The sequence below is a fragment of the Ceratotherium simum genome, chromosome 33 (genome assembly GCF_057802395.1).
Source record: "Ceratotherium simum simum isolate JZ-2026a chromosome 33, ASM5780239v1, whole genome shotgun sequence".
Lineage (NCBI taxonomy): Eukaryota > Metazoa > Chordata > Mammalia > Perissodactyla > Rhinocerotidae > Ceratotherium > Ceratotherium simum.
In genome coordinates, this window is record NC_141932.1 from 3,974,668 (window position 1) to 4,042,809 (window position 68,142).

The 68,142-nt window shown below is 43.5% G+C and overlaps 2 protein-coding genes across 2 annotated transcripts; both read right to left on the minus strand.

Moving 5' to 3' along the window:
* Positions 1 to 847: 847 nt before the first annotated feature.
* On the minus strand, positions 848 to 29,389 carry EDDM13 (epididymal protein 13). The gene is made up of 6 exons (XM_087422320.1): positions 29,305 to 29,389; positions 11,729 to 11,806; positions 10,879 to 10,905; positions 5,410 to 5,531; positions 2,835 to 2,872; positions 848 to 872 (listed from the first exon to the last, which is right to left on the minus strand). The coding sequence occupies exons 1-6, from the start codon at positions 29,387 to 29,389 to the stop codon at positions 848 to 850; spliced, it is 375 nt and encodes a 124-aa protein (XP_087278446.1).
* A 17,695-nt stretch (positions 29,390 to 47,084) lies between these two features.
* On the minus strand, positions 47,085 to 51,338 carry ZSCAN5B (zinc finger and SCAN domain containing 5B). Its single transcript, XM_087421073.1, has 4 exons — positions 50,854 to 51,338; positions 49,322 to 49,528; positions 48,224 to 48,378; positions 47,085 to 47,846 (listed from the first exon to the last, which is right to left on the minus strand). Exons 1-4 carry the CDS (start codon positions 51,238 to 51,240, stop codon positions 47,156 to 47,158), a joined length of 1,440 nt encoding a protein of 479 aa, XP_087277199.1. The 5' UTR covers positions 51,241 to 51,338; the 3' UTR covers positions 47,085 to 47,155.
* Positions 51,339 to 68,142: the final 16,804 nt, after the last annotated feature.

Sequence of the window (68,142 nt, forward strand, 5' to 3'; positions counted from 1 at the left end):
CAATTCTCAGCTCTGTCACTTGTGTGAACTCATAGAAGTTATTGATCCCTCTGAGCCAGTCTCTCATCTGTAAGGCAGAACCTCCTTATAGATGTTGACTTGAAAAGCCTCAAAATGAGTTTATTCAGGCACAGCTAAAAGAATTGCAATTTGGGATGTGCATGCTATGGTGAACAATAGGCAAACCCAACAAACAAGGAAGGGAAGCTGCTTTTATAGAGAAAAAGGGGGATTAGGGAGGGGCTGTTCTAAAGGAAAGCCCACTGGGGGAAAGGAGCAGTTCAGGGTGGCAATGGCTTCTCATTATCTGGGCTGTTGCTAGGTGGGGAGAGAAATCCCCCTTCTGTGGTAAAGTAGTTCTATTTCCTGTCCAAGATGCACCCCCCCTACAGGCCTTCCTGATCCAATTTAGTTATGGTTTCTTTAATTAATTTCCATATAGAGTTGTTGCCGGAATTAAATGATATACATGATTCTTGGCACCCTTACCACCCCACACGCTGTTAATTCTTGATGTTAGGCGAATGGAGGAACAGAGCATCCAGCCATTTCAACAAGTGTACATTTTATTATAGAAACAGCGGGGAAGGGTTGAAAAACGCCTGGAAGAGAAGTTACGAAAGAAACCCCTGCACGCGCTCACTCAGCTACTCTCTGGGACCATCTTCTCCCGGCCCTCAGAGATGCCTTCCCGCCATGCCTCTGGGCAGACAGGGGTTATTCCTCAAAGGACCCAATTCATTACCCTCCAAACCGGCAGTCCAGGGGACAGAGAGGTTTCTTGGGAGGTGAGACTAGCTGGGAGATGGAGGACTTGTGACAGCTGAGCTGAGATGGAGCCGGGTCGCTAGAAAGCACAGCAAGGATCGTTTCTAAGGAAGGGAAGAAAGAAGAGAGAATTGCATTTGTGCATTGATTTACCTCTTCATGGGTTCTCAAACTCCTTGCCTCGCCTTCTGCATGACCTGCCCTAAGCCCACCTCCTCCCACCGTCATCCTAGACCACCCTCCTCATGCACTGTGTTCCACTCGCTCTGTCCCTCCAACCCACCAGGCTGTTCCACCACCTGGAACAGGCTTCCCTAGGTTTGAGCTGGGCTGGCTCCTCCCCATCCCTCAGTGCAAATGTCTCCTCCTCAGAGAGGGGTTCTTCTGACCACCCAGTTGAGCAAAGCTGCCCCCTCCTGTTCCTCTCTGGCACAGCACCCTGTCGGGCCTTCCAGGAAACTCACGCGATTGCTAGTTTACCCCCCACCCTCCCACTAGGGGGCGCACGCTGTGAGCACAGGGACCTCCTCTGTGCCAACCCAGCTGTATCCCCAGCCTGGCACATTGGAGCTGAATATATAAGGTTTGCTCTGGGCACTGGAGCCCGAGGGATAGATCAGGCCTTCTTCTTGCTCCCAGATGGGCTCATGGTTTAGTTCAGGAGTCTGCAAACTACAATCCAAGGTCCATTCCAGCCGCCACCCCTTTTTATATCTTTTTAAAAATTGAGGTAAAATCCACATAACATAAAATTCATCATTTGACAATTTTAACTAATGCAGGATCCATCATAGAGTAGTTGCTCAATAAAAATTGATTGAGTTCCTCGATACGTTAAACATAGAATTATCATATGACCCAGCAATTCCACTCCTAGGTATATACCCCAAAGAATTGGAAACAGGTGTTAAAACAAAAACTTGTACACAAATGTTCATAGCAGCACTAGTCACAATATTTAAAAGTTGGAAACTATTCAAATGTCCTTCTACTGATGAATGAATAAACAAAATGTGGCATATCAATACAATGGAATACTATTCAGCCACAAAAAAGAATGAAGTACTGATACACGCTACATGCTGGATGAACCCTGAAAACTTTATGCTAAGTGAATGAAGCCAGACACAAAAGGCCACAGTGTATGATTCCATTTATACAAAATGTCCAGAATAGGTAAATCCGTAGAAAGAATGAGTTCACTACTGACTTCCAGGGGCTGGGAGGAGAGATTGCTTATAGGCACAAAGTTTCCTTTTGGAATGATAAGAATTTTCTGTAGCTAGATGGTGGTGATGGTTGCACAACATTGTGAATGTACTAAAGGTCACTAATGGTAAATTTTTTCTTTCTGATGAAGATTTGCCCTGAGCTAAGATCTGTGCCAATCTTCCTCTATTTTGTACGTGTGTCGCCACCACAGCATGGCTGACAAGTAGTGTAGGTCCGTGCCCAGGATCTGAACCCAGGAACCCAGGCTGCTGAAGCAGAGTATGCCGAACTTAACCACTCGGCCATGCCGCCGGTCCCTGGTAAATTTTACATTATGTGTGTTTTGCCACAACTTAAAAAAATCCAACATAAAAATTTTTGAGAGAATTCGTAAATGAATTCCTCCAACTCTCCATGTTCCTATCATTTGTAATACTCTTTTATTTTTTATTTTATTGAAGTCGTAATAGTTTATAACATTGTTAAATTTCAATTGTACATGATTATTTGTCAGTCACCATACATATGTGCCCCTTTATCCCTTATGCCCACCCCACACTCACTTCCCCTCTGGTAACCACTAATCTGTTCTCTTTGTCCATGTGTTAGTTTCTCTTCCGCATATGCGTGAAATCATGCGGTGTTTGTCATGCTTTCTGTAATGCTCTTTACTGGCCACGTCAAGCAGTGGCTTGAGATTCAGGGTGGTGACCTTGGGACTTCTCATACAATTCTGTGATTCTCTGATTGGAGTTTCCAAACCTGCCTGGGGTTTCCTATTCAAACACTAGGCAGTTGGGACCAAGCCCATTCCGCCAACAGTGGACAAAGCCCCCTTCCCTGCAGTAACATACCTGATGTCCACTTCTGTGTTACAGCGGTGGCAGTAACACTGGGGAGGTTGACGAAGGGATGAACCAGAAACAGAGAAAGAAACGGTAGGGGTGAGGCAAGTCAACTTCCTTCCCTCCCTCTCTCCCCACTCCTTCCTTCCTTCTTTCTTGCCTGCCTCTCTCCTCCTCCCCTCCTGAGGTGACATCTTGTGGTGTTACTGACCTATTCAGCCTCACTTCTCACTGCTCCCACGTTCTGCCCCATCTTCCAGCCAGTTCTCCCATCCGCATCTGTGGCGCCATCCTCTAACCTGGGGCTTCTCAACCTCGTCATTACTGGCATTGACTCGGGACGTTCTTCGTTTGGGGGCTGTCCTGTGCACTTAGGATGTTTAGCAGTGTCCCTGGTCTCTACCCTCTATACACCAGTAGCACCTCCTTTCCCAGTTGTGACAACCAAAAATGTCTCCAGACACCGCTGAGTGTCCCCTGGGTGGCAAAGTCATCCCCATTTGAGAACCAAGGGCCCAAGCCTGGGGCTCATCTCCTAGGTCCCTCCATTTTCCTCATCCCTCACACCCAATTCGTTAGCCCTTCTTCTTGAAGAACTACTACAAGGTCCTCCTCCTCTTACCATCACCAAATGTCCTGCCCCGGCCACCTGGACCTCCTTCTGTCAGTCCCTCTGCTTCCACTCTTGCCCCAGTTCCAATGACGGTCCACATACAGCACCCAGAGCGAGGCTTTCATACCTCAGAGCAGACTGCTCACGACAGCTGTCCCCGAGCAATTCTCAAGGCGGGCTCCCCCGTCCAATATCACCTCCCCAGGGAAAGCAGCCCGCTGCCCTGCCTGCTCTGTGATACCCCCCGATTCACTTCCTCTGCTGTAGCCCACTGCTTGTTTTATTCCCGTCCTCCTGCCGCTGTCCTGTGAGCTCCCTGGGCCTCGGAACCCTGGGGGTTCTGTTCTCCTGAGTCCCCAGCATCTAGCAGGGGGCCTGTTACACACATACATATTTGAGGATGAATGAATCACACTGGCCATTTTGGGCAAGTAACGTTCCACATCTCTACTCCCAGACCTCTACGCCCAAACCTCTACTCCCACGCCTCCATTCCCACACCTCTACTCCCATACCTGTACTCTCATACCTCTACTCCCATACCTCTACTCTATACCTCTACTCCCACGCCTCCACTCCCATATCTCTACTCCTTACCTCTACTCCCACACAACTACTCTCATACCTCTACTCCATACCTCTGCTCCCACACCTCTACTCCTACCCCTCTACTCTCATACCTCTACTGCCACACCTCTATTCCCACACCTCTACTCCCATACCTCTATTCTCATACCTCTACTCCATACGTCTTTCCCATACATATATTCTCATACCTCTATATTCCCATACCTCTACTCCTCATCTGTACTCCCACACCCCTACTCTCATACGTCTACTCCCTTGCCTCTACTCTCATACGTCTACTCCCTTGCTTCTAGTCTCGTGCACATGGTGTTTCCTTTCCTGGAATGCTTTTTCCCCTCCTCTCTTTCAATTGGCTAATTCTATCACAGATGTAGTGGAGGTGGCATCTCCTTCAGGAAGCCTTCCATGAGTCCATCCTTCCCCTGGGCTAGGGTAAGTGCCACCACCTCCTTCACCCACACAGCCTCAGAGGTTTCCATGAAACCCACTTGGTGATCTGAACACCTCTTTTGATGCCTGTCTCCCTTACAAAACTATGGCCTACTTGAAGGTCACTTATTCATCAGCAACTCTAGCAAAACAGTAAATAACTTGGTCCTTAAGAATCTCCCTGGGCCGGCCCCATGGCTTAGCGGTTAAGTGTGCGTGCTCCGCTACTGGCGGCCTGGGTTCGGATCCCAGGCGTGCACCAACGCACTGCTTCTCCGGCCATGCTGCGGCCGCGTCCCACATACAGCAACTAGAAGGATGTGCAACTATGACATACAACTATCTACTGGGGCTTTGGGGAGAAAAAGGGAAAAAAAGAAGGAGGATTGGCAATAGAGGTTAGCTCAGAGCCGGTCTTCCTCAGCAAAAAGAGGAGGATTAGCGTGGATGTTAGCTCAGGGCTGACCTTCCTCACACACAAAAAAAATTGTGCCTAACAAGGCTTTAAAAAAAAAAAAAAAAAAAGAATCTCCCTTAGGGCCGGCCCCATGGCTTAGCGGTTAACTGTGCGCGCTCCGCTACTGGCGGCCTGGGTTCAGATCCCGGGCGCACACCGATGCACCGCTTCTCCTGCCAGGCTGAGGCCACGTTCCACATACAGCAACTAGAAGGATGTGTAGCTATGACATACAACTATCTACTGGGGCTTTGGGGGAAAAAAATAAATAAATAAAATTAAAAAAAACCCAGAATCTCCCTTAACGTTGGGGGAGAGAGAGAGAGAGGAGGAGAGAAAGGAGGTAGGGAGGATTTGATTACAGAGGGGTCTTCTCTCTTATACCTTTACTTGGTTGGCACTTCCTTCCCTCCTTCTTCCCTTGTTCCGTGCTCATCTTCTCTCTCTGCTCGCATTCCCTCCCTCCTCCCTCCTTAGGTAACAAGCCTCCTTCTTACCCAGTCCCCTTTATTGTAGGACACGAACAAGAAGGTGATCATCATGTAGGCGCATTTCATCAGGCTCCATCCGCCCCTTCTCTGTGGTTTCTTGGTGGGGATGATAGTTGGGGGAAGCTTAACTGGGAAGAATGGGATGGAAATGACTTACACTGAAGGCATGCCCTTCTCCATCTAGAAATTCCTGCCCTTCCTGAATCTCTGTTCCCAGCACAGATGTCCCTTCTGAACTCCACACTCACACCTCCACCTGCCTCCTGAATTGAAATTTTGGTTTATTGTGGAGGGCTTCCCACACCTCTCCTCTCCATCCCCAAGGCACCAGCCTCACCAGCTCATCTCCTGATTATTGTTTCAGCCTCCTGCTACACACTTCTCCTCCCCCAAACCATTTCCCACCAGGGCGCCAGGAGGATCTTTCTAACACCCAGATCTGACCATGTTGCCTCCCCATCTCAGACCCAATGTGGTGCACGAATGGCGTTTTACCTGCCCAACATTCTTCCCTCTCCTTTTCTCATTTTAAATTTTTATGAAAGTATCACATACGAAAAACTCAAAATTTTACACACGCAAACTCTTAAAATTAAATACAAGATGGAGGCCAGACTTGAAAATTCCCTGAGCAGACAAAACCATTTAAGCCGTGGAAGCTAACCTAAGTCTAGCTTATTTCATGAACTTTAGCGAAACTTAAGTTACTTCTTTTAAATGCCTCTGATTTTCATAAAAAAAACTGAAGTCATCTTCCTAAAAGTGGTAGAAGATGATCGCTTTTAACTGATCCCACAGCTGTCTGGAAACCCCCATTGTAATAACCAATCATTGCAAAGGTTAGACAGCTTCCTCATTTCCACTTTATGAGCCGTTCTATAACTTCCGTCCCTGAGCTTCGTATCAGTCTTGAATTTGAAAGCTCCCAGTTCAAGAACTGTTCTTATATGCACAATCAACTCTCTTAATACTATTGTACTGATCTGGTTGTTTTAACTTTACTATTTCTAGATTTTTGACAAACACACCTGCCTAAACAGGCCACAAATCAAAAAATAGAACACTACCAGTGTAAAGGGAAATACAAATGGAAAAAGAAAAAAAATTAATTCTCCCTGCTGAAAATTCAGGAAGAGAACTCCCTCCCCTTTTCTTAGAGAACTTACTTTAGAAAATTTGTAATTGTACGTCTTTTCTCTGTCTCTTTGAAATGTATGCATATCTTTTTTAAAAGCTAAGTAAGACTCCTGGCAGCTTCACAACCCAGGGATGCCTTTCTGAAGGGCCTTGGAGGCATCTCTTGAAAAGTTAAACATCCAGTTTCTGTGGGAGGGCAGGAGCCTAACTTCTGCAGGTGACTTGCTTCAAGTTGCAAAACCATCCCCTGTCATAAATCTATGAGTTTATTTTTCCTTTGGATAAAGCCAATTAGCTAACACAGATGGGCACCCCAATTGCCAGGTGAATTTAGGATGAACTCTGTGTAATAAATGGTTCTGTTGAGTCCTCTTGCTGGAGGACTGGTTAGTGTTTATCTTGAGGACATGTACGTAACGGGTGGTACCTTCCTAGCTATAGAAAAAGAGATTTCTTTCTGCCTTTGCCATCTTGTGAGCAGATGACCTGTGATGCATATCAAATTTTACTTTGGCACTGATTCAAGAATAAAACTTTTTCTCTCTCTTCTACCTTTGTGGAGAGGTCCTCTGGGTTGGGAGGAGATTTTGTTTTTAATTGTATTTCACCAACACCAGCATAATATAAACCCGTCGGGTAGAACCTCCCAGTCAATAGTGTATTGTAGGTACACAATCACAGCTATAAAAATGAGAGTTTTCTTTCTTTCTTTGCAATTCTTGTGCCTTTTAGTTCCTCCCCCTTGTTTGGATAGGACTTGCACTGGACAGAGCATCCAGTACGATGTACCATAGGAGTGGTGATAGGCAGAATCATTGATGAGCTCAGGGGGAAAGCTTTCAATATTTCAACATTAATAGGTTGTTCCCTGTGAGCCATTGGTAGACCCTCTTTATCATATTAGGACATTCTCTCTCTTCCTGGTTTGCTGAGATTTTATTTTTTAATCATGAATGACTTGAATTTTACCATCTTCTTTTTCTGTATCTGTTGAGGTGATTATATGATTGTTTTCCCTTTTTATGTTAATAAGGTGGGAATTGCATACATTGATTTTCATATATTACACCATCTCTGCATTGTTGGAACAAACACCTCTTGGTCATGACTTTATTTTATTATTATTATGTTTATTTATTTATTTAATTTTGTGAGGAAGATCAGCCCTGAGATAGCATCTGCCAATCTTCCTCTTTTTGCTGAGGAAGATTGGCCCTGGGCTAACATCTGTGCCCATCTTCCTCTATTTTATATGGGACGCCGTCACAGCATGGCTTGACAAGCGGTGTGTGGGTGCACGCCCGGGATCCGAACCCTGGGCCGCCGAAGCGGAGCACGCACACTTAACCTCTACACCACCTGGCCAGCCCCAGTCATGACTTTTTAGAAAGTATATTCCTGAGTTGGATTTGCTAACATTTAGTCTAAGATTTTGCATCTATGTTTGTGGGAAAGATCAACCTAAAATTCTTCTTTCTCTATGATGTCTGTCAGATCTTTCATCAAGGTTATTCCGGCCTCAAAATGAGTTGGAAAATGCCTGTTTTTAATTTTATGGAAGATTTTGTGTAAGATCAGTGTGATTTCTTCCTTAAATGTTTGGAAGAAACCACCATGAAAGCCATCTGACCTTGGGAGATTTTTTTGTGGGAAGGTTATTTAATTACAGATTAAGTTTCTTTAATACATAGAGGACTGTTCAGAATTCTATTATCTTTTGTTTCACTTTTGGTAATTTGTGTTTTCCTAGGATTTTGTCCATTTCATCTACTCTTTCCATTTTATTGGCATCAAGTTTTTCAAACTATCATCTTATTATTCTTTTAGTACCTGCAAGACCTATGATGATGTTCTCCTCTTTTCTCCTGGTATTGGTCATTTGTTTCTCCTCTAATTTTTTTTCTTATCAGTGACGCTAGAGGTGGGTTAACCTTTACCAATTTTAATGTCCCTCTTCGCCTCTAACAACACTTCTTGACTTAGAACCTACTTTATCTGATGTTAGAATAACTATGCCAGCTTCCTTTTGGTTAGCAGCTCACAGATATACTTTTTATGATGTAATTTCCATTATTTTTCTTTCAAATTTTCTATGTCCTTGTCTATAAGGTGTGTCTCTGGTAAGCAGTAAATAGTTGGGTTTTGTTGGGTTTTAATCAGTCTAACACTCTTGGTCTTTATTTGGAGTAACAGGTCCATCCAAATTCAGAGATGCTGCTGATGTGGTTGGGTTTATAACTACCATCTTACTCTATTTGTATTTGATGCATCTATATTATGATCACTTTTTTCTTCTTTCTAACCTTCTTTCCTACAGATCAAATATTTTCATTATTCCATTTGACTTCTTAGCTTATACATTACATAGTGTTTAATCATTCCTTTAGTGGTTAACTTAGAGATTCTAATACTCATCCTCGACTTATTAGGATTTAATATAAATTATACCTTTTACTACTTCCTTGTACAATGCTAGGAAATTAGAATGCTTTAACGTATTGTACCCCCAACCTAGCTTTTGTGTGTATCATGCGTTTTCTCTACATATTTAATTCCCACTAGATATTAGTATTACTGTTTAATGCTTTTAATATTCATTTCTATTTAACCACATATTTATGTTTCCCATTGTTCTTTATTCCATCCTCATTTTCATGCTTCCACATGGGATCATTTCCTTTCTGCAGGAAGAGTTTCCTATAGCATTTCATTAATGCAAGCCTGCTGGCAACAAATCTGTTTTGATTATTTTTTCTGAAAGTTTTTATTTTGCCTTCATTTTTAAAGGGCTTTGTTTGTTAGGTATAGAATTCTCGGTGAGCAGTCCTTTTCTTTCAGCACTTAAAAAATCTCATTCCATCATCTTCTGGCTTTCATCACTTCTATTGAAAGACAGCTGTCATTCTTCTTTGCTCTTTGGATGGTAATGAGTCTGTTGTGAGTTGAATTGTGTCCATGAAACAGATTTGTCCAAGTCCTTGACCCCCAGTACCTCTAAATGTGACTATTTGGGAATAGGATCTTTGAAGATATAATCAAGTTAAGGTGAGTTCATACTGAATTAGAGTGGGCTCTAGTCTCATGACTGGTGTCCTTATAAAAAGAGGAAAATTTGGACACAGAACACACGGGGAGGAGGCCATGTGATGACGGAGGCAGAGACAGGAGTAACGCATCTGCAAGCCAGGAATGTCAAGGACTGACAGCAGACACCAGAAACTAGGAGGCAGGGAAGGATTCTTCCCTAGAGCCTCCAGAGGGAGCATGGCCCTGCCGACACCTTGATTTCTGACTCCTAGCCTCCAGATGGTGAGACAATAAATTTCTGTTGTTTTAAGCCACCTAGTTTATAGTAATTTGTTATGGCAGCCCTAGGAAACAAATCCAGTCCTATGTTTGTGTGTGTAGGGGTGGGGGGGGGGCGTTAGGATGGAGTTTAATTTTTTTCTCTTTGTCTGTAGTTTTCAACCATTTGTGGCAGCATTCCTAGAAGAGATTTCCTTTATATTCTTTCCTCTTGTGGTTCTCAGAACTTTTAAAATCTGTTGCTTGATGGTTATTTTTATCAGGATGCAAAATTCTTAGCCATGAACTCGTCAGATATTGCTTCACTCACTCTTGCTTCTCCTCCCGAAACTCTAATTTCACATACGTCACAACTGTTCCCTGGGTCTCGTATGTCTCTTGTGCTCTTTTCTGTATTTTCTATTCTTTTATCCATTCTGCTTCAATCTGAATAATTTCTCTTGACCCGTTTTCTAGCTCATGGATCATGCTTTCTGCTGTGAAGCCCAGCTATTGAATTCCTAATTTCTGTTATGTTCCCAATTCGAGAATTGCCATTTGATTATGGTTTTTTTTTTTTGTTTTTTTTTTTACAAATTATAGTTCTCTAGTGAAAGTACCCATCTGTTTTCGTGAAATTAATAATCACAGCTACTTTAAACTGCTTATCTCTAGTATCTGGGGCACCTGGAGGCTTGCTTCTATTATCTGGATTTCTTTCTTTTGTTTCAGCCATACAGTCCTGTCACTCAGGACTTGCCTGGTAGTTTCCAGAGGGAAGAGAAAGTTCAAAAGTCAACAGAAGAAGTGAATGGGAGAAACAAAAATGTTTTCCAATCATACCTCGGTATGTTGGGTGTCCTTGAGAGAAGCGAGCGGTACGAAGGGGCAGCGTGGTCTGAAGGCTTTGGTTGCCCTTCAGAAGAACATCCTCTCAGGCACTGCAGCCCTGACCTGGTTACCTGACATCTTCTCTTCTTAAGGCTTTCTCATAACCCAGACTGAAGAGACTCAGTGTCCTCTAGATGGGAAAGGCACGATTCCATGACTCACCTTCTTCCTTGCAGCCATTTGTTTCTTCTGAAAATGAAAGAGAAGGAGGAGGAGGAGGAAGATAGAAGGAAGGAAGGAAGAGTAGAACGAAGAAGAAGGAGGAGGAGAAGGAAGAGGAGGGGGAGGGGAGGAGAAGGAAAGAAAGGAAGAAGATGAATCATCAGCGAATTATGAAATGGATGGACACCAAACTGCAAGCAGTGCTTCTGGGTGCCTCAGGAGGAGGGAAGAGAATGCAACTGGCTGCCTTGCTGTGCCTTGATTCCAGGAACTCTCCTGCCTCATGGCCTTTGCACATGCTGTTCCCTCTGCCTGGAGAACACCCTTTGCCCAGATTACGCATGACTGGCTCCCTCACCTCCTTCAAGTCTTTGCTTGACTGTCACTCTCCCTGGTCACCCTTTAAAAACTCATCCACTTCGTCCACACTGCATTTCCCTCTCCCTCACTCTATTATTTTCATAGGACTTAACATCCAACAGACTTTTAACCTACTTCTTTATTTGTTTTCTTTCTCCTCTCATTAGAATGCAAGTTCCATCTGGGCACAGATTTTTGTCCGTTCTATTTCCTGTTATATCCCCAACACCTAGAACAGGATTTAGCACAGAGCAGCTAATGTTAATTAGTATTTGTTGGATGAATGAAAAAATGTTAAACATTATGATGTTAATGATGATGATGATGATGAAGAGTGTAAAGTTTGATGATATCTAAAGGCTCTTCCAACATTAAAAAACAAAATTTAAGAAAATGAAAACTAATTTAAAAAATGAAACTAATAACTCTGTATTTCTGTGCACAGGAGCAAAAACAAATAGTAGCACCAAATAGCACAGTCGTCACTTACCACTTAACACCTGGAGGCTCAGCAAACCTAGGGAAGACAACACACAAATTGAGTTGCAAAAGGCAGCAGGATAAACGCCTCCAGATCAACAGGCTCAACAAGCTCACCCCAAGCTACCTCTCCTCTGAGAAGCCCTGCTGGATTCCAGCCACCTTTTCTCATTGACCCTCCCTCAGGTCATTGATTCATACTGTATTATAACTATCTGTCTGTATCCCCCGTCAGACTGTGAATTTATGTAGAAGTACAAGCATGTCAGATTCATCTTTTGGGTTTCCACCCCACTGCATAGTCCTGGCACATACTAAGTGTCAAAAGAATACTCCTGCCAAACAAGCTTCCCACCAAAATCCCAAGGCATGCATGGAGTGAGATATTTACTTAGGATCTCTGATGTCACCCATCCAGAAGGAAGTGTGGTCCGGGAGACAAGATCATGGTCAGGGTCACAGACAAAGTCCAGAGTGTTGAGTCCAAGAGGCCGTGAGAGTTGAGACCATAATAGGGAAAAAAATCACAAGATCAGAAGGCAGGAGACTGGAGCAGAGCCCAGATGGGTCGTGGTGAGCAGTTAGGACTAAGGGCAGTGAACAGGGGGAGACCATCGAAAGCCTCATTATATAGGTCAGAAGGGAAATCTAGTGGCTTCCAGGGCTTGCATTGGACCAGGGTTGGACTGGGAAGGCAGCCACCACTCCTTCTCCATGTATATGCTGTCACCATGTTGCAGGCACCTTACACACTTCAGACAAATAATGCTTTCCTTGTGAAGAAGTTGTAGGGGAATACATAACTTAATTCATGAAAGGCACTGCTTCCAGTGCCTGGCACTTAGGAAACTTAAGGAATGTTAGTCATTATCATCACCATCGCCATAATAATGTTGCCTGTATCCCTGACTTGAGGAGGGGGCTGGTTCCCACAAGACACCCCAAATTTTTGAAAGAGAAGGTAATATAGCTATTTTTTTCCATCCCTGGGTTAAAAAAAAAATCTCTGAGAGATGATTTGTGGTTAAAAATGGACTCCTTAGCAGAGATAAGAAAGGGGACAAAACAGAGTGGAGGCAGTGTAAAACAAGGATCTTACGCTTCAATACTGTTGAGATGGGAGCAGCAAGGAGGAGAAAATCCAGCAGGAGTCGTCCAGCGCCAACAGAAGCAGGGAGGAGTGGATGAGAAAGGTGTTAATGCCTCCTTCCTAGCTCACCCCACCTGCTGGTTCTCAAGAGAGACCTTCGCATGTGAGGCAAATGAAAGTATCTCCCAGATGTTATGAGGTTTCATGTGATAGGTTGGGGGTCAGGAGGGGAATGACTCTAAATGTTTCTACTACACTTGTTCCCTTTGGAGATACATTTATCCAGGCAGAATCCCCAGGTACCCACTTTCCTTGGGGATTCATCCCCTAGAGATTAGGAAGATTATCAGAAGAGGATCTCCTTGACCCATTTTTATCTCAATTCTCTCCTGAGGAGTCAAGAGGGAGAAAGCTTGAGGGAAGAGTAAGTTGCACCCTTTAGGTCCTCCTTATTCAGTAGCCCTCCCCACAAATACACACAACTCAATACTTCTTTGTATTCTGGGACAAGTCCTTGACTTCTGAGAATCTGATAAAATCTGGGGACCTTCTACGCATATGTGCTCACATGCCAGTCATACCTGCAGCCCCAGACACCCCCCCACCCCACATCCCAGATACACCATCATGACTTTCTACACAATCTCAGAGGGCATGTGGACCCCTGCAGCTCATCCTGAGCCTCCTTCAGAGATGGGGGCAGTAGACTAAGACCTCCCAAAATTGAGAAGAACAATCCAAAGATTGCCATCTCTTTCTTGTTTTCTCTTCTTTCTGGCATCCGCAAACATCCAAGTTACCCATAGAAAAGGAAAAATAACTTACTTTTCACTGGAGGGTGCAGCAGAACCAGAAGTCAAGGAGTCAATATGGAAAAGAGGAAGGGAGAGTGTAGAATCAACCTAAACATTCCGCCCCCCCCGTGCCCATCGCCCAGTTCATTCCATTATTCTTTCATTAAATATTCTTAAAATTATTTTAACTATTTATTGTGAACTAATTATAGACTCACAAAATATTGCAAAAATAATACAGAGGGCTCTCATGTACCCATCACCCAGCTTCCCCCAATGGTAGCATCTTACATAACCATAGTATATTATCAAAACCCGTAAATTGACATTGCAAAATACCATTAACTGGACTGTAGACCTTACTCAAATTCCACCAGTTTTTTCATGCACTCATTTTTTTTGTACTTTATTAAATATTTACCTATCTACAGTCATAGGGAGGCTACTTAAAAAAAATAAGGACATCGTTACCTTGCTTTATAAATGAAAGGAGGGAGATTCATACAGTCACTGAGGGTGTTTAGGTCTAGAAGATCTAAACAATGACCCAAAACAGGTGGATACCATTGAATCACTGCCTTTCCATCTCAAGGAGAAGTAGAAGCAGGACTTGAGATTAAAGACTAGAGATTGAGGGGAAGGCACCACTTCCTTATTTGTCCACCTCGCCTGCATAAACGATGATGGACTCTGCCTAAACAATCTACCTGTCGAGTTGAAGTTGGTGGGTCTATATTTGTGGGTTTGGTGTGTACATGAATCATCACCTGGGAAGCTTGTTACAAACAGAGCCTCAAGCTCCACTAAGAGGTCGTGATTCCTTAGGTAGATCTGAAGTGAGATCTTAATTTTAAACAAAGATCCTGAGATGCATTGCCCTGGTTCAGAGGTCAACAAACTTCTTCTGTAAAGGGACAGATAGTAACTATTTTAGGCTTTACAGGCTATAGGATGTCAGTCACGACTACTCAGCTCTGCCATTACAGTGTGAAAGCAGCCACAGACAATACATAGATGAATGGGTGTGGCTGGGTGTCAATAAAACTTTATTTACAAAAACAGGCAGTGGGCCAGGCTGTAGTTTGCCAGCTCCTGCTCTACCTCAATGGTTCCCAAACCATATGAATCAAATTGCCTGAGAACTTTGTGAAAGAACAGACACCTAGATCCCACCCCTTGGTGTTCTCATGCAGAAGCTCTGGGTGGAACACAGAAATTTGCTTATTTGTTTTAAAGTTTCTGACGATCAGCCAGCTTGGGGAACCACGCCTTATAACTTGGGCTCCATCTGGCTCACAGCGCCATTGTGAGAATTCGGTAATATAATAGAGGTAGAGGCTCCAATCTTAGTTCTCTTCAACTTCTTCCACTTAGCAAAAATAACATGCATTAGCAGTTGTAGGGGGCACTCTTTTCCTTCAATAAACACTGTGTAGTCCAACTGTGTGTTAGACATTTTTCTAGGTTATGGATGTAAAAGATGGACCAGTCTTCACCCTGGAGGAGCAGTAGAGATGGGAGAGAGGGGTCCTTCCCCATCCCACCTGAGCTGGAGTGTGTATACGTCTATCTTCAGAGGAGAGTGCTCCACCACCTTTCTTCCTTGAAATTTCCCCTCCACTCTCTAAAGGGCATGGCCACTTTCTCTCCCAAGAACCACCACTTTTCCCTCTGGAAGGATGAATGGGGTAAGCTCCTTCTCACTGGAGCAATTTATATACCAAATAAGAGAAGACAGCTTAGACTCGGGGATATGCTGGAGCTGGCTTGCAAGAAAGATTGTTAAATTTTCAGGAATTTTGCAAGCTGGTGGTGAAGCTGTTCATCTTGAAATCAGCCAGAGTTAAAGTATTTACACCACAGAAATTGGCAGTCGCTCCAAATCAGGGCTCCTTTCCCTCCCCCTCCCCCACAGAGTTGGTTGTTAACCATCTACCAGCACACCACAGCTTACATTCCTCAGTGGAGTCTATTTGTACTCATTATGTTTCTGACCCCAGGCCAACAGCTGAATGCCAGGGCCTGGACCAACCCTTCCCAAGAATTTTTTAAAGGCATTTCAAGGCCCAGAGAGGGTTACGAGAATCTAATCTGAAGGACGCACACTCAAGACTGTCACAGTACTTACTTTCTTCTTCTGTCTTATCTGGAGGTGAAAATGCAGGCAGCCAGGTTCCAATGGAGATTCAGAGTAGAGAGAGAAATCAGCATTAAGACTCGGGTCCTAGACACCAGCAAGTAAGCGCCCCTGACCAGTCAAAAGAGAGCAGAGGCAGATGTGCTACTGGAGATGAGGCGGATGAAGACTCAGACTCCATTACGCAGCCAGTCTTCCTCTCTAACTAATATCAATGGAGCACCTACTAAGTGCAAGGGCTAGAGGACACATGGAAAGCAAAGCGGGCAAGGTCCCAATGCTCAGGGAACATAATCGAGCCAGGTCTAGTCAGAGAAGCAGGCAGTAAGAGAGCCATAAATTGGGTATGGGCAGGATGAGTGTTTCTGGGTAAAGCTGCAGGGCGCAGTGGGAACCTACACGGGGCGGTGGTTGCTGACCTTGTGGGGGAGCCAGGGAAGGCATCTTCGAGGAATCGTCGCTGGGTCTGAGACCTGAAACATGAGTAAAGGTTAGCCAGGGGAAGACACTTGGAAGGCGAGAGAGAAAAGTGTCCCAGGCAGAGGGAACAGTGTAGGCGTGGTCCTGGGTGGGGAGGAGTCTGAAGCGTTGGAAGAACTGAAAGATTGTGCCCACTGTGGGGGCTCAATAGCAGAAGATGACTGTGGCACAAGTGTGTCCAGAGCTAGATAATGCGGAGCTGTGTAGGTGATTTTTTTTTAAATTTTTAATTAATTTATTTTTCCCCCAAAGTCCCCGTAGATAGTTGTATGTCATAGCTGCACATCCTTCTAGTTGCTGTATGTGGGACGCGGCCTCAGCATGGCCGGAGAAGCGATGCGTCGGTGCGTGCCCGGGATCCGAACCTGGGCCACCAGCAGCGGAGCGCCCGTGCTTAACCGCTAAGCCATGGGGCCGGCCCTGTGTAGGTGATTTTAAGGACCACATACTTCATCCTAAGAACAATGGAGCATCATTGAAAGATGTGGACCCATGTCCAAATCCTGGGTTGGTTGCCTACTAGCTTCGGCAACTTACCCCACCTCGTTGTGTCTGTTTCCTCATCACAAAAATGGAATTATAACAGGGTGGATGACTGACCATCTGGTTTGCCCGGGACAGAAGGGGTTCCCAGAATGAGAGAGTTTTAATGCTAAAACTGGCAAACGAGGTCACTCTACGTGGTCACAGCATCTACCTCTCTTCGGGGGGTTATGAGGATTAAAAGAAACAATGCAAACAAAGCCCTGAAAACACAATGGTTTTTTTAAGGTGCTCAATGAGATTTTTGTTAGTTGCCACTTTGCCTCGGACACTCTGCTTCTTTCCCGGCCTCAGTTTCCCCATCTGTACACTGAGTCAGATGATCTCCAGCCCCATGAGCTGAGACTCTCACCTCATCTACCTCAAGTCCACATTGAGCCTATTAGGTCTTAGGTGATTATGCCTACTAATAGCTATATTACATTGATCTTTGGCTTCACAGCCACTTTACATGTGGATAAGAAGCACACTTTGTTTTTGATAAAGTCCAGCTGCCTTCCAAGGAGGGAGGTTCTGGTTCACAGAGGACTGACATTTATGAATCGGGTGGATTATTTGAGGGTAGGCGTTAGGAAGAGCTGAATTATTCAGCTTTTAGAAGGAGAAGGATTTGGAGCTCCACAGACAATGTGAGGGGAAGGAAAGGGCAGAAGAGAAGGAGAGTGAGCAGAGCCACTGAGATGGGAGACAGCCATCTAGTCAAGGTTGTGGCTATGCTTGACATGCTAGTCTTCATCAAACTCGTCAATTGTAGATCTGAGCAGATTTCTTATGAGGAGCACTGAAGGTGAGTTCTGCTTCCAGGTTGATGAGAAAGCAGAGAAAGCATACAGTTGTTTAGCAACCCAAGGTGGAGAGAACTGAGAAATTATTTTCGAAGTAGCAGAAACCATAAAGAAGGCTTTGGACTCTAGAAGCCATGGAATGGTGGGGTAGGCGGGTTAAGCCAATTTAGCCAGCTCCCTAGTACCTAAGCTTTTCACGTATTTTAATTAACATCATAAGCACCTCATATTAGTGCGTATTATTAGCCCTACTTTATCGGGACGAAAACAAACTTGTCCCTGGTCACATATGCTGGTAAAGTATGGAGCTGGTTGAAACTCCAGGCACATCTGTTTCCAGAAGGCCATCTTGCATTCACTCTGCTGAGATCTCTAGATCCAGGCATCTCCTATGTAGTGGGATATGAACCCTTGGTGATAACTGAGAAGATCTCAGGCAGACACAGATTGGGCTTCAACTCCCCACATGGTGGGAAAGTTGTTCCCTTTACAACTCTCTTTCAGCCAGAGGGAATGTCTCAAAATGATGCTAACTCGTCTGTGACACCTCTCTAACGCTTGCTAATCTTCCTTTCTACCAAAGAGAGAGAGAGCAGCCTTCAGATGAAGAGTCTCAGCAGAAACCAGTATTGTGTTATAGTTTATTAACATTTTACTTTCCTCATATTTCTTTTTACAGTTGTCTTCCCCTTATAACAAACGATATTGGCTTTCCACTTACTCAAGTGGTGTAAAGTTTCCTTTTTGAGCTTACCTATGTAAGTAAAAAACTGAGTGCATTTAACGAAAAATATAAAGGATCATATTGGTAGCACATAGATGTGGCAGGAACTACTACTGGGGATAAGTCTCTCTGTGAAGAGTGGGGACCCATTTTGTTCAGCCATCCCATCATCAAAAATCAACAAGTTAGATAATACCCCGTGTTGCTGAAGATGTGGGGAAATCAGCATTCTCATAGGCTGTCTCTGGGAGTGTAGATTTGTTAAACCTCTGTCCAAATTTAAAATGCCTATGCCCTCTGACCCAGCTGTTTCCCTCTTAGGAATTTATCTTACAGATACGTGTATGCCAAAATGAGAAATGCAACGATCGTACGAGGATGTTCGTTGCAGCATTGTTTTGAATGGCATAAAAACAGACCAAGACAAAACTGAAATCAAAGTAAATTAGAGAAAAATGAAACATCTGTGAACAGGAGACTCATTAACTTATATGAGTATGAGTGAAATATTATTCAGGTATTTGAAAGAAAGAGGTAAAGTTCTGTTGCTGAAGTGCATAATGTTTTTAACTCAAAAAGTTGAGGATATGCATGAGTATTTCTTGTGAGGATACACAAGAGACTAGTAATGATGTCTGTTTCCAGACAGGAGAACTGGGGCTGGGATGAAAAGGAAGACTTTGACTTTCATTTTATGTTCCCTCAACTTTTCCCATGTGCATATACTATTTTTATAACTTAATCTACAGAATAATAATTATTGAGTAAAATTCTAGTTCTAGTGTTATATAGTAATAAAGATTTCTATTACCTCAAAACTCAAAGAAACAAAATGGGATTGGATACTATCTAGTTGTGTGTGTGTGTGTGTGTGTGTGTGTGTGTGTGTGGAAGATCAGCCCTGAGCTAACATCCGATGCCAATCTTCCTCTTTTTTTGCTGAGGAAGATTGGTCCTGAGCTAACATCTGTGCCCATCTTCCTCTACTTTACATGGGACACCGCCACAGCATGGCTTGATGAGCAGTGCGTCAGCGCACGCCTGGGAACCGAACCTGCAAACCCCAGGCTCCAAAGTGGAGTATGCGCACTTAACCGCTTGCACCACCAGGCTGGCCCTAGATTGGATACTGTCTAAATGGTTCTTCCAAAGTAAATCAATAAAACATAAATTAAATAAAATATTTATTTTAAATAAATAACTAAAAACATAAATGACTCCGTAAGTCTGCATTAGCTTGTAGACAAGAGGAAAGAAACACCAGGAAGGATGCAGTCCTCACACTTACCATCCGTTGACAACCTGCTCATCATACCTGAGGAAGAAGACATACCAAATGAAATGCAAAGGCAACAGAAATAAATATTCTTAATTAATGGATTTCCCCAATTCAACAGATTTGACAAACTCTGCCTCAGGGATGACTTTAGGATTCCCTCAACATACCCACTGTCCCTTTTCCTAGCCCCATCATCACTTGTCTCTAATTTAATTTAATTTCTGCTTAATTGTCTCTGCTCTCCACCAGACTCTGAGATCCTAAAGAGTGAGCATATCTGATCCATCATTCAGTTTCTATCACCCAAGCATGGATCCAGGCACATATTAGATGCTCAGAAGTTCTTGCTCAAAGTTTCCCGCCAAAGTTCACAGTCCAAAGGCGTCATGAATGTGGCAAGTATTTACCTAGGATTCCTGATGGCAGTCCATCCAGAAGAAGAGTCAGCATGGTGGTCACAGATACAGATGTGGTACAGAATGGTGGGATCACGAAGAGGAAGCCATTGGTAGAAAACCAAAAACAAGATCAGATGCTGGGAGCTGGGAACAGGTTGGGGTAAGTAGAGTCCACAGTAGGTCATGGTGAGTAGTTAGGGACTAAGACCTAGAAATCTGTGAGATTATTGGGAGCCCCTTTGCATTTGATATTGAGGAGAGCTTAAGTGAGCTGGGAAATGGTCATGGACCATTCTTCAGTCATGCGAGGAAGAGAGGAAGGAATTATGCTTTATCGACTCTAGAAAGAGGTGCCAACCTCTTATTTCTATTGACTTCATACCAACCCTCTCAGATCACAGAATTGTCCCCATGTTGCTGACGAAGATAGCCAAAGCTCCAAGAAATTGTGTAATTTGCGAAGACACGCAGCTGATGAGTGCAAGCGCAAGAATTCAAACTCAGATCTCTCCCGCTTCCTCTATAAACCTTCCATTTCCTCAGAATATTAATACCCATCATGAGGTTGGGATTAGGCTTCCTACATACTGAAGAATTCTACTAAATTTGTTAGTGAAAATTCCTGTATTATGTAGCCCACAAAACCATCCTCCATATTACTTAAAGTCATCATGTAGTAAATGCCTAACTTGTCATTGGGAATATTGGTGTGGGCATTAAATGACTGACATCCAGGCTATACATTTTACTAACTGGGTGACCTTGGGCTGATCACTGAACTCTCTGTGCCTCTGCTAAATGCAGATATTATCTCCCATTTGGAGAGATAATATGAATCACATTTGGTGATAACGAAGGAAGATAATGCACATGGAGTACTTAGCCTAATTCCTGGCCCAAGGTAAACATTCAGTAAATATTAGAAATAGTAATATAATGTAAGTAATAATAATAATTATCATTATTGCATCTTTACCTAGGGATGATTGTGTGCATGTGTGCATGTGTGTGTAGTAGAGGGAGTGGATAGAAGTAGAGAGAACTATTGAACCTAGTTTTCTTATGTTGAGTTGAAAGGTGTTTCACGTGTGTGACTGCATTTAACTGAATGAAGTAGGCACAGAGAGGTGAAGTGACTTCTCCAAGGTTGTCCAGCCAGGAAAGGGCAGACTTGGGCTCTGAATACAGAGGTGCCTAATGCTGAGCCTGTGCCCTTTCTGTGGGTCATCATCTCACTTCCTGACCTAGCCTTCTGCCTCCCCAACTTGAAAACTCAATCATAGAGCTGTGGTCTCATTTCACCGAACTGGTTCCAGATTGCCATCTGTTATGGACTGAATGTCTGTGTCCCCCTAAAATTCACATGTGGAATCCCTAACCCCTAATGTGATGGTGTTTGGAGGTGGAGCCTTTGGGAAGTAATTGGATTCTAGACAAGGTCATGAGGGTAGGGTTCTCATGATGGGATTAGTGTCCATATAAGACGAAGAGAGCCAGAGCTCACTCTCTCCACCATGCGAGTATACAGCAAGAAGGTGACCAAATAGCGAGCCCTCACCAGGAACTGAATTTGCTGGCACCTTGATCTTGGACTTCCAGCCTCCAGAACTGTCAGAAATAAATATCTGTTGTTTATGCCACCCGGACTATGATATTTTGTTTTAGCAGCCCAAACTGACTAAGGCACCATCTACAGTAATTATTAAATAGATAGTGATGATGGTGGCTTTTTCTACCTGACCTCAGAAAGCAAAGATGGAAATCAGTAAGTTTGTCCAAATATTAGCTCTCAGGTAGACATGAATTTAGCTCTCTGGCCTAATGACTTTCCTTTAGTTATATGCGGACCATGAAAAAGTGCTCAATTTCTGGGCAACTGGTTTTGGGGAGGGGCACAGTATTTTGTTTTCATCAAAGGAGATATTCCAGTACTCGATTTTTCATATTCCTAGATTAGAAGCTGGGCTGTGCACATCCGGGAGAAGAAAGACCTATAGAAGCTCAGCAGAAATTATCCTTGTTAGACAAGGACAATCAGAACCAAAAGGGAGAGAGATGGAATGCGAGTCTTACCTTTCAGCACTGTTGACGTGCCAGCAGCAGGAAGGAGAAGATGATGGTGGCCGGTGGGGATCATTTTCCCAACAAAGGTTCAGAGAAAATATGAAATGAATTAAGTCATCCTTTGTACCTCATTGCATCCCGTAGGTCCCGAGATAGGATAGGGAACCAGGATGAGAAGCTGTGACCCATTCTAAGAGCCCGGGACCCCTTTGGAGACACATTTATCCCAGAAGTCAAGAAACCCATGGACACCAGTTGCCTGGGGCATCCAACCCCTCCCCGCACTGAGTTTAGGGAGGTTGGCAGAAGGAGGGTCTCCATAGCAACCAATTGTCATCTCCGTTTCTCATCTGGAGACTGGGATGGTTAATACATGGAAAATAGGGAGGTTTATCCACTCTGCACCATATTTTTCTCATCTAAAACCCGCCAATGAATCGACACAATCCAACCCATTCCAGTTGTACGTTTTAGAGCAGAAGGTCACAGATCCTACTGAAAATCTAATCAAAGCTATGAAGTCCATATTCCCAGAAAACCAAGCAGGTTCTCTCTCTCACATACCCAGTTTTACACAAGATTACAGAGGCTTGTTGACCTCTCCAAAGTCCCCCCACTTGCCCCCAGGGATCTGCAGATTCTATGTTGGAATTGAGAGCATCTCCCCAAAGCTGTCCCAGGTTGAACACGGTGGTCAGTTCTTTCTTCCCTCCCTTTTGCCCCTTCCTTCTCTGGGCTGAAGGGCTCCCTAGTTATGTAGGGAGAAGGAGGTAGCACTTACATTTGACTGGGAGAGGCAACAGAACCAGGAGTCAGCAAATCAACATGGAAAAGAAAAGCAAGGAAGAGAATAGGATTAATACTGATATTATCCACCTCAGTTAATTTCCACATGTATTTCTTTATTCTTTCATCTACCTGCCTATCTAACGATAGGGGGGTATCGTTATATGGGGGGAGTTTTCATGAGAGGCTATTTTTATGTAGCTTGTCATATATAATTAGAGAAAGATCAAAGAGCTTGATAACACTATGTTGGCAAGGATGCTGAGAACCCTTCTTTAATATTACAGTTTTATAAATGAATCTCACAGATAGATTTTATATATGTAATTGTAAAATTATATATAATATAATTGAATTAATATAATGTAATATATTTGTATAATATATTAATTATACACTGTATCATTATTATAAATTATATAATTAATGTTAATGTATGCAATATATATCTGTAGGATTCGCTTCTAAAACTGTATATGTATACACATCTCTCTATCTGTATACATATCTCCCACATGTGTGCTATTATATAAGATTGTTTTTCTCTGAAGCATTATTTGAATAAGCAAACTATTGGAAACAGCCTGAATGCCCATCAATAGTGACTGGTGAAATAAATTATGGACGTCTACACAAGAAATGTTATGCAGCCATTAAAAAAAAGAAGCTTGAGGATGGTCTTTACAGACTGATGTGGAGCGATCTTTGAGATGTATTGTTAGGTGAAAAAACCAAGGTGCATGCAGAACCGTGTGTATAACATACTGCCTTTTGTGTAAAAACAGAAACAGGAAGATTATGGATATATTAAATACACATTTGCTTCTACTTGCATAAACCATCTCTGGACGGATCTATAGGAAATGGAAACATTGGGTGCCTTTGGGGAGGTGAATGGGGTGAACAGGCTGGAAAATAAATTATTTTTTTTTTTGGTGAGGAAGATTAGCCCTGAGCTAACATCTGTGTCCATCTTCCTCTATTTTGTATGTGGGATGCTGCCACAGCATGGCTTGATGTGCGGTGCTTAGGTCCGCACCTGGGATTCAAACCTGTGAACCCTGGGCCGCCGAAGCGGAACGTACAAACTTAACCACTATGCCACCAGGCTGGCCCCAGGGAAAGAAAATTTTTATGGTATAAACTTGAGGATATTTGAATTTTGAACCATAGAAATCTTATATCAAATGAAAATAACATAATTTAAATTAAAATAACATAATATTGTAAAATAAATATTTAATTATTAATTTAAATACTACTAGATGTTAAGGCAAATGGTACTCTAAATTATTAATTTAAATATTATTAAAACAATAATTCACATAAAATAATAGTTTTAATTAAAACAGCATAATATTTTAAATTAAAACAAAAATGAAGTGTGAATCATGAGATGTTTGCATTTATCTAGCTTTAGCGTGTTCATTTTTTTTGAGGTGTACAACATAGTGATTTGATATGTGTGTATATATATATATATATAAATGATTAACACAAGGTTAGTTAACACATCTATCACCTCACATAGTTTCTTTTTTTTTTTTTTAAGAGTGTTCACATTTTGAATACAGAAAGGAGCTAGCACAGGCTAGCTTTTTAGGTACAAAGATTCCAAAGCCTTTTCTGAGGGCATTTTGATTTGCCTGGTCTGGTGTGGGGATTAAATATTTAAAAGGCTTCCCAAGTGATTGTGACGATGGATGATCCAGTGTGAGGATACACAGCTTTGGCACCTCAGACCCTATATGGGACATTTACTATTTTGAGAATTAAATTGAGTCAAATATTTTAAACTCTCAGGTCATGATAGATGCTTAATTAATATTGGTTCTCTTCTCTCCTTTCAACCCGAAATAATAACATTAACTTATGTTTGCACAATGCTTTTTTATTTTACAAAGCCCTTTCCATTTATTCAGCCCAATGGGACAGTAGGGCTTTCCCTATGCTGTAGGAATAAACAGATCACTAAAATACAGCCCCTGCCTCTAGAAACTTAGTCTTGGAGTCCAGTAGGGGTGGGAGACAGAGAGATCCTTTCTCCTCCATACAACGCGGACAGTGGCTCCCAATTGTCCATGGACCACCAGCGGTGCCTGAGACCCTTAGTGGGTCTGTGTGCTCCTTCCTTTTCCAACCCCCTGTCTGTATGAGACTGGATTTTCATCATTTGCTTCAACCAAAACAACACATCACAACAAAATGAATTCAGAAGCAGAAATGAGAATCCAGCTGTTTTCTATTAAGCCCAACATTGAAGAGATTTGCAAAAACGTGAAGTAGTACCTCTCTTCTCACTAAATTTTTTTTAGTTGTTTCATTAAAATGTTTTCTTTATATTAATGTGTAATGTGTTTATTATCGTTATTATTTTTTTTAACTTTATTTTTTTATTTCCCCCCACAAAGCACCAGTAGACAGTTGTATGTCATAGTTGCACAGCCTTCCAGTTGCTGTATGTGGTACTCGGCCTCAGCATGGCCGGAGAAGCAGTGCGTCAGTGCGCACCCGGGATCCGAACCCGGGCTGCTAGCGGCAGAGCGCGCGCACTTAACCGCTAAGCCACGGGGCCAGCCCTATCATTATTTTTAAAATGAAGTAACAAATATTTGAATAACAGCTTTATGGAGATATAATTCACATACCATACAATTCCCACATTTCAGTGGTCTCTAATATATCACAGAGTTGTGCAACCATCACCAGGTCAATTTTAGGACATTTCATCACCCCCTAAAAGAAACTCTGGACTCCTCAGCCATCACCCCTCTACTCCCTCGTCCCCATCCCACAGCCTCTGGCAACCCCTAATCTATATTCTGTCTCTATGAATTTGCCTCTTCTGGATATTTCATATAAATGGAAAGATAACAGGTGGTCCTTTGTGACTGGCATCTTTCACTTAGCATAATGTTTTCAAGGTTCATCCACGTTGCAGCCTGCGTCAGCACTTCGTTTCTTTTCTAATATTCTGTTGTGTGGATATGCTTCATTTCGTTTACCCATTCATCAATCGATAGAGATTTGGGTTGTTTCCACAATTTATGAAAAATGCTGGTGTGAACATTCATGTACAAGTTTTTGTGTGGACTTATATTTTCAATTCTGTTGGGTAGGAGTGAAATTGCTAGGTCATAACTCGATGTTTAACATTTTGAGGAACTATTAGACTGTTTTCCAAATCAGCTGAACCATTTTACATTCCCACCAACAGTATATGAGAGTTCTGATTTCTCCACATCCTCGCCAACAGTTGTTATCATCTGTCTTTTTGATCATAGCCATTCTTGGGTGTGAAGTGGGATCTCATTGTGGTTTGATTTGCATTTCCCTGATTGCTAAAGATGTTGAGCATCTTTTCATGTGCTTTTTGACCATTTGTATAAATAAATGATTTTAAATTTAAAAATTTTGAATTTCTAATAAGGTAAATATCAATAGAAATAACCCATGTTTTAAAAAAAAAGCTATTTGGGATCCCCAATAATTTTTAAGAGTGTGTAGGGTCCCTGAGACCATAAAGTTTGAGAACCATCAGCTAGAGTGAGTATGGGTCAGGTCAGAGTGTTATTCTAGTGGAAATATCCCACCCATTCTTCTTCCTGATAAGAGCTCTCCATTAGCCTATTAAATCTTTCTTCCCCAGACAAAAGGAGGAAGGAGGGCAGCTCTTTTTGTTGTGAGCATCAGTATAAGGCAAAGATGGCAGTGGATCGCTTTTACCAGTTATGCCCTGTCCCCAAGAAAAAGCCTGTGTACCAGATCCAGGTCCCACTTTCCCCAGAATTTCCTGAGGGGTCTTAAGATCTGAAGGAATCTGAGAGGAGCTAGCCATGGGAATACAAACTTGGGGTTTCCACAGTTCTTACTTTTTTCTTCAATTGCGACTGCAGGCAAAAGTGTCAGCCATGAGATTCCAACAGGAGCAGGAAGCAGAGAGCAGGAAGAGAATACAGATTAGACTCAGATCATGGCAGTGACCAACGAGATCAGAACTGGAAGTGTCATTGGAGATCAGCTAACTCACCTACTCTCTGTATTGATAAATCTACTCAGGTCCAGCCATCCATCCATCCATCCATCCATCCATCCACCCATCCATCCATCCATCCATCCACTCATCCATCCATCCATTCATCCATCATTCACCCTACCAACATTCATTTGGCACATACTGTGGTCATTGGCCTATGCTTGATGTTGGAGATGCAGATGAATTAGACTCAACACCCACTCTGTAGGCATTTACAAGACTGGCTGGGGAGAGAGATGCTGGTATAGGAGTAAACAAGACATTCCACGCCCTGCTATCATGGAACTTGTGACCTATGGATGTCTTGAACATCTTACAGACTCTTCAAACTCAGCATGTCCAAAAGAGGATTGTGGTCATCACCCTCCCACCCATCAAAAAGCAATCTGTTATTTTTTGTTAATAAAATAAATATCCATGAGCTCACATTGATATAAATAAATACTTGAATAAATAGAGCAGAAGGCTCAGTCTTCCTTACAAAAGAACTCCAATCAATACATGTAGAAGGAATAAGAGACATGGAAAATCACCATTGTGCAAACACTGCAGTAATCATTTTTGCAGGCAAGATTCACGGACCGATACAGTGGGTCAACATTTGAGGAGAAACAGGATATTTGCATGGTCTCCAAGTATCTCCCCCAGGATATTTATTAATGACAAAGGGGAAAATAGTAACTGAACAGTGGAGAACCCTGGCAGATACCACCTTCTAAGTGATGAGACACATCAACCTCACATAATCCCTGACAAAATGCCCAGAGAAGGGCACAGCACCATCTTCCTGCCAAAGATACGTAATAACCTCGATGTCATCATGAGAAAACTTCAGACAAACTCAAATTGAGAGGCATTCTGCAGAATATATGACCAGGGCTCTTCGCAAGTGTCAAGGTCGTGAAAGATTGACCGACTTCAGTCACAAGATCTAAGGACTAATCACAAGATTAGTGATTACTGGATAATTGGATAACTGGATCCTCAAACCAAAAAACGACATTGGCGGAACACCTAGTGAGGTCTGCGTGAAGTCTGTAATCTAGTTGGTAGTTTTGTGCCGGCGTTAAGGTCTTGGTTTTAATGACTGTGCGACGGTTAGGTAAGATGGTAACATTGAGGGAAGTTTTGGTGGAGGGTATTTGGGAACTCTGACTATTTTTGTGACTTTTCTCTGAGTCTAAAATCACTTCAAAATAAAATGTGAAACATCAGTTGCTCTACAGAACTTTCTCAGCTCAGTTAAGGGAAGCCTCAAACATCCAGTTACAAAGCAGAAAAATTGTGGGAGTCTCTCTTCACGCCTCTCTTTCCCTAAACTCCAGCTTCTCCTCCATCACTCAGTCCTGTCAACTCCTGCTCCTAAATGCCTCATCACCTTCCACTTTTGTCACCTTCACACTGAGGTCGGCAACGGTCTCCTAACTGGTGTTCTTGCTTCTGCTCTGAGTCCTGCCCAATCTGTTCTTCACCCAGGGGCACGACTGATGGTCTAACCACATACACACACACACATACACACTTAAATATCACACTCCCTTGCTGGAAACCCTTTAACGGCTTCCTTTTGCATCTATGAATATCCAAAATCCCTAACATGGCCCACAAGATCCTGTGTGTTCTGGCTCCTGCCTCCTCTCCGTTCTTACTTGTAACAATCCCCACCCACCATGCCCCTCACCCTGCGCACCGTGCTGCAGACACACTGGCTTCTCTCTGATCCATGAAAGGACCCAGTGCCTTCCTGCCCCAGGATCTTTGCACGTGCAACTCCCCCACCCAGAATAGTCTACCTTAACTCTTTAGCTGGCTAGCTCCTACTCATCGTCAGGGTCTCGCCTCAAACGTTGCTTCTCCAGGGAAGTCTTCTCTGAATCTCCACAATAGGATGTGTTTATTTGTGTAACATGAGAATTCCAGGAAGATGGGACTGTGTCTGTCTTTTTTACCCACTGCCTTCCCAGTATCGAGCACATGGAACAAACCAGGAACTCCATGTCAGCTTTGGGACAAGAGTCAAGTCCTCTTCCCAACAGATGGTGTCCTTCTGTGATAAAGATGTGGGTCTTTCTAGAACTCTGTACCCATAATAGTGTTAACTCCCAGTACCGCACAAACAACCTCCTCGATTACACACAGCAGTCATTGCACTGGAGATTCTTAGGATGCCCATTGGCCAGATAAGCACAGTGAGGCTTACAGAGGCAAGGTCTTCCCCCGAGAGTCACAAAGAGACTGTGATAAAACTAGGCTGCAGACACAAGTCTGTCTCCAAGGGCAAGGGTTGGGGTACCTAGCGCTCACCCACCCACCATCTCCATCGAGGGAAAGGAGATGGGAAGAAGGTCTAAACGTGAAGCAAGAAGGAGTCTGGTTAGACTTCAGGAGGCCCTGTCTGAAGCCAGCCCACGGGAGCCTCTGCATCATCAGAAGAAACGGAAGGGAGACCAGGAGCCGGCCCAGACACTACCTTCGCGGGGAACGCAGGCCTCTGCCAATCCCACGAAGAGCAGAATCAGCAGGGGCCTCTTCAGAAACGGCTCTGATCTGCGCATAGCGGGGCCGGGATGCGGGGTGGACGTTCTCCTTCCAGGACAAACAGGACTCTGCGCGCCCACTGTTCTCCCAAATTCCCAGGGCACAGCTGACTGCCCACACGTGCCCTCCGGCTGGCCCGGAGGCTGGCAGGTGCCCGGACCTGCACCCACGCCGCCAGCGCTGACGCGGGAACTGCTTCTTCCCGCCGGCACCTGCTTACTTACCTTAAAGCAACATTTTAGAACAACTTCATGCTGAGCACGATGCTCGTCATCCTGTTGACCCGCAGGCCAAATCTGTTTTTGTGCAGCCCATGAGCTAAGAGTGCTTTTTCACATTTTTAAAAGGTTGGTGGGAGGTGGGGAGATAAAAGAAGAATAATATTTCATGACATGAGAAAATTATTTGGAATGCAAATTCCAGTGTCTGCAAACAACGTTTTATTGGACCCACACACATTCATTTATGTACTTTCTGTGGCTGCTTTCGCACTGTAACAGCAGAGTTGAGCAATTGCACCAGAAACCGTCTGACCCACAAGCTTAAAATACTGTCTGGCCCTTTACGGAAAAAGTTTGTTGACCTGTCCTAGACAAATTGTAAATTTCAGAAAAACAACAAAACAAACAACAAAACCACCTGTCACACTTCTACTCAGAGAAAAATACTATTTTCACATTTTTGTGCCTATTCCCTCCCAACAATGCTACACCTGCCCCTCACACTTACTATCTTTGTGGCCTGAGTAAGTTCCTTAACCACTGTGTGCCTCAGTCTCCTTATCTATAAAGGGGGGTAATGGTATTTCCAACTTCATAGGTTGTTGAAAAGATTAATTGTGTTTATAGCTGTAAAGCACATAGAACAGTGCATACAGTCTCTCTCTCTCTGTATGGATCTTAAGAATGCAATATATGTATATATCACAAAAATACATACATTTAATACGTGATATATGTGACATCTTAGGTGTGCATATCCTAAGCGATCCTTTCATGCATGAACTATTTAAACCACCTTATTATTTATGCACAATGTATACTGAACATTTCTCCAAGGCTTCAAAATATTCACTAACCACGATGTTTCATAAGAATAATTTTTAAGTTTTTTATCATAAAAGTAAAGAGTATTATAAATAGATGGGGCAGAGGGGATTTTTAGGGCAGTGAAGCTATTCTGTGATACTGTAATGGTGGATACGTGACATTATGCATTCGTCAAAACAACACAAAGAGTGAACCCTAATGTAAACTATAGACTTTAATTAATAATAATGTATCAATATTCATGCATCGATTGTTACAAATGTATCTCACTAATGTAAGATGTTAATAATACTGGAAACTCTGTGTGTCCAAGATCAGGGTGACAGTAGATCCGGTGTCTGAAGAGAGCCCCTTCCTTCCCTGCAGATGGCCGTCTTCTGGTTGTGCCCTCACCTGGCAGAGAGCAGAGAGAGTGAGAGCAAGGGCACGAATCCCATCACGGAGTCTCCACCCTCATGACCTCATCACCTCCCAAAGGTACCACCTCCAAATACCATCCCACTGGGGATTAGGATTTTAACATATGAGTTTTGGGAGGACACATTCAGGCCATAACACACACGAATGTTCATACCAGCACTACTCACAATAGCCAAAAGGTGGAAGCAACACAAATGTCCACTAACTGATGAACAGATAGACAAAATGTGGTCTATCCATACACTGGGATGTTACTCAATGATAAAAGGAAATGAAGTAGTGATAGAGGCTACGACATGGATGAACTGCAAAAGCATGATGCTAAGTGAAAGCAGCCAGACACAAAAGACCACACATTCTATGATTCCGTCTATATGAAAGATCCAGAATAGATAAATCCATAGAGACAGAAAGTAGATTAGTGGTTGCCAGGGGCAGGGGACGGGGAGGGAAAAGGGAATGACTGCTGAGTGAGAACCAGGTCTCCTTTGGGGAGATGAAAATATGCTGGAATTAGGTATGGGTGGTGGTTGCACAACATTGTGACTGTGCTAAATGCTAATGGATTGTACATTTTATAACAGTTAATTTTATATTAAGTGAATTATCTCAATTAAAAAAGTTTAAATGTGGAAAAACACACTAAAACTCTAAAAATAACAATAAAATAGCACCACATATTACAAAAAAAAACCTACAAGCACAGTGACTGTACATATGAAAACTAACCAAATTTAAAAATTAAACCATCGGCAGTAACCCCCCAGCTTGCTGCAGGGAAATTAATGAAAATAGTTCAGCCTTTCCGTGCAGTTCCTGGAGCAGCCCCAGAGCTTAACCATCGTGGGAGGGATGAGCGGCCTGTCCCTGCCACAGGGGCCATGACGCCCGCGAGCAGCACCCACACAGGTGCTCACGACCTCAGCTGGTGAGACCTGCTCAGCCACATCAACGCTACTCTGACGTGGGCAGTCTGGCTCCCTTCTCCCAACTTCCAGGAAATCCCACGCCACTGGTGAGGTCCTGAAATTGACAACCCGCTTCCTGGATTGCCTGGCTCTCCAGTCAGTTTCTTCCCATCTATGCTGGGTGGAGGGTCCATTGGAGTCTCTTGTCCCCCACTGAACAGATGAGGGAGCAATGAGTTTGAGAGATTTGCCCAGAAGGGACTTACAACGTGTCATGAGAATGAGCCAGACTGTGAAATCAGAAGGGTGTGGATGGGGCCGGCCCTGTGGCTTGGTGGTTAAGTGCGCGCGCTGCAATGCTGGCGGCCCGGGTTCGGATCCCGGGTGCGCATCGAGGCACCACTTCTCCGTCCATCCTGAGGCCGAGTCCCACATGCCGCAACTAGAAGGATGTGCAGCTATGACATACAACTATCTGCTGGGGCTTTGGGGGGAAAAAATAAAATAAATAAAATCTTTAAAAAAAAAAAATAAAAAAAAAAAGAAGGGTGTGGAATCAAACTCCAGCTCCTCCATCCCCTGGCTCTGTGAACGTGGACATATGATTTCTCCTTTTCAGTTCTCTGACTCTTGAGAAGTAAAAAGGGAGACATCACGGCAACAGCTAATACTTTTTACAGTGTTGACTATGTATATGCCAGACGTTCTTCTAAGTGCCTTTACATCTAGTAAACTCTACAACCCAATGGGATAGGAACCGTTATTGGCTCCATTGTATAGATGGGGAAACTGAGACCCAGAAACTGTAAGGTCAACACAAAATCACATAGCTAGCATTTGGCAGGACTGGGATTTGAAGCTAAGCATCTGAAGATGCAGTGCATGCTCAAAACCAGCTGTCCAATAGAACTTTCTGCAATGATGGGAATACCCTGTATCTGTGCTGCCCAATATGGCAGCCACACGTGGCGACTGAGCACTTGAAATCAGGTTAACACAACTGAGGAAATGTAGTTTTAATTTTATTTCATTTTCACTCATTTAAATTTAAGTAGCTCCACACACTAGCGGCTCCCATATTGGACGGCTCTGCTCTAAACCATGATACTAAGCACCCTCCCTACCCTATCAGACTATCTGCCTGGTGGGGTTGCTGTGAGGCTGAGGAGAGAACCATATAAGCAAAGCATCCTCTGTGCACCGAGCGGTCTAGGTGTTGGGGACTCAGTGTCTCTAGACCTAAGAGTTTATCTTCTAGTGTAGGAAGACAAAGGATAATATTGATAAAAGATAATACTGCTTCAGGGAGTCGTCATTGCTGCAAAGAAAGCAAATAACATAGGTCACGTTGTAGAGTGATGGGGTTGGGATGCTGCCTCAGCTAGGATTGTCAGGAAAGACCTCACCAAAGTGGGGCCATGGGCGTTTAGATCTGAATTGGTGACAATCTGGGGCAAGAGTGGATTTAATACAGCTGTGCAAAGCCCCTGGGGCAGAAAAGAGTGGGAAGAATTTGAAGGACAGACATGCCATACAAGCCTGTGATTTTCCGTTAGCCCCAACGCCTCTTCTGCAGAACGCTACACCCATATGATGCATCTTAGAGAAATCTGCACACAGCAAATCAGAAAGGGCAAAATTCCTTATAGTATCTCTTGTTTCTGCAAACCACCAATGAACTAAATCAAGAACCAAAAACTAGGAGGAAATGGTACTAACCATTTATTTTTATTTACTTATATTTGTTTACTTAACTGCGAATGGAAATGACTTAAACTAAGAAAAAATAACTATGAGGTTTTAAAGCTGTAATGTAAACACTATCTTCCAGCCAAACAATGATTTCAATCAAAGGGAGCCCATTGACCGAACGAGGCTTTCTTGAACAGCCAACAACAGTGCCAAACAGATGTGTGCACCTCTCCAGCAGGTAGAACACAGGATTCTTTAAAAAGGCCTACAATATCATTTTATGATATTTATTTATATTTATATTTATTTATGATATTTTGTGACCCAAAGTCACAAAGCCAATAAGTGGGGGAGGTGGGATTTGAACTCGTACTTTACTTTCAGATCAACTGCTTGGCATACACACAAATCCTGAACATGAAAATCCTTTAGAAGCCGTTTTTAGATACTCAAACGTGAATTTTTAGCCACTAAAATTTTGAGCGTGCATGCCTTCATGGGTTTCATGAATTCTCCTCACGAATAGAAGGGGCGGAGAGGTCAGAAAGGGTACATTTGAGGTAGGATTGAGGAGAGACCAAGTCCAAAAGAGAATGTTGGTTGGATTCTACAGATTGAGATCCCAGGGGAGTCTTATGAAGGACAAGTAAGGAAAGGATGGGATCAGAAGTACAGGGTGGGAAGATGTGATGTTATCCCAGTTACCTATGACCCCCAACACTTAGTGACTTAAAATATCAACAAGTATTTTAGCATCTCTCATGGTGTCTGTGGGTTAGGAATCCAGGGAAGGACTCCACTGGGCCGTTCTGGCTCAGGGTCCCTCATCTGATGACTAGAGCGAGAACTACAGGAGATTGAAGTGACTGAAATACTTGAGGGCTGGTCACCATCTCTCTCTCTTCGTGTTGTCTCAGGGCCTCCCCGTGTGGAAGGGGCTAGTTGGGTCTTCCTCACAACATGGCGGCCTCATGTCAATGGGTCAGTTGAGGCCAACTCAGGCCTTCAGTGCAAGTAAGGAGGAAGTTGCATTGTCCTTTCTGCCATGTTCTGTTAGATACAAGAAAGTCACTACCCTGCCCAGACACAGGGAGAAAAAAATTAGCCTCTACCTCTCCCTGAGGAACTGGGAAGTTGAGAACATATGAGATGGGAGAGCGAGTCATGATCATCTTTGAAAAGCACAGTAGATGTGTTTGAGTGTCTGTCACCCCCACTCAACTATGAGATCTTTAAAAGCAGAAATTCTCTGATTTCTCTCAGTCTCCCCACTGTCCACACAGGCCTAGAACACGGTAGGTGCTCGGTATTTAGTGAAGGCTATAGGTGGCCCAAAGGAGACTCATAGATAAGATGGGGTTGATTGCCCCAAAACTGCACCCCTGTAACTCCCTAGGGAGATGTCAAAGGGCAGGTGGGGGCAAAGTCCTTGAAACCTGCCAGAGGCTTGCAGAGCCTCCCGGGCCATGTCTAAGAAGATTGGGCAGTGGTGGTAGGGAGGAGACAAGTGTGGAAGGTGGCCAGATCTTCAGCCAGGATGGTGGGCGTCCAGTTTCTGCACATCAGTGATCTGTCTAGGACTGAAGGCACCCGCAGCCCACGTCCCAGGAACAAGTGTTCCATGTCCACCCCGTCCCTTCTCTTGAGAACATGGTGATGTGCATCTCTAGCTGCCCCCAGCCCTCATGAATCAGCTGCTCCCAGGAATTCTGCCTCAGTGTCCCTCAGCTCTCTTCTTTGTCTCCATGCACATTGCCCCTGTCCTGACTCGGAACACCCCCACGATTCCCCTGGTCCCATTTCTCCTGCTTTGTCCTCCTCTGCTACCTAATCCCGACACAGGGTTCTCTCCCCACGCTCTCTCTCATCGCTTCTGGGCTCATTGACCCCTCTGGGGTGATGGCCAAGTCCGGTGTCTACTCCAGAGCCCCAGACCTAGGGATCCCATAGACTCCAAATGTCTCCCTGGACACGTCACAGACCTTCTCACGGACCCCAAAATGAGCACTGAATTCCCCCCTTTGGATCTGCTCCTCATCTTGGGTTCCCTTTGGGGGGATCCCCAAAGCCACCGATTTGCTTTGCTTTACCCTCGTCTGCAACAGATGAGTGCTCACCACACCTGCCCTCCTGCCCTTTCCACTTCTTAAACGCCTCTCAGAATTTTCTTTTCCTCCATCCACTGCCTTGCTCAGGGCAGAGTCATCACACACCAGGACGTCCTGGGTCACGGCAGTGGCCTCCCCACTGGTGCGTGCCACCAGGACCATGTGTCCCCACACTAACTGCCAGACTGTTTTTTTTTTTTTAAGGAAATTCTGATCACGTCGCTCCTGTGTGTCTCTTCAAGAGCCACCCAGTTGTTCTGCATTTTAAATCTATGTATGTATGTCACGTGTGTGTATATATATATATACTACTTTAAATTTGTATTTATGCATTTGTTTGCAAAAAGAATGCCTGTCCTTAACATTCCTGCAATATTTTTAGTCTTGAGGTAGTATATAAAAATAAACAACACAAGCTTCTATATATTTTATTGTTATGTTATACATAGTTGTATATATATACACAATACATATACAATGTGTATATGCATAGTTATACAGTGTATATATACATACATAGAGTTGTATACATATGTACCTTTATATGTAATGTATATATGTATCTAAAGATATATATGTATACATACATCCACACACACAGAAAAAATATCAGAAGGTCACACACTATTAAAATTGCTTGTCTCCCACGTGGTGGGATTATGGGCCACATACGTAGTCTCCATGATCTTTTTTCTGTACTTTCCAAATGTATTCAATAAATATACGTATAGTATCTTTATGGTCAGAAACAGGCAATCAAAACTGTTTTTTAAACAAGCATTGAAATGAAGCAGGCCACCCTGGAGGCCAGCAGTTGACAAATAATGTTTTCCAGATCTTCAGAGTGAACTTTCTGATGCCAATTTAGCACCTCAACTGGCAGAAAATGAGCCTCACGCTCTGGGACTCATTAAAACTACCTTAACAACCCTCACAGGGACCCTGTCAGTAGCTGAAGCTGCATTCTTCATTTTTCCTGCCAGGCTGTGTAATTACGGTCAATTATTCAACCCATCTGGGGGCTGGCAGGAAAAACAGCTTCTCTTTTGGAGGAGGAGAACACCAAAGGGAAAAAAAACTTTGGGCCACAAGCAGGAGAGGTTTGGGAATAAATAAATTTGAACTTGTTAGAAGGAATTAAAACTTTGAAATAGCAAGAGGAGAGACGCATCGGGGCTATAATTAGGAGAATCCACCTGTGAATGCTGAGGCTGTTTTTGCTTTTCACTGCGTGATGACAGGAGCTGCTGGCGGAGTTCCTATTCTCTGGGGCAACTGGGCAAAGTTTGCTCCCGGCTGTCAATCAACCGTTCCCGCTCCCCACTCCAGGTTCCCAGCTGGCCCTTGACCGCACTTAGGCTCAATATTGACATTCTTGGAAGCATAGATTAGATACAGCTTTGTGTATCTTTTCAGTAGTTAAATAGTCGCCAAAAAGCTTTTTAACTAAAATGAAAGTACCTTCACTGTTTCCAGGGATAGCAGCTTTAAAAATGCAGAGAAGGCACGCATCTCTCTGTACGTTTCTCTCCCTTCATTCTCTTTTCCTCACGTAACCCTGTTTACGGTTGGGCGTAGATCTTTTGCGTGCGCGCACGGATGCGTACACCTGCACACACCTGTATCAAATATGCGAATGGAACCCCCCAGGTCTATGGTTCGATCACCTGCTTTTTCCAGTTGTCAGTTTGTTATGGACATTTTTCCAGAGCAGTCAAGTCTATCTTACTCTTTCTCAGTGACTACATACCTTCCATTCTATGGATGTACCGTGATTTTATCCATTCACTCCTTCTGCGAATACTTTTGGGGTATCTGACATATGTTGGGTACAGGGCTAGCACCTGAGCATGTAGTTGTAAAGAAAAAGTAATAAAAGATATATTCCAAAGGGATTTTTTAATGGAATTTATGAAGTAGGTTCTAAAGTTCACATGGAAGACAGAGTGCACACACACACACACACACACAAGAAATAAAATATAAAGAAAGGACGATAATGAGAAAAACACCGATAAAACTACTGTGACTAAAACGTGTTATTGGAGCAGGGCTGCATAAATTAATAGATCAACAGACGAGAACAGAGGGTATAAAACCACACCACGTATCCAGGAAAACTTTGTGCATTATAAAAAGTCATATTTTACAGCTCAAATGCCCATTAACAGAGAAGTAAAAAAAGAACATTGTGTCTACATAATGGAATAATGCTCAACAATAAAATACATGAATTCTTGAAACAGGGGATAATAGGAGCGAGTCTCAAAATCAAAATTCTCGGGGAAAGAAACCACATCAAAAGAGTACATGCCAACTGTGTTATTCCATTTACTTAAAATTCTAAAAAATGCAAACTAATCTATAATGATGCAAAGCAGACCAGTGGTCCCCCCAGGCAAGAGCGAGGGATGGATCACATAGGCCCACGTAGAAACTTTTGTGGAGGATGGAAATTACCTAGATTGTGATAATGGTTTCACAGGTCTATACAGATATCAAAATGCATTAAATCATAAACTATGCAGTTTATTTCAATTATACCTAAATAAAATTGTAAAAAGTGTTTTTGTAAAAAGTCACCTTTTTTTTGCACCAAAGGGACACAATCAACAGAGTGAAAAGGCAACCTACAGAATGGGAGAAAATATTTACAAATCATGTATCTGATGAGGAGGTTAATATCCAGAATATATAAAGAACTCCAACACTCAACAACAAAAAAACTAACAATCCAGTTAAAAACCGAGCAAAGGACCTGAATAGACCTTTCTCCAAAGAAGATATACAAATGGCCAACAAGCGCTTGAAAAGATGCTCAACATCACTAATCATTAGGGAAATGCAAATCAAAACCACAATGAAATACCAATTCACACCATCACTATCAAAAAACCCCAAAACAACAACAAAAAACGCCATAGAAAATAACAAGTGTTGGCAAAGACGTGGAGAAATTGGAACCCTTGTGCACTGTGGATGCATAAAGAAAACAATATGGAAGAGGACAGAAAACAATATGGAGGGGCCGGCCGGGTGGCGCAAGCAGTTAAGTGTGTGAGCTCCTCTTTGTCGGCCGGGCATTCACAGGTTCGATCCCGGGTGCGCACCAATGCACCACTTGTCAAGCCATGCTGTGGCGGCATCCCATATAAAGTAGAGGAACATGGGCACAGATGTTATCCCAGGGCCAATCTTCCTCAGCAAAAAGATGAGAATTGGCAACAGATGTTAGCTGAGGGCTAATCTTCCTCACACATAAAAAACAATATGGAGGGCCGGCCCCGTGGCTTGGTGGTTAAGTGCGCGCGCTCCGATGCTGGCGGCCTGGGTTCGGATCCTGGGCGCGCACCGAGGCACCGCTTCTCCGTTCATCCTGGGGCCGAGTCCCACATACAGCAACTAGAAGGATGTGCAGCTATGACATACAACTATCCACTGGGGCTTTGGGGGGAAAAAATAAAATAAATAAAATCTTTAAAAAAAAAAAAAAAAACAATATGGAAACAGAATTACCATATGATCCAGCAATGTCACTCATGGGTATATACCCAAAATAATTGAAAGCAGGGACTCAGATATTTGCAAACCCATGTTCATAGCAGCACTATTCACAATAGCCAAAAGGTGGAAACAACCCAAGTGTCCACCAACAGGTGAAGGAATAAACAAAATGTGGTCTATCCATAGAATGGAATATTATTCAGTCTTAAAAAGGAAGGAAATTCTGACACATGCCACAACACAGATGAACCTTGAGGGCATTAACCTACATGAAATAAGCCAGTCACTAAAAGATACTGTATGATTCCACTTACATGAGGTGCCTAGAGTTGTCAAATTCACAGAGATAGAAAGTAGAAGGGTGGTTTCCAGGATTTGGAGGAGGGGAGACTGGGGAGTTATTGTTCAATGGGGACAGAGTTACAGTTTTGCAAAATGAGAAGAGTTCTGGGGGCTGGCTGTACAACAATGTGAATGTACTTACTACTGAACTATACACTTAAAAATGGTTAAGATGGTAAATTTTATGTTACGTGTGTTTTATACCACAATAAAAAAAATGGAAAAAGAAGTATGTTCATTTGAACTGATTTTTTGTTTTATTTTTCTGTTACAGTTTTTTGTGGAAATCATCAGTAATAATTGACATGTGGGCAGAAGACTAATCAAGAACGTTACTGTCCCTCCATGTTGTATCTGTGCTATATTCAGCTAAAATTATTAGCTCTAAAATCTTTTCTTCTTTGGCATTCCACCAATTATCCTGAACAGTTTATTCAATGATCAAGATAAATTTTTTTTCATTTTTATCTTTATTGTCTTTCTGTTTTCTCTTTCTGAGCCTTTAAAAAATTCTTTCAGATGTTAGGAGAGATAATGTAATATAGCTTAGCAGTTTATCCTAGAATTTGTTACAATGAAAAATATGTAAATGTTGATAATTTTGGTCTCATAAAATTTCATAATAAATAAAACAGGCTACAATCTTATAAGATCACTATATAGTAATCACAATTTTATCTCTTTGCAATACTTTGAGATTAATAATAATGATGTGTATAATAATAAAATATTTCATGATGAAATTTAAACATACCATCCTAGTAAAAGAAAAAATGGCAAATCATGTGAACTACCATAGGAAGGATCAAATTAACTCCACACTAACAGCAGAAAGATTTATTTTTAAAAAAGATATTTATTCATTGATATATCAGTTAGAAAAACATTTCCTGTTGGAAGAAGACCTTTGCTGCCATCTACTGGACATGTCATAATAAATACACAAATTAGCTCTAAAATCAACGCTTAAAATTTTACAATTTAACACGTTGAGGGGCTGGGCGGGTGGCGCAAGCAGTTAAGTCCCTGGCTCAGCTTCGGCGGCCTGAAGTTCGCAGGTTCGGATCCCGATCCCAGGCGCGCACTGATGCACTGCTTGTCAAGCCATGCTGTGACAGCGTCCCATACAAAGTAGAGGAAGATGGGCACAGATGTTAGCTCACGGCCAGTCCTCCTTAGCAAAAAAAAAAAAAAAAGAGAGAGAGAGAGGAGGATTGGCATCAGATGTTAGCTCAGGGCTGATCTTCCTCACCAAAAGCTCCGCTACCGGCGGCCAGGGTTCGGATCCCAGGCGCACACCAATGCACCGCTTCTCCGGCCATGCACAGCAACTAGAAGGATGTGCAACTATGACATACAACTGTCTACTGGGGCTTTGGGGAAAAAAAGGAGGAGGATTGGCAATAGATGTTAGCTTAGAGCCGGTCTTCCTCAGCAAAAGAGAAGGATTAGCACGGATGTTAGCTCAGGGCTGATCTTCCTCACACACACACACACACACACACACTATATATATATATATATATATAAAAAGAAATGCTGAAGCCCTGATTCTTCCAATTCTCATTCACTTCTCAGACCTTGAACCCCTCACTGTAAGAAATATTTTTTCTTAAATGTCAATAACTCAAGATAATTTCTCATCATGAGACCTCACTTTGCTAACCTTCCAACATTAAAAATTTTTTTTATTGAGGTATGGTTTATAACATTATATGAATTTCAGGTGTACATCATTATATTTCTATTTCTGTATAGATTACATCATGTTCACCACCCAAAGACTAATTACAACCCATCGCCACACACATGTGCCTAATCATCCCTTTCGCCCTCCTCCCTCCCCCCTTCCCCTCTGGTAATCACCAATCCTCTGTCTCTATGTGTTTGTTTGTTGTTGTTATCGTCCATTTATGAGTGAGATCATAGGTATTTGACTTTCTCCTTCTGACTTATTTCGCTTAGCATAATACCCTCAATGTCCGTCCATGTAGTCACAAATGGCTGGATTTCATTGTTTCTTATGGCTGAGTAGTATTCCATTGTGTATATATACCACACCTTCTTTATCCATTCGTCCCTTGATGGGCAACTAGGTTGCTTCCAAGTCTTGGCTACTGTGAATAACGCTGCAATGAACACAGGGGTGCATGCATCTTTATGCATTCTTGTTTTCATGTTCTTTGGATAAATACCCAGCAGTGGAATAGCTGGATTGTACAACATTTGAAATTATTAACCTCAGTCCTCCTTATTGTCACAACCCATCAACGAGGTGGAAGCAAGCTTCCCATGTTCACTGGTGACACAAATTGCCACTGAGAATTCATCCTTCTGGAATTGTCCTGATGGTTCCAGGACTTATTTGGTGCGCAGGGTTCTTTTGAGTTTTCCTATGAGCCCGTGGATGTGAGAGCACCATGCCACCATTTCTGTTTGGGGTCTTCCAGCCTTTCCAGGTGAGCTATGTTCTTGGGACAAATTTCTCCCTCAATCTCTTTCTTACCCCCTCCCTCTCTTCTGTTCTGATCATTTCTCATCTCTTGTCCTCTCCTCACTGTCCAGAAAGACCCTGTTTGATTTGAAGCATGGAGAAGTCTTGTAGTGCCCGTTGCATTTCCAAGAAATGCTGTGTACATTTGCTATTCTCTCAAGCTATTACCTAAGCTGGTTGCAGTTTGAAATGTCAGCAGGATTTGGAAAAACATTTTATTTCCGCTCTGACACATGCATCCCCTGAGGCAATGAGCACATACTTAGGTCTTCTTGACTGAGGAAGAGAAAGGGGGGAAAAAGATTCAGATGTAGATTTATAGATTAATGTCTGAAAATTCTGTCTCCCTATACTATGTACAGTGTGATTCTATTTTTGGAAAAGAAAGTCAGAGAACAGTGAGTAAAGAAATGGATGTAATAAGAAATAAGCAGGCAGCAGCACTAATAGCCACCAAGAAGATGGCTATACTGGGAATATCCATATGCCACGGACAGAATATAACACAGTAATGAAAAATGAATACACTACAGTTATACTTAAAACGGGGACATATTTTAGTATCAAAGTCAAGTGAAAAAAGCAAGTCCAAGAAGATTACCTTCAGTATGTTACTCTTTTGTGGAAAAAAAAAAACAAAACTAAACAATATATTCTTAGATAATAAAATTGTTTTTTAAGTGCAGGAATGATGAAGTTAGAGTTTGTGATGGGTTTCTTCCAGGGAAGATGTTCTCAGGGAGATGTTCCCTGGGAGATGTTCTCAGGGAAGCACATCCATAGATGTGTTATGGTCAATATTCTACTTCTTGGAGACGATAGTGTAAAAGTAAAATTAATAATAGTACAACTAAATTAACAAATAAGTATATAATTAAAGAGAAATATAACAAGACTAATTATAATAGTGTCAATGCAGTTCTGTAACCTGCGGATAAAATTAAATACATTTTTAAAAAGAAAGGAATACAACACATTAACAATTAATATCTCTGGATAGTGAAAGTATGCTTTTTTAAAATTTTTCTTTTATTTTCTCTGTATTTTATAATTACTCTATAGTGAATGAGTAGAACTTAATAAATTAAAATTTTTTTTCGTTCTAACAATCTGATGTTTTTTACCCCGTAACAAGGACATGCCGCTATTTAGAAATCTGGGAGAAAAGAAGGAAGTGAGACAGAGGAGAAGGAAGGAGAGAAGCCGGGTGGCGAGGAGGAAGGTCAGCCAGTGAAGCCAAGAGGATGAAGGGTGTGAGAGGAAAGGAATGGCCGGTTCCATCCAAGGCTGCTGAGATTTTGAGTTAGAAGAGAATTGAGAAATGACTATGGACTTCGAGGAGACCAAAATCACTGTCGACTTTGATAAGAGCTATTTCATCGGCGAGGAGCGGGAAGAAAGCCCACAAGAGAAGAGAACAGGATGGGAAGAAATAAAAACAAGTCCATCCACCCGTGTTCTCTGTCCGCATCTTCCCTTTGATGGTTAATTACAGTCGTCCCCGCTTATCCGCGGTCCCGCTGTCCGCGGTTTCAGTTATCCGCGGTCAGCCGCGGGGGGGGGGGGGGGGGGGGGGGGGGGGAGGGTGGGGGGGGGGTTCCGTAAGTCAATAATTCATAAGTTTTAAATTGCCGCCTTTCTGAGTAGCATGATGAGTGGCATGCTGAGTAGCTGAGTAGCATGATGACATCTCAAGCCCTCTTGAGCCGTCCTGCTCTGTCCACCCACGACGTGAATCGTCCCTTTGTCCAGCGGATCCACACTGCATCGCTACCAGCCCTTAGTGACTTAGTAGCCAACTCACCTATCATATCAACTGCCGTGCTGTCGCAGCACTTGTGTTCAAGTTACCCTTGTTTTATGTAACACTGGCCCCAAAGCGCCAGAGCAGCGATGCTGGCGGTTCAGGTGTCCCAAAGAGAAGCCATAAAGTGCTTCCTTTAAGTGAAAAGGTGCAAGTTCTCCACTGAATGAGGAAAGAAAAAAAATCCTATGCTGAGTGAGGTTGCTAAGACCTACAGTAACTTTTATTACAGTATATTGTTATAATTGTTCTATTTTATTATTAGTTATTGTTGTTCATCTCTTACTGTGCTGAATTCATAAATTAAACTTTATCGTAGGTATGTATGTATAGGAAAAACATAGTACATATATGGTTCAGTAGGATTTGTGGGTTCAGGCACTCTCAAGGGTCTTGAAACCATCCCCCCAGTGGGTAAGGGGGAACTACTTATACACCAACCTTGCACCCTTGGAAGCATTTTTTTTTTTTTTGTGAGGAAGATCAGCCCTGAGCTAACATCTATGCTAATCCTCCTCTTTTTGCTGAGGAAGACCGACTCTGAGCTAACATCTATTGCCAATCCTCTTCCTTTTTTTCCCCCAAAGCCCCAGTAGATAGTTGTATGTCATAGTTGCACATCCTTCTAGTTGCTGTATGTAGGAGGCGGCCTCAGCATGGCTGGAGAAGCAGTGCGTCGGTGCACGCCCGGGATCCGAACCTGGGCCGCCAGTAGCGGAGTGCCAGCACTTAACCGCTAAGCCACGGGCCGGCCCGGAAGCATTTTTTTAATAGACTAGATGAAGGCTACATGAGACCTCCCCGTACAATTTTTGCAACTTCCTGTGAATCTATAATTATTTCAAAATAAAAGAACAAAACTCTACCCAGGTGATTCCAAGAACCAATGATGAAGGGCAGTGGTTTGCAGATCTTAGTATGTGTTAGAATCACCTGCAGGGCTTGTTAAACCGGAGCCCTGGACCCCATCCCCAGAGTTTCTGATTCAGTAGGTTTGGGTTAGGGCCTGAGAATCTGAATTCTAACAAGTACCCCAGTTATGTGGATGCAGCTGGTTGGGGGGGGGGCGCGGCCACACCTAGACAGGTGGGAGTGATTGAATGGTTTATCCTACGTGACCCGCTCATCCTCCTCCTAAACCCTAACTATATCTTCTGAGAGACTCTAGAGGCGTAGAGAACACAGTGGTGAGGGAAGCAGACCTCTCTAAACACACGGCCATGTCCATCCTCTTCAGGCTGGAGGTGGAGGTGGGCCATCAAGCCATTGAAATAGATTCACTGATTTCAATGAGAGGATGGGGATCTGGAGTGACAAGTCCCGTAGCAGTCACTACAATTACTACAAGGGACAATCAGAAAAGTCTGACCTGGCAGAGCGAGGCACAACTCTGGATCACCTGGAGTCTACCTGGGCCACTCTCCAGACCAAGCAGATCCTTATCTCTGGGCGTGGCCCCAAAGCATGGGTGGTTTGTTTTTTTTAACTTTCCAGTTGGTTTAACATGCAGCCAAATTGGAAAGTGGAGCTATAAAGAAACTTTGAGTGTGGTTAATTGATCTCAGAGGCCCCACGATTAAAAGAAATGAACAAATTGTATCATCAGAACATTTTCTAGGGGGCCAGCCCAGTGGCGCAAGCGGTTAAGTGCGTGTGCTCCGCTGCCGTGGCCGGGGGTTTGCCGCTTCAGATCCTGGGCGTGCACCGACGCACCGCTTGTCAGGCCATGCTGTGGCGGCATCCCATACAAAGTAGAGGAAGATGGGCACGGATGTTAGCCCAGGACCAGTCTTCCTCAGCAAAAAAAGAGGAGGATTGGCAGATGTTAGCTCAGGGCTGATCTTCCTCACAAAAAAAAAAAAAAAACATTTTCTAGATTGGGTGAAGGAAGTTGAACTAAATTACCAAGACGGAGAATCACCTCCCACTCAGCCCCAAGTCTGCTCAGCCTGGAGTCTTCGGATGAAAAGGGAGTCCACATACACTGGATTAGGGACCTGAGCCTGCCTCAGGGAATTCCTAAAGCCTTCTCCTAAAAAGGCCTGAGGGTTTTGTAAATGGACCTTCCCCCAAGGGAAGTGACATACCCAGAACTTTGAAGATGACTGGCCCCTGCCTGCCAGCGAAACCCACTGTTCTCAAGGTGTCCCAAGATGAGAAGCACCAGTATCCCCTGGGAACTTGTTAAAAATGCAGATTCTTCTCAAAAAGGAAAATCTGAGAAACCATCACCACCAAGAAGAGCCTAAGGAGGCATGACAACTAAACTCACTGTGGTCTCCTGGACAGGATCCCGGAACAGAACATTATGTGAAAACCAAGGAAATCTCAATAAAGTCCGGCACCTTAGTTAATTTCAACGTATCAAATTAGTTCTTCAGTTGTGACAAATGTACCATATTAACGTACGAGGTTAATAATAGGAAAAACGTTGTGGGACATATGGGAATCCTATGGACTTTAGAAAACTATTCTAAAACTCACTTTATCTTAAAAATGCAGATTCTCAGGTCCCACCCCAGAGCTACTAAATCAGAAACTGAGTGTGGGCCCAGGCACCTGTGGTTTAACAAAGGCTTCAGGGGATGCGGATGGAACTAAATTAAGAATAATTAGCAGCTCGGAATGCCTCTGTGGTCCATTGGTCAAAGGGGGAATTTATGGGTTGTCAAATTTAGCAAATAAAAATGCAGGATGCCAGCAGAAGGGATGAAAAGGCAGAGCAGAGGATTTTTAGGGCAGTGAAACTACTCTGTGTGATACTATAAGGACGGATACATGTCACTGTACACTTGTCCAAACCCATGGAATGTTCAAGAGTGAACCCTAATGTAACCTATAGGCTTTGGACAATAATGAGGTGTCAACATAGGTCATCAATTGTAGCAAATGTACCACTCTGGTGGGGGATGTGGATAGTCAGGAAGGCTGTGCATGGGTGGGAGCAGGGGATTTATGGGAAATCTCTGTAGTTGCTGCTCAATTTTGCTGTGAACGTAAAACTGCTCTAAAAAATAAAGTCTGTTTTAAAAAAACACAAAATGCACCGTGAAATTTGAATTTCAGATAAGCAACAAATTCAGAACATATTTATACTTAAAAAATTTGTCTGAAATTCAAATTTCACTGGGTATCCCGTATTTAATGTGGCCACCCTACTTGGATCACCCTATTTTATAAAGAAATAATGGATAACAGCAGGACAATCAGCAGCCTCAGTTTAATTATTCAGTTTAATTAATTACGAAGTACTATTAAGAACTAACAAGACTTGCATGCATTGAAGAAAAGCAACATAAACCAAAAAACCTACAAGGAAGAAAACAATAGGACATAATGAAACAAAACCAAAACCAATAGGGAAGATAAATAATTACTCAAAGATCTTCATAATTAATATTTACGGAACCCCCATTGTGTTCCAGAAACCTTGTAAGTGCTTAACACGTCACACCATCATTTTTATAACACAGGTGACAGATCACCGTTAATTTCCTTCTTGGGAGTCATTTTTGAATGTGTTTTTTGGTGGCGTTTAAAAGTCCCCAGCTGACGGAAGGCATGGTGACACTGGTGACACATATAGGGTTTGAGTCCAGAGTGGGTGCGTCGGTGAACGTTGAGATTCCCCCTGTGGCTGAAAGCTTTCTCACAATCTTCACATTGGTAAGGCTTTTCCTTGGTGTGGACCTTCTCGTGGCTACGCAGGGTGGAGTCGTGAGTGAACTTCTTGAGACAGAGCCTACAGCAGTATGGCTTCTCGCCTGTGTGGATTCGCTGGTGAACTCGGAGGTCTGAAGACTGCATGAAACCCTTGGGACAGATATTGCATCTGAAGGGTCTCTCGCCTGTGTGTGTCCTCTGGTGAATGTCGAACTGAGATTTATAATGAAATCTCTTCTTGCATACCCTACATTCGTAGGGTGTCCATCCCGTGGCTTCTTTGCCAACAGGAAGACCGGTTGATCCCACAGCGCTTGGTGAATGAACTGAATTTGACCCAAGTTGTCCTGAGAATTCTCTTTTGTCCAAATATGAGGCTCCTTCTGGAGGCACTTCTTGGCAAATGGAGGCGTTGTCCTGTTTTCTTCTTTTGGAGCTTCTTGGACTCTTCCAAGAATCTCTTCTGTTCCTACTCGGAGTTGACACTTCTCTCTCCGAAATGTGGGTGGAAGGTATGTCAGCATCCACATTGTTAACAGAAGTTTCTTCTCGGGGATTCTTCCCACCCTTTGCCCTCACACAATCTGCTGAAAGAGGAGATTCAACACACAACATTGAATAAAGAGCATTTTCAATGATACCAAACTCATTCGAACCAAACAATTATGTTGGCTGAGAATGTCCCATCCATCCACACACCTGAGAGATTGGATTGTAGGACACTCTGGAAAGTCAGTGAAGGAGAAGGCTTGCCACTTGAGAGCCACCCCCCGCCACCCTCCCCCGAGAGATACTAATGCTGAATACCCAGCCTTGTACCCAGCATAGGAAGAGTCACCAACTCCTCTGAATTCCCAGTTTCCATACTCACCAGGACCCTCCAGAAGCTGAGGGTCTTTAGATTTATGTACTTTTGTCTCTTCCTTGTCTTCCATCAGGTCGTTCTCCAAGTTCTGCTTGGGTCTCAGACCCTCCAGTTCACCTACTTCAAGAGCGGTCTCTGGCAGGAGAACTTTCTGTCCCTGACAATGGGCAACCAAGTGTAGTTACTAAGGGGTCTAAATTGGGGAAAGCTCTGTCTGTTCTTTCCCCATCTCCCTGGTCTGAGACACCACCTTTTCTACCCATCTCCCTGGTCTGAGACACTAACTTTCCTAATAACATACTTTTATGGATATGCCCAGACTTCTTTTGGGCCACCCCATCGCCACTTAATAGTCATTACTTAATTTCCAAGTCTGTCATTAATCACCACACCTTCAAATCAAGTGTATACATGACAGTTCTTACTCTTAATTCTCTAAGCCTACCTCTCCAAGTCATCCCAACGTCTCCCTGACCCTGACTCTGGAAGCAAAATAGTCCAGGTCTCCTAACTCAGCACTACTGATATTTTGGCTGGAGGATTCTTTGTTGTGGGGGCTGTCCTGTGCATCGCAGGATGCCCAGCATCCCTGGTCTCTGCTCACTAGATGTCAACAGCATCCCCCACTCCCACCCCATTTTGACAACCAAAAATGTCTCCAGACATTTGCAAATGTCTTCTGGGAGGCGAAATGAGAACCGTTTGAGTTCTCATTGAGAACCACCCCTTTAAGGAATTGACAATATTCTGAAAACCTTAGCCAATTATCATTTCATGGAATGCCTTTCAGGAAATTGGGTATGGAGAAATTAGCTTTCAGTTCATTAACCTGTGGCAAACTGACCTAGCACCAATTCATTAAGACTATTTCTTTCTCCCTACCCTTAACACTAAAAGATTTAATGGTGGAGGGACAGGTTGAGTCTTCATTCTCCACACGGGCTCAGCAATGTCTAGGGACTTAATGCATCCATGGGCATTCCTAGGGTAAATGGGTCCAGGTCTGTTCTATGCCAAATATCCAATTATTCTAGCAGCTAAGCCTACTGCTTCCTCTTGTACCTTCTCCCACTTCCCCACGGAGAACATCACACACTCACCTGCGCCCTTGAGATTTCATTGATTCCTGGCGGGTTCCCCAGCTCTTGGCTGACCTTCTGGCTGTTCTCTGGATATATCTCACTCACAGAGGTTTGGGGCTTCCTGGACAAGCCTCTCACATCGTCCATGTCACTGACCTCAGCTTCAGCCATCTGAGCATCTGAATTTTGCACAAGAAATTTCTGTCCTTGTAAGCTGACTACCGTCTGTGGGGAAAAAAATAAAACAAGATCAGACTTGATCTAAGAACCGAAATGTAGCTGTCATACTCCCTGCACGCATCCCACTGTACACTTACACTTGGCTGGAATTACTTGCTTAAAATAGCAACCTCCCAAGTTGTGACAACCAAAAAATGTCTCCAAACATCGCCAACTTGCACCCTGGAGGGTGAAGGTGGACTCACCCTACCCCCTTGCATTGGACAACTACTGGCCTAGATCAAGATTAGGTTGTATCACCTCTGAATTGTCATTATTATATCTCTCTGATTTGAGTCTGGCCACAATATCTAATCCATCTGAATACCATCCCCCGGCCATTTCTTCCTGCCTCCTCAGGTAATAATCATCCCTCAAACTGCGTCATCCTAATACATACTTTGTCCACTCCTGATCTAGGAACATGAGACGTGTCATGATGAAAAATCCAACACCTCGCCAAAGGGATCCTTCAAATGTGTGGCTTTTCCATCTCACTCAAATGGGCCTGAAGAATTCCTTTATCATCCCAGATTAACATTTTACAGTTCCCCATAGCTTTTTTTCCACAATGTTTTCAAAGCTTATACTTCCCACCCTTCACCCCTAGAGGATCTTGTCACCTACCACAGAGTGCAGGGGGAAAGGAAGGCTGCCACATTGGACTATCTCGTTTCCATCCTGTCCACTTACAAAATTACGTATAAATGAACCTATTTCCCCATGACTGGGGCAAACTGTGCACATGTGCTACACCAGGTCCCATCTCCTCCTAGATCCTTTTGAGGCTTCCTTTTTCCCCTTCCCCTTCCTTAACTCTTTCTCCAAAGCATGTGGGCACACTCAAACTGCCATGATGAAAAGTGTTTCCATTGAAATCTCACCTAATCCAGTGGTTCTTACCTGGGAGCCATTGTGACCCTATGGGACATTTGGCAATGACTGGAGATTTTTGGGGTTTGATTTTCACAACTGAGGGAGGCTGCCATTGGCATCTAGTGGGTGGAGACCAGGGACACTGCTAAACCTCCTACGATGCCCGGGATGACCCCACAACAAAGAATGATCTATCCCCAAATATCACACTGTCAGTTCGAGAAACCCTGATGTTGAGCAGCAACTCTGGCCTCTACCCTCCGGATGCTGGTAGCATCCCCTCTCCCGCCCCCCTCCTCCCAGTTGTGACAGTCAAAAATGTCTCTAGACATTGCCAAGTGTCCCCTGAGGGGCAAACTCTCTCCCATTTGAGAACCACCTTCTAGTCCAACTCCACCTTGTAGCCCCCGTACGAGCTCTCTGTTTCCCACACCAATCATGAAGGTCCTACTCACCCATTTCTTGGGTTTCACGCTATTTCTTAGCATGTTCTCCAGGTCTTTGCAACTCTCCACACCACTCTCCTTAACTAAGACCTGGAGCTCCTGCGGCATTGAGATCATAAACTGCTCCATCACCAGCTTATCCAGAATCTGCTCCTTGGTGTGAAGATCTGGCCTCAGCCACAGACGGCAGAGTCCATAGAGTCTCCTCAGATCCTTGACGGGGTCTGATTCCTCCGAGCTTGTAAACGCTCTAAAGCTGACGTGCCAAGCCTCAGAGCTACAGTCCCGCTTTTCAGTAAGGGTTCCTTGGGACGGTAGAGACGGAGGCAGCTCCGATCCCCAAGGGCTATCTTGGGATTTTCCACGACCCCTTGAAAATGTCTGGTCCATAGCCATATTTACTGGAGAATTTTCCAGTATGACTCTGAGCAAACTCTTTTAGAAGCCGGTACCTAATTGAGATCTATCTAAAGAGATTTATTCTGGTTTTCCTCAGTAAGAGATTCACTGTTTGTTTAGAAGTCTGGAGGGAGAAAAAAAAGAATGAACCAGATTAGTTTAATTTCTTACTCCACCCTTCCCTCCCCCTAAATCCCTCATCCCAGTTTTAGGTACCATCCTTCACTGGTTCCATATTTAATACCATGGAAATTAATCCATACTATTATTCTTCCAACATCCACCTTTATAGTAAAAGGTGGTTTAAATGTCTGAATGCCCCCCTAGATTCTGAGCTCCAAATGTACAGAGGTGGTATCAATTTTCTCATCTGTAAAATAGGACATTGTTCTTTACTGTAAATTAAATATGCTAACTATGTGTAAAGTCCCTAAAATCTATTTTAACGATAATGTCAGTTTTTCTATCTTCCCATCAAGACAAAATACAAGGAGAAGCTGTGTTAGTCATGAATCTGCAGAAAAATATTTACAGCCTGAGAATTCCATGTGGTGTAGTAACATTGGGAATAGTAGCCTAAGACTGTCCCCCAACACACTTCCTTGTTGATCCCAGGATATTGATTTGTTCCAGGGAAGGGAGGGCACAAAAGAATTCTAATAGAATTCAGCTCCTGAACAGACAGTTTGTTATTGTGGTAAAATACATGTAACGTAAAATTCACCATCTAACTCTTTTAAAGTGTATAATTTCATGGCACTAACTACATTTGCAATGTTGTATAACCGTCACCACTGTCTGGTTCCAGAACTTTTTCATCACCCCCAAAGGAAACCCCAGGTGCCGGCCCCATGGTATATCGGTTAAGTGGGTGTGCTCCACTGCTGGCAGCCCAGGGTTCGGATCCTGGGCGTGCACCAATGCACCGCTTATCAGGCCATGCTGTGGCAGCGTGCCACATAAAGTGGAGGAAGATGGGCACGGATGTTAGCTCAGGGCTGATCTTCCTCACAAAAAAATAAATAAACAAAATAAAGTTTGTAAAAAAAAAATTAAAAAAAAAAAAAAAGGAAACCCCATACCCATTAAGCAGTCACTCCCCATTCTCCAGCCACCTCCACCCCCCAGCCCTGGGCAATCCTTTCATCTACTATCCGTTGCTGTCGGTTACATATAATTAATCTCATCCCTGAAAATGGATTTAAAAATTCCGTGCTCTTGGAAATTTGCAGGAAGCTTTTAAGAGAAATGTTTTTAGGAGATCCCATACCTAGTTTCCAAAGGCAAGAGCCACTTTATTATAGTCTCCAGATATCAATTTTATTCCAAGTACAACAGCTTTGAAAAGAATACAGCCCAGCTTTCTTTCTAGCCACAGGCTGGGAGTCAACCTGAAGGTGTGGAGAGAAGAGAAAGAACTGGGAGGGAGGGTCTCGGGCCAGGTTGCTGGAGAGCCAAGAGGATGGAGACCCTAGGAGAGGTGGGGGTTCCCAGGGCTTCCTGTGTCCAGACGGGGGGAAAGCATGGAGATGTGAGAAAAGACAGCCTGAAATCCTCAGACTAAAAAGCGGTTTCATGTTACTGGAAATCTGGGATGAGGCAGGGATTCCACTGGTAATTTTTAATCACTTTGGGTTCCTTTCAACTTAAAGCAAGCCACGTAATCTCAAAAGAAAAATAAAAGCAGGGACACATTTTAGTCTTCAATCCCCGGGGACTTAGCACGCCAGTGAGAGCCACAGGGCACCCAGGCAGAAAGATGGGCTCTGATCCTCTGGACTAGTAGGCTGATCAGGTCCTTAATTAAAGGTTTGTTTGACCCCGTGGATAGTAAAAATGCAGTGACACTTTTTAAGCAATGTATGACATGGGTAGAAATCTCCTCGGAAAATCACGTCCCGTGCAGAAGAATTCAAAGGTAACTCATCTGTCTAAAATCCACAATGGTCAAATTTTTCATATTTCAGATCATTTGGGGAAGCTTGCTTCAGCTCAGTGTTGTTTTAATTCCATGCTCCAGCTTTAATTAGCTGTGGTGTCTTGAGCAAATCATTTAGCAATTCAGACACCTTAAAACCTACCTCTTAGATTGAAGATAAAGTAAGATGGTGCTGATATGCCTGGCACATTGTTGTTGGTTGTAGTGATTAATACTTAAAGCAATGGCTCTGAACCAGGCGTGACTCTTGCCCCCCACCCCCACCCCGGGGACATCTGGCGGTGTCTGGAGACATTTTTGGTTGTCACATCCGGGGCATAGAGGAGGGAGGGGACAGGGGAGCGAGATGCTACCAAATAGCCTACAATGCACAGGACAGCAACACCCCCCCCCACCCCCGCCAAAAAAAAAAAAAACCACAAAAAGTTATCTGGCCAGAAATGTCAATAGTGCCTCGGCTGAGGAACCCTGGGTTTAAACTCTATACCACACCACACCATGGGTGTACTGACATGATTCCCATTTCACAGATGAGTTTAACAAGGAATCAATGTTAATAACGGGGCAGGAGGGGGATCCGTGGCTTTCACGGGATCTAGGAGCTAATGCAGGGCGAACATAAACCCAAATCTTTCTGAAACCAGCCTCCACTCGTCCTAATTTCCAAGCGCCCTCCAAAGACATGCCCAACATTACTTACCTCCTGGCGGCTGAACGGGCTGCGACCCTCTGGGCCCTAAGAGCGAATGTCTCTGCTTATATAGAGCCGGAGGAACGCCACGCCTCTCCTCCTGCTGCCCCGTCAGCCCGATGATTGGTTTAAGGCCACCGAATAAACCATTTTAGACAATCCGCGTGGATTACACTTCCGTCGGAAACTCCACCAAGAGAAAAAGTAATTTACAAGTGGAAATAAATCCACATTGGAAACAATGTTGGTTTTTCCGGTCTAGTGAATTAATTTATCTTGTGCCTGAAATGTGCAGACGCGTCAGGGATTATAGATCCACCAAATTTTAACCAGTTTGGGTCATCTATTCATTTTTTTTTTTTTACGTAAACGAGTCTGCAAAGATTTTATTTAAAATAAGCTGACAAGGCAAAGTGTCAGGAGACTACATTTCTGAGTGGGCGTTTAGACAACCAGAGGTCTTACACAAGTAGAGAAAAAGAACGACGTCATATCAATTTTGCAAGCCGTATTTCTCCTAAATTTCAAAAGCAACAATATCTTAACAAGGAAGGAACTCGGGCTGATATCAAATCAGTGATTTGATCTAGCTCCAGCAAAGCTTTAATTCATTAATTCCCAGATATTGAAAAATGAAAAGTAATTATTGCTGCATAAGTAATATTAGTGATTTTTTTAAACTTTTTTTTTTTTTTACTATTTTTCAATATCTTGGAATTAATATGTTAAAGCTTTGCTCAAACTAGATTAAACCACGGATTTGATATTAGTCAACTTACTCTTTTATAAAAACAATGGAAACTAGAGACAAGCATATGGACACCACTCTTCGTTCCGTTCCTCCTCGGGATGGGGAAGATAGTTTATCGGTAGACCGAGGCTCTTACGTGGAACTTGGTTCTTGATACCCTGAATTAGATCTTATAAATTCTTAAAAGCTAGAATGATGGGTCTGCAGGTTATTGCGTGAATCATTGTGTTTATGTTGAATTTTAATGAGGGGTTGGGCGTGATTAGATTACCATTTTGGAAGTTCCCACTGTCAATCGAATCATAACAGATCTATTCCAATGGTGACCTATTTGTTGTAGGTTCAGAGTAAACTTTTTTGTTTAACATTTCTGATGAATTGGAGGGCTGTTGGCTTTAGACTGATTCTGGTTTGAATCCGTGGGGAATCTTAACCCTATGAACTTCAAACTCCTTGTGAGTAGAATGGGGGGTTTATTCACTGCCTCATGTGTGGTTTTGAAAAGTAAAGGAAGACTACGGTAGGAAAGTACCTGATACATGGTTGTTTTGCCCAAAATTGTGGTGATTATTTTCTGACATTTTTCCCTCTTAACAATTGAGGTTCTGACAACGAGTTAGAGTGAATAATGGTGAAGCCCAGAATTAACCGAATCTGCCTGAAACCACCATCGACCTATGGGACTTGCCCAAATCCTCCACTCTGGAAATTCATCTCATTCTTGTTCTGGCCTTCAAATTTTTTTAGACTTTATTTTTTCAGAGCAGTTTTAGGTTCACAGCACAATTGCCTTCATTATTTTGATCTTAGATCTGCTATAAATTCTCAGTGGAGCTAAAAATGTCTGATTTAGAAAGGTCTGAGAAACTCCCAGCTCCCGTTTTATTTCAACATAAATCATTCACACGCTCTCGGATTAAGGATTAGATTTGGAAGTATCAATTATTTGACCTGAGCATTATTTTAATTATATGACCAGATCCCTACCCAGAAAAAATACCCTCATTAAAATGCCTGGATAGCAGATCTATCCCTGGAAATGTTGATCTGTTTGCTTATCTTTCTCACCCAGGATCCCTTGTCTCTGCTCTGGTCATCCAAGTAAGGTCTGCTCTTTAGTTAATAGTTCTGTGCCATGACATCTGGCATCGACTTAGGGGCGGGGAGAAACTCAAAGGTGGGTTTGGAAGCAATTAACTGTTTTTTACAAGTTGTTTCTTTTCCTTTGTATGTTAAGGAGATGTAACCACCAACCATCCTGAAACTGACCAAGCCTCCCCACAAGAGCTACGCCCACGACCTTTGCCTTATTTGTAATGCAAAGTTCTCTCCAGGAGGAGCTTAGGCCTCATTCTGTGAAGGGGTGTTCTCCAACTGAGCCTGTGCAAGCGAATACCCACCTCTCCCTTTTGAATATTCATTCCCCAACGAAATAAAAGTTCCTGCTTCCCTTTGTTTGTTGGGGACTTTGGAAATGATTCTTCATGGCCTCCTATTTGCTGCAAATACACTTTACTTTGTGAGACAACTTCCACTGGTGTAGAGTCTTATTTAACTCACCAGGAGGTGAGCCCGCTTTGTTCAGTAACACACCTTCCTGGTTTCCATCATTTTACTAGGGTCATATAAAGTGTAATCGTGAGAAGAAGCTGAGGGAAAGGTACATGGGAGCTCTGTGCGCTAATTTTACAACTTCTATGTTTGTGTAGAATTATTTCAAAATTAAAGTTTAAAAAGAAACAAGTAGGGCATCCAATTTCTCCTGAGAAGTAGGTTTTAGCAGAATGGCCAAAACAAAAGCAATCAATGCCCGTCATTGTTTTTCCGAAAAATGGTTCTTTTTTTATATTTTATTTTTATTGAGGTATAATTGACAAGTAAAATAGTATATATTTAAAGTATACAATGTGATGATTTGATATACATTGCGAAAGGATGACCACAGTCAAATTAATGAACACATCCATCATCTCTCATAATTACCTTATTTATTTATTTATTTATTTATTTTTGGTGAGAATACTTAAGATCCACTTTCTTAGCAAATTTTAAGTATGCAATACAGTATTTCAACTATAGTCACCACGCTGTACATTAGATCTCCAGAACTTCTTAATCTTATATCTGAAAGTTTGTACCCTTTGACCAACATCTCCACATTTCCCCCACCCCCCCAGCCCCTGGTAACCACCATTCTACTCTCTGTTTCTATGAGTTTGACTTTTCTTTTTTTTGTAGATTCCACATATAAGTGATACCATACAGTATTTGTCTTTCTCTGTCTGGCTTATTTCACTTAGCATAGTGCCCTCCATGTTCATCCATGAAGTCACAAATGGCAGAACATTCTTCTATTTTAAGGCTGAATAATAATCCATTGTATGTATACACCACTTTTTTGTGTGTGTGTGTGTGTGTGTGTGTGTGTTTGAGGAAGATCAGCCCTAAGCTAACATCCATGCCAAGCCTCCTCTTTTTTTTTTTTTTTTCGATGAGGAAGATCAGCCCTGAGCTAACATCTGATGCCAATCCTCCTCTTTTTTTGTTTTATTGAGGAAGATTGGCCCTGAGCTAACATCTGTGCCCATCTTTCTCTACTTTTATATGGGACGCTGCCACAGCATGGCTTGACAAGCAGTGTGCCAGTGTGTGCCCGGGATCCAAACCTGTGAACTCTCGGGCTGCTGCAGTGGAGCATATGCACTTAAGCACTACGCCACCAGGCTGGCCACTAAACCAGTTTTTTTAATCCCTTCATCTATCAATGGACATTTGAGTTGTTTCCACCTCTTGGCTATTGTGAATAATGCTGCAGTGAACATGGGAGTGCAGATATCTCTTTGAGATCTGGATTTCAATTCTCTTGGATATATACCCAGAAGTGGAATTGCTGGATCATATAACAGTTCTATTTTTCATTTTTTGAGGAGCCTCGGTACTGTTTTCCATTGTGTCTGCACCATTTTACCTTCCCATCAACAGTGTATGAGGGTTCCAATTTCCCCACAATCTCGCCAACACTTGTTATATTTTATTTCTATTCCTGTGGCTTGTAGCTTCTATACCCTAATGATGACCACCTCGATCGCTCTGGCCTGACAATTCTCCTGAACTCCACGTCCAGATGTTCAAACGCTTTTTCAAAGCTCCACTTGAGTGTCTAGTAGACATGGCAAACTTAGCACAGCCTTGACATACTCTTTGCCTTCCACCAATAAACTTATCTTCCCAAACTTGTCTTCCCAAGCCTGTCCCCTTGTTACCAGCCACATACACAGGTTGTTTACCTGTTACACAAAAGAGGCCAAATAAAAACTAGAACACCAGGCTTACAGCAAGGAAAGGGTTTATCATTATCAAAAGGCAGCCAGACGAGGAGATGGGAGTTAAGACTCAGATCCACCTCCTCGAAGGGAAAAAGGTAGGGGTTTTTATCTTGGGTTCTAGGTAGGGGAGGGGGAGCACGTGGCCTTGCTGGTTGGTGCCTTCCCACCAGCCTGTGTTTGGCCTTGAAGACTGAATTTCTTTTCCCTTGACTGTCTGGACTTTTCTGGTTGGTTTGCATCTTCAGCCTGTGTTTGGCCTTGTGAGGCTCCTTGCAGGGAAGGGGATGGCAAGTTAAGGGAATCCACAGGTGGGTGTCCTTGGTTGTCTGCCTCGGCGGTGGATGGTGGGTTCTGGTGCCAGGAAGTGGAGGAGTTGGGGCCTGGGAAGCTTCAGCTTCTTGATATTCTCTGGATAGCAGTTTCCCTGGAGCAAACCTCAAGAACCCATAATTAGCCAAAACTTCGGAGTGAGCCTAGAGGCTACCTGGGCTTTTAACAATTTGTAACTTCTATTTGCCTTGTGTAGTGCTGGGATACAAAGGTTTAAAAAAGTGATATTTACATATGAATGTCACTTAGAGAAGCAGGGAAAGAGGATGAGTGCTTTCGGTTTTAACCCCATATATGCTGGGTTTAATGCAGGGGAACTGATATCAGGGCCAGTATCACCCTCTCAACAAACCACCAAGTATTTGTTTTCTGACCACATAAACTTGATGTCATCCTTGACTCACCTCTTTTTCTTTCACCCCAAGTCCAATGGATCCTCCAATCCTGTTGACTCCACCATCAAAACAGATTCAGAATCTGACCGCTTATCACCACCTCTACTGTCACCACAGAGCATTGCAACAGCTTCAGAAAAGATCCCCCTGCTGCCATCTTGCCCTCTGACAGCTTTGCTCCACACAGTCCCCAGAATGTGTTTTAAGACACCAACCACACATTTTGCTTCCCCGCTCAAAAATCTCCCACTGGCTTTGCAGAACACTTGGATGAAAATTCAAATCCTTCCTCACGGCCTCAAAGCCCTTCAGGATCTGTCCCTCTGCACCCCATCTCACCTCCAGACTTTCTCTCCCGTTCTCATTCCACTCTCCAGTGACCTTGCAGTTACCTGAGCAAGCCAAGCGCACTTCTGTTTTGAGATTTTGTTCATAAGGTTTTGCTCCACTGTCTGGAATGCTCTGCCCCTGATACAGGCGTGGCTGATCCTCATGTTATGGAACCAAGTGGGCTCGCCACCTGGTGAGTTAAATAAATAAGATTCTACACCAGTGGAAGTTGTCTCACAAAGTAAAGTGTATTTGCAGCAAATAGGAGGCCATGAGGAATCATTTCCAAAGTCATGGCGTCCCCAAACAAAGGGAAGCTGGAACTTTTATTTCAGTTGGGGAAGGAATATTCAAAAGGGAAAGGCTTGCACAGGCTCAGCTAAGCTCCTTCTGGAGAGATCTTTGCATTAAAAATAAGGCAAAGGTCATGGGCATAGCTCTTGCGGTAAGGTTTGGTCAGTTTCAGGATGGTTGGTGGTTACATCTCCTTAACACACAAAAGGAAAAGAAACAACTTGTAAAAAACAGTTAATTGCTTCCAAACCCACCTTTGAGTTTCTCCAGGCGCCTAGTTGATGAGGCTCACACACAATTCAAATCTCAACACAATTCTCAGGTCTTCAGAGAAGCCTGCCCTGACTGTGCTGTATCAACCAACATCCCATTCCCATCACTCAAGTTCCTCAACAGCAATTTCTCAGCCTCAGCACTTTGGACCAGATCATTCTTTGTCATGGGGGGGCTCTCCTGTGCACTGTACTATGCCGAGCAGCATCCCTGGCCTCCGCCCATTGGATACCAGTAGCACCCCTCAGTGTGACAACCAAATGTGTCTTCAGACATTGCCCAGTGTCCTCTGGGGGGCACACTTGTCCTGATTGAGAACCTTCATGAGCCTGATTTATATTTATTTGTATTATTTACCACCATCATACATATTATACATTTATTTGCTTATTTCATTATTGTTGGTCTTGACCTAGTATACACTGCAAGCACCATAAGATTTGGTGCTTTGTTGTATTTACTGCATCAGCACTTAGGACAATGCTTGGGACCTAGTACAATGTTCCTGCAGTAGATGCTCAATATATAACTGTATAAATATAGATAATAGATAGATAGATGATGGATACATAGATAGATGATAGATATATAGATTGATAGGTAGGTAGATGATTGATAGATACACACACACATACATGAGAGATAAAGAGATATAAACAAGATAGATAAGTGGATAGATGGATAGATGATAGATACATACATACATAAACAGACAGATAGATGATAAACAGAGAGTAGATAGATGATTGACAGATAAATGTTAGATAGATGGATAGATACATACATAGACAGATAGACATATATAGATGATACATACATACATAAATAGATAGATAGACACATCCAACGTTCTGTGTTATTTATTAAGATCTTCCATCTTTTTTTATATGCCTATAAATGACCTTGTCTCACCTAGCATGTACTTTATTTCAGCTATTATATATTTTTCTTAACTAATATTCAACTGCATTTATGTTTTTGATTTTTTACTCTTATTTCATCTTGCTAATTTCTTTTCTTATGTTTATTTATATTTCTCGGACTGCAGTTCTTTTTTTTTTTTAATTTATTTATTTTGTGAGGAAGATCAGCCCTGAGCTAACATCCCTGCTAATCCTCCTCTTTTTGCTGAGGAAGACTGGCTGTGAGCTAACATCTATTGCAAGTCCTACTCCTTTGTTTTTTTTTTCTCCAAAGCCCCAGTAGATAGTTGCGTGTCATAGTTGCACATCCTTCTCGTTGCTGTATGTGGGACGCGGCCTCAGCATGGCCGGACAAGGGGCGTGACGGTGCACACCCGGGGTCCGAACCCGGGCCGCCAGCAGCGGAGCGTGCGCACTTAACCGCTAAGCCACAGGGCCGGCCCCTGGGACTGCAGTTCTAATACCCCTGTTTCTGAAGGTATCTCTAATCCAGTTTTTATATTCTTGGTTGATTTTTTGAATTAATTGTCTCCTTATTTGGCTTGTGAATTAATATATTTTAGGATAGGAATTCTCAGTCCAGGATAATTTTGCCCCAAGTGGACATTCGGCAATGTCCAGAGACAGTTATGGTTGTCACAGCTGGGGAGAGGGGGCTACTGCCACATAGTGGGTGGAGGCCAGGGATGCTGCTCAATGTCCTACAAGGCACAGGACAGCCCCCCATCACAAAGAATGATCCCATCTGAAGTGTCAATAGTGCCAAGGTTGATAAACCCTGGGGTAGGGATATTGGCGTAGCTGATAAGCCTGGCAAAGAGCATTCAGCCAGAAACTAATCTGTTCTAGTTCGAATGTCCTGAAGGAGAGGAGAGGAGATTAACCCACAGTTAACACTCCCTTTAGTATAATCCTACCAAGTAGAACCTCAGATCAGGGTCTCAAATGTAAGCCCCCCATGGAGACCAGCATGGAAAGGAGGCACTCCTTAAGCCTGAGATTCTCAACTATAATAGATTCACCAGGAACACAGAGAACAAACAAACAAAAAAATACCACCCAGGCCTTTGCCCCACCCCTGGAGAGTCTGATTTATTTGGTCTAGGGTGGGGCTTAGACAAGGATTTTTTAAAAGCTCTCCAGGTGATGGAATATATTCAGCCTTAAAGGGAGAAAATCCTGTCACAGGCTACACCACGGATAAACCTTGAGGACATTATGCTAAATGAAATAAATCAGACACAAAAGGACAAATAGTGTGATTTGAGACAGAAAGTAGAGTGGTGGTTGTCAGGGGCTGGGGGAGGGGGATGGAGAGTGAGTGTTTAATGGGAGAATTTCAGTTTTACAAGATGAAAAGAGTTCTGGAGATGGATGGTGGTGATGGCTGCACAACAAAAGGAAGGTACTTAATGTCAATGAACTGGACACTTAAACATAGTTAAGATGATAAATTTCATGTGCCATGTATTTTCCCACAATTAAAAACATTTTTAATTCAATATTTTTAAGAGACTAGTTTGGGGAATTTGATTGAGGAGGGACCATGACATATATGTGTCCACCACCCTCCCCCTACTCCTGTGTGTCCCTCACCTGACTTCTCTGAGCACAGGAGGCGTCTCTCCTGGCTGCTGCCTCTACTCGTTAGGACCCCATTAGTCACCAGGACACATGGAGGGCAATTTGCACCTGGAACGGGAAAGTCTGCTCCCCCTTGTGAAGACCTCCCTGTCTCCCCCTGCAGACAGTCACTTCTTCTGCAGGGGAGAAGGTGGTGGCAGCTCTTAGGGCTCTAACCTACTTTTCTCCCTTCACTCTGACTGACACGGCCCTGCACGCAGCCTTGGAAGCAGAGACCAGTCCAGTGGGTGGCCCTGGATGGTTCTAGCTGTCCAGCCTGGGAGGTCTGTGTATTGAGAGGTTGGGCAGAGCAGTCTCCTGCCCTTGTGTCTCATCAGTCCTTTCCTTACCTGACTCTTTCCTTCCTGAGCCGGACAGAAGGAACAAGGAGTGAAATCCGAAGATGGGGCTCTGACCCCAAAGTCGCTCAGGGAGGGAGTTGTGTCAACAGTGACCTGCGTCCTGGACAGTTGGGTGTTGATGGCACTGGGAAAGAAACGGTCCTGGCTTATGATTGTCAGCAAGTAAAAATTCAGGATTCATGGTTAAATTTGCATTTCAGATAAGCCATGAACAATTTTTAGCATAAGTATGCCCCATGCAATATTTCGGATATACACACACATTTGGATTTGAGATGGAACAATGAATTTTTTTAAGTGTAAATATACTGCATGCAATATGAGCCCCATCTATGCAACATAGTACCACCCTTCTGCAGAGTTCCAAACCCCCATCAGTATGGGTAAAATTAGAGCATCTGGGCAAGACCCCTATCCTTACTCCCCTCACCCTCAACACTCACAGACCTGCCCTTCTCTGCCTTGGGGCCACCAGGTCTCATTTCAATATATCCTTAACTTATGTTTTTGTCAGTTTCCAAAAGAAGACTAGGTGCCCCCGAGCCATCCCTCGGCCCCCAGACCCTAGACATAACATGAATCTGGATCTCCCCATTGTAATACCCTGTTGCCTCCCAACTCCCGAAACCCTTCCATATTGTCTTCTACAAGGCAAAGTCACTCAGCAGGAGAATTCCCTCATCCTCCACCTCCTCTACAAATGTGTCCTTCACGTCATTCACCCTCATTCCTTGAAGGGCTTAGCTCCTGCCTCTAATGATACTGTAACCATAATTCTTGCATATCTCCTGTTCTTGAATGACATTCTCTCGACCCTCTGCCACACACTCCTATGAATCCATACATGTGGGTTTGTCATCTCCAGTAACTACAATGCCTCTGCGTGCTCCACTCCCAGCCTTGCACTCTAATCCCCTCCACTTTCTGTTTCTTTCCCTGATCTTTGAATACCACTGAGACCTACAATCTACTGAATCCCCAGAGCTCTGACCTGGGACCTCTTCTCTTCTCTATTCACCATCTAAATCCTACAGTGCTCCAAACCATACGTCCATTCTGCACCTCTCCTCTGAACTCCAGGTTTGCATATCCAACTCCCAACTCCCTACCCCCAGTTGCGTAACCAACAGGCATCTCAAACGTAATGTGTCCAAAACTGAGCTCCTGGTCTTTTCCCCAAATCTGCTCTATGTGTGGCCTCCCATATCCTTCAATGGCAGCTCCATCCTTCCATTCGCTTAGGCCAAAAAACAGGGACTCATCCTTGACTGCTTTCTCAAATTGCACAGCAAGTCTCTCGGGGAATCCTATTAATTCTACCTTCAGATACATCCAGAATGTGACTGCTTCTTACCACCTGCACTGCTTCCACCCTGGCCCGAGCCTCCATCACCTCTTGCCGGCGTTACAGCATCCTAAGTGGTCTCTGCCCTCTTTGGTCTATTATCAAAACAGAAGCCAGAAAAATCCTGTTAAAATATGAGTCATATCATGTCACTCCACTACTCAAAGCCTCCAGTGGCTTTGCACTTCACTCATAGAAAGACCCAAAGTCCTAACAGTGGACTCCAGCACCCCACCTCCCATCACCTATCTCAACTCATCTCTTCCACGCTCCTCACTCTGTTGGTTCTAGCCCTACTTACGCTGCTTCCTGACCCTTGAAAACTTGCTCCCATCCTGAGCACCGGCCCTTTGTCATTCCTCTGCCTGGTATCTCTTCTTCCAAATATCTTCAGGGCTCCATCCCTTTCTCCTTCAGTTCTATAATTTTATTTTATTTATTTTTCCCCCAAAGCCCCAGTAGATAGTTGTATGTCATAGCTGCACATCCTTCTAGTTGCTGTATGTGGGACGCGGCCTCAGCATGGCCGGAGAAGCGGTGCGTTGGTGTGCGCCCGGGATCCGAACCTGGGCCGCCAGCAGCGGAGCGCACACACTTAACTGCTAAGCCACGGGGGCGGCCCTCCCCTTCAGTTCTTTATTCAGATTTCATCTTCTCCTTCACACCTCCCCTCACTAACACATTAAAAATTTCAAGCTCCTTAGGAACTTCCTGTCTACTATCTCTGCCTTCATGTTCTCCGTAACACTTATCACTGTGTGGAATACTATATATTTTACTTGCTAATTTTTCCTTTTTTATTAATTAATTAATTAATTTTTTTGTGAGGAAGATCAGCCCTGAACTAACATCCATGCTAATCCTCCTCTTTTTGCTGAGGAAGACCGGCCCTGAGCTAACATCTATTGCCAATCCTCCTCCTTTTTTTTTTTCCCCCAAAGCCCCAGTAGATAGTTGTATGTCATAGTTGCACATCCTTCCAGTTGCTGTATGTGGGACGCAGCCTCATCACGGCCGGAGAAGCGGTGCGTCGGTGCGTGCCTGGGATCTGAACCCGGGCGCCAGTAGCGGAGTGCACGCACTTAACCGCTAAGCCGCGGGGTCGGCCCTGCTAATTTTTTTCAATGTCCAACTCTCCTCTCTTCCAGAATACAAGCTCCAAGAGGGCAGGGATTTTTTTCTTTTGGTCTGTTTTGTTATCCACCGTACCCTGATTCCCTAGATGAGTTCTGGCGTATGGTAGACACTCAACAAATATTTACTGAATGTTAACTTAATTGTAGACTGTTCCATCTCCGGTGTCTTCAGTCTGTCACTTCCTCTCAATGCTCACTTTCATCTCCTCAGCTATTGCCTCTCTCCAAGAATATCATAACAGCTTCCTACTTTACTCCTCCTCCAATGCATCTTCCATGCACTGGAGTGATCTTTCTAAAATGCAAACCTGGCCATATCAGCTGTGGGTGAGATGCTATGTGTCTACTGAAACCCATGCTCCCTTTCCCAACTTGGTATTTGTAGCTGGGGAGCAGCTGCATACGAAGGGTCCGTATTGTCCCCACGTTACAGCCAACTGTGGACAGATGATGAGTATGAACAAAAGGGATGCAGGCACTTCTGGGCCAAGGCTTATATGAAGCAGGTGTGCACCCCTCCATGTTTTCTTTCCCCTTCCATTGGTTGAGTGCAACCAAAGACAAGACACTGAGTGATGGGTGAACCACTATATAGAGTGAATCTTGGTCTTTGAACCATTACATAGAGGAGACCCCTTGGCTGACTTGAAACATCCTCCCTGGACTGTTAGGTGAAGGAGAAAAAAATTTTATTGTGTTCCATTCATTGCATCAGAAATTGGCAAACTTTCCTGTAAAGGGCCAGATAATACATACTTTAGCCTTTGCAGCCTCTGCTCACATGCTTCTTTTTTCTTTCCCAACCGTTTAAAAGTATAAAAACCATTCTTAGCTCAGAGGCAGTACATCGACAGGCAGCCAGGCTGGGTTTGGCCCCGGGATATAGTTTGCAACCCCCACATTGGACGCTCACAGTCTGGTCTCTCCTCTACATTACAACCTCAGCAGCTCCTAATTGCCTTCATAAGAAAGTACACACTCCCGAGACTGAAATTCAGAGGCCATCATTGCTCCCATTTCCCCTTCACCCTTGTTGCTCTCCTCTTGATCTCTGAATTTTATATTCTAGTCACCCTGAGCAACCCACTGGACTTCCTGTGCCTAGATATTCCTACCTCTGGGTCTCATGAAAAGTGCCTATTCTCCCTACAAATCTGAGTCCACATATATTAGTCCTCCTTGGGACAGCTTCTCAGCCTGACCCCAGAGTTGGTCAGATGCTCCTTGTCCCATTGTCCCCTATGCAACTTCTCTCAAAGCCCTTGTCCCCCTCTGTTGCATCTGTCCACTCGTTTGCCTGGTTTCTCCCCTCTGTGAGATCTTTGAAGGCAGTGGCTGTGTCTTATTTGTCCCTGAGGCTTGGTGCTGCCTCTCTCCCCCCATTCTTCTATTTAAAGTTGCTAATGATACTGAGCAATGGGCTCACTCTGCTCGCCACGATCTGAGCCAATTAATCACAATGAGTTAGAGATGGAGAAACGAAGTTTAATTAGATTAGCTGGCAAATCAGAAGGCAGGTGACTAATGTCTCAAAGACCCATCTTCAAAGATTACAGAATCTTGAGGCAGTTACATAGGGAAAATGGGCAGTGAGGAGGGCGTCTAGGGATGTTGGTCTCCGGAGTGACGGGCTCCAGTCATCACATTGTCCCATTCTTCTGTCAGCTGTGATGGATACCTTGTAGGTGTGTTTTCCACCTGTGGTCAGCCTGTTCCTGGAGAGAAACTCATAGAACAAAGTTTTTAATTTGTCAAGCTATTGGGGAGTACATATGTAACTGGAGGCGATAAATCAGGAGAGAATGTGAAGTTTTTAGAGTACGTGCAGAACAGCGAGTGGTCACACAGAGGAGGGGCTGGGGCCATTTAGTGTGACAAGATGACCTCACGGGGCCGGCCCGGTGGCGCAAGCGGTTAAGTGCGCGCGCTCCACTGCGGCGGCCTGGGGTTCGCTGGTTCGGATCCCGGGCGCGCACCGACGCACTGCTTGGCAAGCCATGCTGTGGCGGCGTCCCATATAAAGTGGAGGAAGGTGGGCACAGATGTTAGCCCAGGGCTGTCTTCCTCAGCAAAAAAAAGAGGAGGATTGGCGGATGTTAGCACAGGGCTGATCTCCTCACCAAAAAAAAAAAAAAAAAAAAAAATTCGGGCCGGCCCCGTGGCTTGGTGGTTAAGTGAGCGCGCTCCACTGCTGGCGACCCGGGTTCGGATCCCGGGCTCGCACCGACGCGCTGCTTCTCCGGCCATGCTGAGGCCGCGTCCCACATACAGCAACTAGAAGGATGTGCAGCTATGACACACAACTATCTACTGGGGCTTTGGGGGGAAAAAATAAATAAATAAAATCTTAAAAAAAAAAAAAACAGATGACCTCACTTATGTTCACTTACATTAAGGGCTTAGAATGAGATTTTTGATATTAGATTGCATGTGGCCAGAGATCCAGGCATGTCAGAATCCTGCATTAACAATCTCCACCATGTGACGTTGCTGAGAGAGACGTAAATCCAAAGGACAATGGCAAATCAGAACAAGTAGCTGAATATCTATCTCCAACTCTCCCATTATTTTATGTTTTTAACTGGGCAAATGCCCCAGCTAAAGATGACATTTCCCAGCCTCCCTTGTGACTAAGAATAGCCATGCATTGAGTATGTGAGCTAACACGATGTGTGGCCTTTCAGACTTTTGATTAAAAGAATTGGACATGCCCCCTGCTGGCCCCCTTTCTCACTGGAGGTGAAACTTCATAGCTGAAGATGTCAGAGCCATTCTACTAGCTCCAGATTGCCTCCTTCTGGCCTGTTACATGACAGCAAATTAAACTTTTATCTTGTTTGCACTAGTGTATTTTTGGGACTCTTCATTACAGCAGCTTGGCCTTAATGAATGTTCCAGATAATAAGGCGAAAGCCCTGACCTACCATGTAAGAATTCAATGATCCTGAAACCATCACGCTGGAGAAGTCGTGTGTAGGTACTCGAGTCAACTGTCTCAGCTGAGCTGAACCCAGCCTTCCAGCTAGAGCCATCAAGGCACCAGACATGGGAGTGAAGCCACCCTGGACTCTCCAGATCAGCCCACCTACCAGCTGAATACCACCTCTGTCAGTGGCCTCCATCAAAGCCACATGGAATAGAAAATTCACACAGCCAAGCCCGACCTGGATTCCTGACCTAC

What these genes read in the sequence shown, in the direction of transcription:
- EDDM13 (XM_087422320.1), bottom strand. Translation starts at nt 29,389, where the DNA reads ATGCGCAGATCAGAGCCGTTTCTGAAGAGGCCCCTGCTGATTCTGCTC. An exon ending in GGCCTGCGTTCCCCGCGAAG is followed by an intron (nt 11,807 to 29,304) that starts GTAGTGTCTGGG and finishes GTTGATCTGGAG; the next exon opens with GCGTTTATCCTGCTGCCTTT. An exon ending in AACACAGAAGTGGACATCAG is followed by an intron (nt 873 to 2,834) that starts GTATGTTACTGC and finishes TCCCTTCCTTAG; the next exon opens with AAACGATCCTTGCTGTGCTT.
- ZSCAN5B (XM_087421073.1), bottom strand. Translation starts at nt 51,240, where the DNA reads ATGGCTATGGACCAGACATTTTCAAGGGGTCGTGGAAAATCCCAAGAT. An exon ending in GCGTGAAACCCAAGAAATGG is followed by an intron (nt 49,529 to 50,853) that starts GTGAGTAGGACC and finishes TTTTCCCCACAG; the next exon opens with ACGGTAGTCAGCTTACAAGG. An exon ending in CTTCTGGAGGGTCCTGGTGA is followed by an intron (nt 47,847 to 48,223) that starts GTATGGAAACTG and finishes CATTTCGGAGAG; the next exon opens with AGAAGTGTCAACTCCGAGTA.